At 35.2% G+C, this 67289-nt stretch overlaps 1 protein-coding gene across 1 annotated transcript; it reads right to left on the reverse strand.

Moving 5' to 3' along the window:
• Positions 1 to 16887: 16887 nt before the first annotated feature.
• On the reverse strand, positions 16888 to 17871 carry LOC128549343 (uncharacterized). Its single transcript, XM_053525950.1, has one exon. The coding sequence runs from the start codon at positions 17869 to 17871 to the stop codon at positions 16888 to 16890; it is 984 nt and encodes a 327-aa protein (XP_053381925.1).
• Positions 17872 to 67289: the final 49418 nt, after the last annotated feature.

Here is a 67289-nt window from a genome sequence, read left to right on the forward strand (position 1 = left end):
ATCCCCGGGAGCTAGAAGAGAATGTCAGTCTTGATGATCTCTAGGTCAAGTTCTGATCTGGGTCATATGGTGGCAAAACCTAGGTCAGTAGGTCAGATCAAAGGAAAAGCTGGTTAACAGTCTAGAGACAACATTTTTGATCCAGTCTTTACGAAACTTGGTCAGAATGCTAGTCTTTATGATCTTTAAGGAAGCTGGGTCGTGTGGGTTCAAAAACTAGGTCAGTAGGTAAGATCAAAGATAAGCGTGTGAACACTCTAGAGACCGCATTTTTATACCCCCGACAACAAAGTTGTAAGTGTGGGGGGGGGGCGGTATACTGGTTTCAGGTTGTCTGTCTGTCTGTCTGTCCGTAGAAACAATCTTGTTTGCACCAATTCTCCTCATTCCCTTGACACAATTTAATGAAACTTCACACAAGTGTTCAGTAACAACTGTAGTTGTGCATGATGCATGTTATGTTCTTTCAGATTTTTTTTTGCAGAGTTATGGGACTTTGTTTTTTTGTTACTATTCTATATACATAGACACAATCTTTGCGCACCAACTCTCCTCATCCTTTTGACACAATTTAATGAAACTTCACACAAGTCTTCAGTAACAACTATAGTTGTGCATGGTGCATGTTAGGTTCTTTCAGAAAAAAAATTTGCAGAGTTACGGGACTTTGATTTTTGTTACTATACTATATACATACAATCTGCATAATGCAATCTTAGTAGTATAAGAAATACCAATATTGGGCGACTCTGACCTCATTTGACCCCTTGCCGCTGGTTAAAAATGACCAATACCGCCAATTAAAAAACACAGGTTTTTAACTTTACTTTCGTTTTCTCGTATTTTCGGAAAACCTGGTTATAAATAGCTGACATATTTTTTGAAAATGTTATATTGGAATTTACGTGACATTTCCTGAAAATGGTCGTGTAGGAAACCACAAATTCAACCAATCAAAAGCCTGCTTTTTCTGCCACGAAGACGGCAATGTGGCAGTTGCTGCCACAATGACAGAACTTTGGCAGAAATTTGGCAGAAGTGTTATATTAAAATTTTAAACACATTATGTTTTATATATTGTTTTATTAGTATAGTCTTACAACAAAATCACAGTATTTCTGTTCTTTTCTTCTACTCAAGGCCTTGTGGAGGGGTACTTCTCAAGTCTGAAAAATAATTAAAGGCTATTTTAAATGAAATTAATAAATCTTAAGAAGTACGGCAGCAGTATCAAATAAAAAAACACAAGTAAAAATTATACATTCAAAGCAACTTACAATATGGATTTTTCACTTCTCTTTCAAGAGATTCTTCTGCCTCCGTTTCAAGTTTTCTTTTTCTTTCTTGAAATGACATTTTTCTTTTGAGGGCATCAAATTGTTGCAACCAATTTCGTCTGCTTCTTTCAAGTTTTAATATCTTTTCAAATAATTTTAAAAATTCCAATCCCCGTTCACTGTCATGTATTGCTGATCCGATATCTACTATTCCAGTCTTTTCTGCTACTGTGTTTAAACCTGCTTGGTCTATAAACATTCCACATGGGATTGTCATTAAATGCTCCAACGAAATTTTAATTTCATTATTAGCTTTGTGTAATCTTCTTCTTATTTCAGATTTTGAAGGCATTTTGTAGTATTAATGCGTACGATGTAAAATTCGATTTTGAAATGTTTTCTGTTGGTAGAAGAGTATAAGATTAATACTAACAGAAACTCAATGATTTATTGACTTGATAGGATATTGTGCAATGTTTGTTCACATTTTCACATAGCAACTACTTTTTTACCTGAAAGCGGTATTTACTGCTTCATTCATAAAGTTGGCATTGGAAACTAATATGACGGGGTTTTATCCCTTAGGTATAAAAATCATACTTGTTCTTTCATTACGTTTTACATTGTTTACTTTCAGTATTTTATACAATAAATCATAAATGCTTTTACCGTCTTTTTTTAACATTTTTATGAAAAATAAACAGTAATAACCACAGAGTATACTTGTTATGTTTCCCACCACAGAGTGGTGTGGGAGACATATTGATTTACTCCAGTCTGTGTGTGTGTGTGTGTGTGTCTGTCTGTCTGTCTGTGTGTCTGTCACAAAGCTTGCCCGCACTCTAAGTCGAACATTTCTCATCCGATTTTCACCAAACTTGAACAAAATGTGTTTGACCATAAGACCTCGGCCAAGTTCGATAACTAGCCAAATCAGTCTAGGCGTCTTGGAGTTATGGCCCTTGAATTACCAAAAATCGGTCTTTTTACTCTTGTCCGCACTCTAATTGGAATATTTCTCATCCAATCTTCACCAAACTTAAACAAAATGTGTTTGGCCATGAGACCTCGGCCAGGTTCGATAACTAGCCAAATCGGTCCAGGCATTTTGGAGTTACGGCCCTTGAATTATCGAAAAATTGGCCTTTTTACTCATGTCAGCACTCTTAATCAAACATTTCTCATTCGATCTTCACCAAACTTGAACAAAATGTGTTTGACCATGAGACCTCAGCCAAGTTCCGTAACTAGCCAAATCGTTCCAGGCCTTTTGGAGTTACGGCCCATGAATTATCGAAAAATCGGCCTTTTTACTCTTGTCCGCACTCTAAGTCGAACATTTCTCAATCGATCTTCACCAAACTTGAACAGAATGTGTTTGACCAAGAGACCCCGGCCAAGTTCGATAACTAGCCAAATCGGTCCAGGCATTTTACAGTTACGGCCCTTGAATTACCGCAAAAATCCATCTGTTTACTCTTGTCCGCTCTCTAAGTCGAACATTTCTCATCCAATCTTCACCAAACTTGAACAAAATGTGTTTAGCCATAAGACCTTACCCAAGTTCGATAACTAGCCAAATCCGCCCAGGCACTTTTGATTTATGGCCCTTGAATTACTGATTGGATCCACTCATCCAGACCATCTAATTGGATCCACTCGTCTAAAACATCTAGAGAAACTAACATTTTTCATAGGGGCAGTTGTGGGAGACATGCGCTTTTCTCAAAAGCATCTCTAGTTTTGTTTTGATATTGTATGATTTAAATTTAAATACATATAATATAAATGAGTTTACAGAATAAAATATATTGTTTGAAAGAAAGAAGATTTACTAATAATATAAATCCTCATTATGTTACAGCAAAAAACGGGAGAAAAATGACAATGACTACCTGTTCATCTTGTTGAAGAATGAAATCAAAGTTTGTTAAAAGTACAGGGGGTAATTTAGATATTCACAAAGCAATGTTACTTTTATTACTTAAGAAAGGTTTGACACTTCCGGGATATAACTATTGCGGGCCCGGAAATGCTTTAGATAACGGGCCTCCTGTCAATGAACTGGATGCGGTATGCAAAACCCATGATTTTTGCTATGACAGCGCTGTTAAAAAGGGTATATGCGATAAGCAAATGCTTTCCGACTTAAATAACAATCAAAAACATTTGCGGAAAAGATTGCAAAACATTTAGTTGTAAAACCTGCAGTTAAAACGAAATACAAACTTGGGCTAGGAAATAAGTCCCCGGGAGCTAGAAGCTCATTTGGACAAAAACGAAAGTCAAAAAACGGAAAAAAGGGGTAGAGTATTTACTTGGACGTAAGTTCTCGGAAGCTAAAACTTACTCAAAAAAAAAACCCCGAAATACTAAGCATTTAATAAAATAGTTTCAAATTTATGGGTAGATGAAGGAAAAGAATTTTATAATAAAAAATTTGAATCATTTTGAATAAAAATAAGATTAACATGTATCATACATTTAATGAAGGAAAAGCTGTAGTTATTGAAAGATTTAATAGAACACTTAATCGAATAATGTGGAAATATTTCACAGCAAATAATACTTACACTTATTAAGATAATTTGCAGGGAATGGTTGATAAATATAACAGAACAAAACATTCTAGTATAAAAATGACACCAGTAAAACTTAAATAAAGTTACTGTTTACTTTAATTTATATGGTAATTTAAAGATATCAAAGAGTAAACCAAAATTTAAAATTGGTGATCGAGTCCGCTTAAGCAAACTTAAAAGACATTTTGAAAAAGGATATACACCAAACTGGACAGAGCAGATATTTATAATTTATGGAATTAATAATACAAATCCAAGAACATACACTATTAAAAATTTAAATAATGATTCAAGGCTCATTTTATGAAAAAGAACTTTTACCTACTAAACAAGAGGTTTTTAGAATAGAAAAAGTTATTAGACGAGACTATAAGAAAAAACAAGCTTTAGTAAAGTGGAAGGGTTATAGTGAAAAATTTAATAGTTGGGTACCATTTAGTGAATTGGAAGAAATTTAAATTAAAAAATATATTATATAAATGAGTAATAAAAATCTAATTTCTAATGGAATAGAAACAATAGATCAAATAATTATTCACTTAACTAAACTTGCTGCTGCTTACAGAAGAAGTTATAAGTTTTGTGGAAGAGTAAATACAGGATTACAAATTACAGCAGGTATTTTTGGTTGTTCAGCTGCATTAGCACTTGTTCCAGCTATTCCTATATTTGTAGCAATTGCTGGCGCTGTTCCATCAATTTATTAATAGACTAAAAGTTGAGGACAAAAAAGCTATTTTAAAATTACATCACCACAAAATAAAACAACTAATAACAAAAGCACGAATTGGAAAAGTAAATAAAGAAGATCCGAATAAAGTTATTCAGGATATTTTTACAATACTGTTAGAAATGCAGAAAGAAAGAAAAACTGTTCAGTGCCTTTTGAAACGTATATGAAGGAATTTAAACTTAATGGATATAGAAATAAAAAAGAAGAAGAGCTGTATTAAATTTAGATTGCTGATTTTTAAATGTGTTTTTTCTATAAGTATTTTATATAAATGAGAAAAATTATATCAGTTGAAGGTAATATTGCATCAGGAAAAAGTACGTTTTTAGATATTATTAAAGAATATAATCCTAATTTTAATATAATTTCAGAACCAATTCATGAATGGCAAAATGTTATGGACCCTGATTATAATTCATATAACCTTTTTGAACTTGCTGCTCAAGAACCTTCCAAATATTTGTTTCTTTTTCAGCTAACAACTTTAAACAGTCATATAAAAATGTTATCTTCTGCTCTCTTGCTTCAAAGAATAATTTCTTCGTTTGCATGTTTCTGCAGCGAACAGAATCTTCATGTTTGTTAGCAACTCCTTTCAAAAGTCATTGCAGTGTTGCAAGGGTTGCAGTTCCTGTTGATGCCATTGATAAAACAAGTATGAAATCTGTATTTGTCTGTCCAGTGTCTTCAGACTAGAGGTATTGCAATAGTACAACGGTTGTGATTTACAATGTAGATGCCTTGTCACAGCATTACAACTGAATTATTGTCCTCCTTGTAAAAATCATGAAGGGTGTTTTGTCCGCCTGTGCAAAAATGAGCAGAGGGGGTTTTGTCCTCCTTGTAAAATACAGTGATATATTGTGATCCCTATATAGTGTCAGTCACTTTTATACAGCGGACTAGTGCTGCACAAGGAATTTAAACTAAGTCACCAAATTTAGTACATAAGCAAAGTGAATTGTATCTCCAATTTATTTGAACTTTATCCTTTAACTGATCATACGTGGAAAAAAATTGTATTATTTTTGTTTCTGTCTGAGTGTTGTTTTTTTTTTTTTTGCAGGTTTTCCAGCTTTTTTTACAAACAACTCCCTGGAACTTTTTTTTTTCTTCCGTACAGCCCTTTCCAGATTCTCCATTTTGACTGGGTCAAGTGGAGGACGAGCATCACCGGAGCACTTGGATGTTCTCTTACCCGTCCTCTAGCAACCAACGAGTTCATCCTCAGTGAAGAAGGCACGTGCCAAAGTAGTGAACACCCTCTGAATGTCAGTTTCCTCTAAATGTTCAACAGTTTTTAATTTATCATCATCTCCATCGATAGTCTGCTTCTCCTTCTCCTCTAAAGAACTTACACGTTCTTCCAAACGGCGTATTTTTCTCCTCAAGGACCTAATGTCTTCTTTCCTACTAAAAGAATAAGAAAATAGCAATAATATTGTTAAAATAACTATCCAGAGTATCGATGCATATTGTGCCCTTCATTTATATATATATATAATATTCAAATGTCCACAAAATGTGCTGGAAAAGATTAATTATAAAAAAGAACAAAATTTCCTATTAATTTACACATATAATTTTGCCCTGATGAGCCAAGTGAAACCGGTTGGGAAATGTTAAAACATAATGAAAATCCTATTTTCTTCTTTTTTAATAACACATTTTTGCCGAATACATTATGTGGTCATAAAATGACATTGCTTAGTGATTACACACACATAAATGATATTGCTCACCCCTGTGAAAAAATCAGGAACAGTTCCAGAACTGTTCATGAACGTGAAATGGCCGGTTCTAGAAATGGCACTTCCAGAAATGTTTCTAGAACAGTTCTGGAACTGTTGTTTCATGAACAGTTCTTGCACCAGTTCCATAACCATTCTGGAACTAGTTGTAGAACAGTTCTCAAACCACCAGTTTCAGTACAGATCATTTCAGTCAATCAGACAACAAACAAAAAAAGATCACAACTAGCTCACCATAAGAAGCTTGTATTAAGACGAGCTTAAATATTTCAAACACAATTTAATTCAGTTAAACTGATTAAGTTGATTTCTAACATCAGTGACCATGTTGAAAGCATAAAAAGTGCAGTTTTGCAATATTTGTAGTGTAAAAAGTTGCAAAATATACTGTCCCAGACCATAAAAACATTAAGGGTTGGGCCACAAATTTAGGGTAGGTCGGGATACCCAAAACAAACATTTTTTTTCACGCCTTATTACTTTCTTCTCATAACTTTCTGTAGATTTTCAATTTTTTTTTATAAAACCAGCTTTGTCCAGTTTCGTATATTTTAGAACTAGGTTCTGAAGCTTGTAGAATTTTTAGCTCGACCATTCGAAGAATAAGTAGAGCTATCCTACTCACGTCGGCGTCTGCGTCACACCTTCGTTAAGTTTTTCGTACCAGTCCTTTTTTTGACAAAGTCTTTTGAGATAAAGCTTCGAAACTTTCAACACTTGTTTACCATCACCATGGCCAGTTGTAGCGGTGGCTGAGTAGTCTAGGGAGTTTGCTTTGCATTGCCAGGCGGTGGTGCCGTACCGTACAGGTTCGAATCCTGGTTCTGTCTGAAAAAATTTATACAAATTTTTGAATAATTTATGCCATTCTGCTATTAGAGCATAATAATTTTTTTTAGCAAAATTGTTCTTGTATCTCTACTTTAGGCCAAATTACAGTTTGTACCAGCTTATTTACCTACATTGAAATTTTTTGTGTTTTGTTTTAAAATTTAAGCAAAATTTTAAGGGCGTGATAAATAGGCAGAATGGTTTATTGGCAATTGCATGGTTGCCATTATGGTATAACAAACCTGCTGCATTTGTGATTGTATCTTCAACTGTTTGTTCAGGTTGCCCTCCTTCAACTTTCGTCCAATTTTGTTCTGGACCTAGCACCATGAGGACTTCATCCTTAACAAACAACAAAGCCTCATCCTCATCGACTTCTGTTCCATCCCTTTCAAGGACAAGTCTGAGATCACTGTACTCAAAGTTTCACTTTAGCTGAAAGAGTATATTCCGAATGTAATTAAGTAAAAACATGATAAAAAGTAGCTCGTAAATTGAACCTTCCAGCTGATAATACAAAGACTGAAAGTAGTAATGTTTCCTAGAACTTTTACTTAGGCCACCACAAATTGATCTCCTGTTCTATGGAATTTGGGCGGAAAAAAATGGTACGAACGAAATAAAAAAAGAAAAAAAAACCTTTCCATGATAACTTGTTTTACAGTTAAATTTCTTATAATTAAATGGTAATCCGTACTGTTCTATAGACATTTTGCGCGTCAAAATTGAAAGAATATTAATAAACAGAGTAAATGATACAGATGAATACTGATATATTTAGTGGGCTGGTTTATTTGACTATTATTGATCAAACGTGATCCGACAAAGTACCTTCTTTAATGAAGTGATTTAATTATAGTAAACAATTTTGTTATTCTTAAAATTAAGCATACTGGAAACTGAAAAATACCGAGAGCAACTTGTACAGCGTTTTCATTGGATAGCAAAGAAAGCTGCCCAGTAAACACTTTCTGATGATGCAATGATTGATCAATTGAATTGAATCAGGGTACTTTAATATCAGACTTTGAAAAGCAAATTTATGTCCCAGACACTCAAGGCCATTTTTCAAGGGTCAGGATGAAACTGAGGTGTAATGCAGTTATTGGAACACACAAGCCCCGTTGGAATATAATGTCTGCGTCCCCGTAAGGGGTTCGACATAAATGGAAGATTGATCTATGTCTTCAAACCCGCGATACCTCCCGACTTTTATTACTCCACCCAAATAATACAGTTTAACTGAAGGATTTCGCGAAATTTAAAGCTGGAATAGTTAGTAACGCTCGCGTTTATGTATAACACGAACGTTATTCCCCTAAACCGAGTTGTATAAACATTCCTCGACTCATAACAACCAATATCTTTCCAAAAACGTAAACAAGAATTATTCCGTACAAATGGCGTTATAATATAAAGGGACGTAACCGCCTGCGGTTTGATAGTGCTTTTCTGTTACGATACGTAAACAACAAGACAAAATTAATTTAGAAATAGATCTAGATTAAGTTTGGACTAATAAAAAAGTTAAGTTGAGTTGTGAATTGAATCTGTTCAAGTTTTTATACAACCGACAACCGAACTGATGTTCTAAAACGACTTTTTTTTGGTACAAAATATGGTACGAGAGGCATAAAAAAAAAAAAAATTTTTTTTTTCATTTTGCTTAAAATAGGGTCGGTAAATCCGACGAACAGGAGATCAATTTGTGGTGGCCTTAGTTGGATATCAAGGTAACTTGGCACGAGGGTAACTTTTGGCGATACCTCGTTACTGCCTAAACAGCTACCAGAGTGCTAGATATTCCCATCGTTACCCGTTACTAGTGATTGATTCTTTTTCTTGCAAACCCTACTTTAAAAATAATAGTCAAGAATAACTATTTAAAGCACTATACTTTTATAGCAGATAATGAATTTACGCATTTTCATTCATGATGACGTCATTTAAAGCACATTCATATGACGTCATTTAAAGCACATGACTCATCTTACACCCCGGGGTGTAAGATGATTTTTTCTAGCACCGGTGAAAACACCGGAAATCCCCAACTGGTATGCAAGAAGAAAAGGCGCTGTTATGCTAGTAAGGAAATCACAGAATTGATGCACCAAAATTAATTAAACTAAAGTATCAAAATAAGTTTTTTTAATAAGAGAAGTTCTTTTTTCAAGTAAGGCAGGTAAAGGAATTTAAAATTGTACCACACTGCATGGAAAGATTTCTTAAATTTGCAGCATTAAGTATTGTCAGTAGGCATTAAAAAAAGAACAGTTACCTTTAGACAGCAAGTCTGTCAACGATGTCTTGGCCAATACCACTTTCTTCGAAGTTCTCGAATGATCCCATACTTTGAATAGGGACAGGGTCGTCATGTTCATACTAAACAAACACTAACTTTTAACAGCAAAAGGCATTTCAACATTTTGAGCTGCAACCTGCTCGGCATTTTTCCTTGTGTGGTTATTTTTTTAAATAATTTCACAAAAAAACAACAACAATATTTATCTAACATGTGATCATTGACAGTGGCCATAAAATTTTTAGATCAGAATATTTCAAGCATGGTATGTTGTTTGACCTTTTGACTTCATAATAAAGTGTATGGTTGTCAAATCCAAGAATATCAAGCTGATCTACAATGAAGACTTTTCATTAGCAACTACTAATATCTGATCAACAACACCAAATGTAGGACAATTGTCAACATAATCAAGAGCTAAAACACATCCCAACTTATACCTATGACCCTTGATATCAACTTCTTTTGCAGTAAACAAAGAATACACATGCAAGTTTGATATCCTTAAAAAGTCCTTCACCACTAAGTGACAGTGGGCTGTCAAAAGCCTCCATATTAGCAATAGAATCTCCACTGTACAAAAAGTTTTCAGAACATTTCCCATTTACTCTCAGTTGTCTCCAGCACATCCACAGCTGGTGCCTCATTGACATACTCAGAGCTATGTTTTTGAAACATTTCCATTTTATATTTTTAAAGAAGAGATGCTTTCCTTCAAATCTCATTACCCAGTGATTCCTTCCAGGACCAAACCTTTGTATTTGCTTTGGAATATGGACCAGATAGTGAGACTTTGGGGTCAATGGTGATTTTGGGTACTCAGAAATGAAATTATCATTATGTGTATAAATTAGCTGCTCTAAAACTGAAGCAGTATCATCAGTAGCATAAGGACTTGTTGCAAGCAATGTAATTTGAATAAGCAGAAGGAACGTTTTCCATTTACCATTACCAACTTGATCATCATTGATGCTGATGTTTGATTCAGTCTGCAATTTAAAAGCATATCTACACTGATAACCTCTGGTTTGTTCTTCTCTACCAAGTAGGAATGACTAAAGTCATTTAATGCATTGTTTAAAAAAGATATTGTAAAATATCTTTTGAAAACAATAAAGTCATACAACATCAAACAAAGTTCTTTAACCAGCAGACGGGGCCTCCGTGGCCGAGTGGTTAAGGTCGGTGACTCCAAATCACTTGCCCCTCATCGATGTGGGTTCGAGCCTCACTCGGGGCGTTGAATTCTTCATGTGAGGAAGCCATCCAGCTGGCTTACGGAAGGTCGGTGGTTCTACCCAGGTGCCCGCTCGTGATGAAATGATGCACGGAGGGGCACCTGGGGTCTTCCTCCACCATTAAAGCTGGAAAGTCGCCATATGACCTATCATGTGTCGGTGCGACGTTAAATCCAACAACAAATTAACCAGCAGACCCTCAGTAAGTATATGCATTGGATCTTGAACTAAGCAAACTGACAAGTCAATATCCTCAATTTCTAGCAATGGACTTCTCAAATTAATTCCCCACTGTTTGCTCCAGTACTTAAAACCTGCTTTACTCAATCCCTCCATAAGTGTGACTTTTTCTAAATGATCAGCTGCATTTCGTTTTTGAAACTGACCTTCCAAATATTTTCTCTGGATGTCAGTTTTTGAAGCATGACAGGTTCTACACATTTTTTCTGCAAAACCTACACCCTCTTTTAAATCCTCCTAAAATCTGAGCTGTTGGTGTATCAGCAGGTGCAATAATCAAAGACCCCTTAACAATTACATCACAGCCATTAACAGACAGTGTCACACCATCTTTTTTTTAACTGATTCACAGTTTCAGTAAAGTCTTTTAAAAGTTTGTGCAACCCAAAGCTCTTGACATCAGTGGTTTTGACAATGGCAAGCAGCTGAATTCCTTCAAACTTGGAACGAAATTCAGGTGGAATGTTTGCAATGGAGAAATATATCATAGTATCTTTGTGCTTTTTAACGTGGCTACCAATAGGATTCACAATTTCTATTTCATCTAAGTAAAGTATAATTTCAAGAACAATTCCATCCTTCAAAATTTCTTGCATATGAAACCGATCACATATGTCTCTCATAATACCATCACTGCTGCAATGTAACTGGTTTACCCGATACCAAACTTCAGGCATAGACAGTAGTCTTGTTAAGGTGCTTTTGAAAGGAACAATGTAGGCAAATCGTTTCACATTTCTAATATTTCCATGAACCCTAGACAATTTTTCACCAAGTAGAACAGACACACTTCGTACCAACCCACAATGATCCTCTAAAAATTTTAAATGCCTATGTTTAGTAGTTAGGTCTTCAAAGAATTCACCTAAAGGCATATCTTCAAGACAATCTGCATCATGTCCATTTCCAATTAGAATATTTCTGATCTTTTCTTTGTACAAAATTAAATGATTTAAAATTGAATCTTTAGCATTGGCTATAACTGACTGAATGCCTCTGTCTGATATGTTATGATCAACTTTCAATGACATTGGGATTATTTTCACATCCTTCAACATTCATTTCATCACCTGCATTTTCCTCATTAACAAGTTCTACAGGAAATTCTCTATGATTGCGTAACACATGCATTTTGTATGCTTTCCAGCTCTTACTGACATACTGGCAGTCACCAAAACAACAATTTACAATGAATTTTGGATCATTTCTATGCTGCCTAACCATATGTTCTGTGTATTTATCATAAACAGCTGAGCTGAAACAACACATGGAACAAAAAACATTTTACTGTTAAAAAAATTAGATTATAATAATAATCAACAGACTCTTTCAGAACAGATTGTTTAAGCTATGATAAAATTTTGTTTGAAAGAAACGCATAAGCCATTCATTCTAGTGAAAATTTAATTCTCTCAAAATTCAGATTAAATGCGAATATTGAAGCTGTAGTTAAACAAAGAACTTCCATACCTCATGTTTTTATTTCGATGTAAATGAGATGTGGAACCAAAATTAGTAGTCCTGTTTGGCGCCATATAACCTATACTGTGTTGGTGCGCCGTAAAACCCAAATAAATAAATAAACAAAGAACATCGCCCATGGTTAATTTTTTAGAAGCAATGGGAGTAAGCTGTTTTCAACCGACCCATGGTCAGAAAGTAAAACGAACACCTAGATGATGTATGGGGCGACTTTTTACAGCCTCCACACAGCACTTTTCACAAAAGTCTTTCATATTACAATCAATGAAATATTATCTACATCACTTTTTGTTATAGAAAAAAACATTTACTCGTTTTGAATCCGTTACTGGTAACAATTTATAATAAATGAATGCTTTTCATATTTGACAATGGAACTGGTGTCAGTTTTATAGACATGTATAATTATTTTTTGTGAAACGCAGGACTGAGACATTAGAAGTAAATCTACTTGACTTAAGTGACGATCACATGCACCAGAAATGAAAGCTTTTGATCAGTTTTGAAATGTAAACTACTGCTTAAAAAACAACATAAACATAGATCTAGTTATCATTCTTTACCATAAAACATTCGCCGTGCATTGAGAGATTCATTTAATATCAACGAGGGGGGTAATCTGAAGTTTTTCTTGCTCCCTGACGAAAGGCCGGTGTAGGCGGTACCTTACTATACCATAAAGTGGGTGGGGGAGGTAGCTAAACTTTAAAACAAATTATTTAAACGTATTGACGACTAACCCTGAAAAGTTAGATCTACATTGTCTCCGAACACGACACAACAATGGATATACCGTTAAATATGAAGCACATTAAAGTAGAAACTATACATGCGATGAGATTTTCCAAAATATAAAAATAGCCTGAGCACTGCACTCGATCATGAACCGCCAAAAATGTGAATCTCTGAATCAAAATCAACCGCTTACCTACAGTAAATTATCGCATAGATACTTAAACTTTATATTATATTTATGAAGTATTTTATATAAGAAAAATAGAAAAATAGTTTATAGCATTATTCACCACTTTCTTGTAACTAAACTTTCTATGACGTCAAAACATTTTAGAGATTATTTGGTGTACTCGATTTGCACACTACATTCACACCAGTAAAACAGATGGCGTTTAAGTGTTTTGCACTTCCTCGAAAATCAGCTTGAAAATTTGTTGTTGTTTTTTCCGATTGTTTTGGTGTTTTGTTTCGTTTATGACAGTTTCAATCTGCTGCCTATCATACTACGACATTTCAATAACACCAATGATTTATGAAAAGAAAACGAACCGTTTTCAATTAAAACACAACCGTTTTACGTTCAGCGACTAAACATATGTAAAACACATAGTGTTTTGAGTAGAACATATGGGTTTAGATTAAAAACGGAGATGTTTTGTTTTCGAACACCGGCAAAACGTGTTACACGTTCCCATTTTTTACAGTGTATCTTTATCAACATCATCTGCATGTGTTGTAACAATTCTAATAACTCAAATTTATGTATTTGATGGAGTTATGCCCCTTGGTGTATCTTCCTTTTAAAATAGAGGGCTCTTATTCAGACATATATTACTGTCAAATTCCCGAATAGTGGAGCGCGCTGTCTTACGGACAGCTCTTGTTTGTTCTTCCTGGTTACATGTAACAATATCTGATTTGGCAACCTGTATATCTAACTAATTTTGCGCATGAAAACGACATTTTATACTGTGGGCGGATTGTTTATTTGATTTCTTTATAAAGACAGATGTAACTGCACGAGACTGTGTGGCGTTAAAATGAAACAATTATGTTGCACGCACCAACCTGCAGATAGTCTATCTTTAATGTTTTCATATCACGTATAGCATTGCTTAAAGGAACTTATAGATAAATGTCTAATCCCGACCATTCTCAACATTATGTCCTAACGTCTTACAAAATAGAACAGGGCTCATTTCAAACGTAGCATATACATAACAAACAAAATCAATTGATATCAATTCACACTTCTCTTCACAAATGTAGCCCTAAACTTCTACCGAAATTCATGAAGGAAGACAAAATCTAAAACATACGATTCTTGTATGATCATTGACAACACAATCAAACATGTGTGTTTCAAAAATTCAGACAACATAATATATAGTCATACATTTATAATTTGGCATATCTAGCAGAGCCCGTATATCGATTGCAATTATCAAATTTCATTATATTACAGTGACACACTATATATTGTGCCGCTTTTGCAAAAACAAAACAAACAACTTTTGTATTTACTTTCTCTCGTTATGACACTATTGCCTTACGGAGGTAGGTTACCTCGTTACCAGGGTAAATTCAAATTAGTTGAACCGCAGCATGTTTTGTATTTCGTGTAATTTAATGTTTTAACTGCTACAATCTCGGTATCGTTTATCTCTGTCCCTTCAAGTACAATTTTTAGCTCAACTATACGAATTATAAGGAGAGCTATCCTACTCGCCCATGCGTCGGCGTCGGCGTCTTTCCGCGTCCCCACCTTGGTTAAAGTTTTGGTGCACTTTCTCTTTTTTCAACTTATCTCTGTAATTACATGATGGATTTGATTCAAACTTGAAATACTTATTCCTCATCATCATCCACATCATTTGATATAAGGGCCATAACTCTGGCACCAATATTTCATTAATTATCCCCCCTTTTCACTTAGATTTTCAGGTTAAAGTTTTGATGCACTTTCACTGTATCTCTGTTATTACTGAAATGATTTGATTCAAACTTAAAATAGTTGTTCAACATCATTACCCACATCATATGACACAAGGTGCATAACTCTGGCACCATTTTTTCATGAATTATTCCCCCTTTTTAGTTAGAATTTCAGGTTAAAGTTTTGGTGCACTTTCACTCTACCTCTGTTATTACTGAAAGGATTTGATTCAAACTTAAAATAGTTGTTCAGCATCATCACCCACATCATATGACACAAGATGCATAACTCTGGCACAATTTTTCGTAAATTATTCCCCTTTTTACTTAGAATTTCAGGTTAAAGGTCGAACCCATTCCGAATAAATACAATTTAGCGGCCTTAACCATTTGGCTATCGAGACCACACCTAAATAGAAAGAGAGGTGTTTTATTGTACTTACATCAGCAGTGGCGATCTTTATTGTTGTCACATCTTCCGACAGGTCTCTCAAAATTAGGACAAAGTTCTGTCTCGGTAACATATCTTTTTAATGGTACGCATTTTTCCTCACAGTCTGTTTGAATGTAAAATGTGAGTAAGTTCGTGCATTGAATTTTTTATTCCTACCAAGAGGAAGTATAACCATCCTTATCTGATATTACGACGTGTAATATTAAAGACATAGACAGTTTTCTATATGTATATAGGCAAATATTTTCATACGCACATAATGTCTTTAAACTTTTTGTACTGACTGAATTGATTCCATGCCTCATGTTTTTATTTCGAGGGTAACTTTTGGCGATACCTCGTTACTGCCTAAACAGCTACCAGAGTGCTAGATATTCCCATCGTTACCCGTTACTAGTGATTGATTCTTTTTCTTGCAAACCCTACTTTAAAAATAATAGTCAAGAATAACTATTTAAAGCACTATACTTTTATAGCAGATAATGAATTTACGCATTTTCATTCATGATGACGTCATTTAAAGCACATTCATATGACGTCATTTAAAGCACATGACTCATCTTACACCCCGGGGTGTAAGATGATTTTTTCTAGCACCGGTGAAAACACCGGAAATCCCCAACTGGTATGCAAGAAGAAAAGGCGCTGTTATGCTAGTAAGGAAATCACAGAATTGATGCACCAAAATTAATTAAACTAAAGTATCAAAATAAGTTTTTTTAATAAGAGAAGTTCTTTTTTCAAGTAAGGCAGGTAAAGGAATTTAAAATTGTACCACACTGCATGGAAAGATTTCTTAAATTTGCAGCATTAAGTATTGTCAGTAGGCATTAAAAAAAGAACAGTTACCTTTAGACAGCAAGTCTGTCAACGATGTCTTGGCCAATACCACTTTCTTCGAAGTTCTCGAATGATCCCATACTTTGAATAGGGACAGGGTCGTCATGTTCATACTAAACGAACACTAACTTTAACAGCAAAAGGCATTTCAACATTTTGAGCTGCAACCTGCTCGGCATTTTTCCTTGTGTGGTTATTTTTTTAAATAATTTCACAAAAAAACAACAACAATATTTATCTAACATGTGATCATTGACAGTGGCCATAAAATTTTTAGATCAGAATATTTCAAGCATGGTATGTTGTTTGACCTTTTGACTTCATAATAAAGTGTATGGTTGTCAAATCCAAGAATATCAAGCTGATCTACAATGAAGACTTTTCATTAGCAACTACTAATATCTGATCAACAACACCAAATGTAGGACAATTGTCAACATAATCAAGAGCTAAAACACATCCCAACTTATACCTATGACCCTTGATATCAACTTCTTTTGCAGTAAACAAAGAATACACATGCAAGTTTGATATCCTTAAAAAGTCCTTCACCACTAAGTGACAGTGGGCTGTCAACAGCCTCCATATTAGCAATAGAATCTCCACTGTACAAAAAGTTTTCAGAACATTTCCCATTTACTCTCAGTTGTCTCCAGCACATCCACAGCTGGTGCCTCATTGACATACTCAGAGCTATGTTTTTGAAACATTTCCATTTTATATTTTTAAAGAAGAGATGCTTTCCTTCAAATCTCATTACCCAGTGATTCCTTCCAGGACCAAACCTTTGTATTTGCTTTGGAATATGGACCAGATAGTGAGACTTTGGGGTCAATGGTGATTTTGTGTACTCAGAAATGAAATTATCATTATGTGTATAAATTAGCTGCTCTAAAACTGAAGCAGTATCATCAGTAGCATAAGGACTTGTTGCAAGCAATGTAATTTGAATAAGCAGGAGGAACGTTTTCCATTTACCATTACCAACTTGCACTTTCTGTCCAATAACTAAAGGCAATACACAACATAATGTTATCATTGATGCTGATGTTTGATTCAGTCTGCAATTTAAAAGCATATCTACACTGATAACCTCTGGTTTGTTCTTCTCTACCAAGTAGGAATGACTAAAGTCATTTAATGCATTGTTTAAAAAAGATATTGTAAAATATCTTTTGAAAACAATAAAGTCATACAACATCAAACAAAGTTCTTTAACCAGCAGACCCTCAGTAAGTATATGCATTGGATCTTGAACTAAGCAAACTGACAAGTCAATATCCTCAATTTCTAGCAATGGACTTCTCAAATTAATTCCCCACTGTTTGCTCCAGTACTTAAAACCTGCTTTACTCAATCCCTCCATAAGTGTGACTTTTTCTAAATGATCAGCTGCATTTCGTTTTTGAAACTGACCTTCCAAATATTTTCTCTGGATGTCAGTTTTTGAAGCATGACAGGTTCTACACATTTTTTCTGCAAAACCTACACCCTCTTTTAAATCCTCCTAAAATCTGAGCTGTTGGTGTATCAGCAGGTGCAATAATCAAAGACCCCTTAACAATTACATCACAGCCATTAACAGACAGTGTCACACCATCTTTTTTTTAACTGATTCACAGTTTCAGTAAAGTCTTTTAAAAGTTTGTGCAACCCAAAGCTCTTGACCATCAGTGGTTTTGACAATGGCAAGCAGCTGAATTCCTTCAAACTTGGAACGAAATTCAGGTGGAATGTTTGCAATGGAGAAATATATCATAGTATCTTTGTGCTTTTTAACGTGGCTACCAATAGGATTCACAATTTCTATTTCATCTAAGTAAAGTATAATTTCAAGAAACAATTCCATCCTTCAAAATTTCTTGCATATGAAAACCGATCACATATGTCTTCATAATACATCACTGCTGCAATGTAACTGGTTTACCGATACCAAACTTCAGGCATAGACAGTAGTCTTGTTAAGGTGCTTTTGAAAGGAACAATGTAGGCAAATCGTTTCACATTTCTAATATTTCCATGAACCCTAGACAATTTTTCACAAGGGAGAACAGACACACTTCGTACCAACCCACAATGATCCTCTAAAAATTTTAAATGCCTATGTTTAGTAGTTAGGTCTTCAAAGAATTCACCTAAAGGCATATCTTCAAGACAATCTGCATCATGTCCATTTCCAATTAGAATATTTCTGATCTTTTCTTTGTACAAAATTAAATGATTTAAATTGAATCTTTAGCATTGGCTATAACTGACTGAATGCCTCTGTCTGATATGTTATGATCAACTTTCAATGACATTGGGATTATTTTCACATCCTTCAACATTCATTTCATCACCTGCATTTTCCTCATTAACAAGTTCTACAGGAAATTCTCTATGATTGCGTAACACATGCATTTTGTATGCTTTCCAGCTCTTACTGACATACTGGCAGTCACCAAAACAACAATTTACAATGAATTTTGGATCATTTCTATGCTGCCTAACCATATGTTCTGTGTATTTATCATAAACAGCTGAGCTGAAACAACACATGGAACAAAAAAACATTTTACTGTTAAAAAAATTAGATTATAATAATAATCAACAGACTCTTTCAGAACAGATTGTTTAAGCTATGATAAAATTTTGTTTGAAGTAAAACGCATAAGCCATTCATTCTAGTGAAAATTTAATTCTCTCAAAATTTCAGATTAAATGCGAATATTGAAGCTGTAGTTAAACAAAGAACTTCCATACCTCATGTTTTTATTTCGATGTAAATGAGATGTGGAACCAAAATTAGTAGTCCTGTTTGGCGCCATATAACCTATACTGTGTTGGTGCGCCGTTAAAACCCAAATAAAATAAATAAACAAAGAACATCGCCATGGTTAATTTTTTAGAAGCAATGGGAGTAAGCTGTTTTCAACCGACCCATGGTCAGAAAGTAAAACGAACACCTAGATGATGTATGGGGCGACTTTTTACAGCCTCCACACAGCACTTTTCACAAAAGTCTTTCATATTACAATCAATGAAATATTATCTACATCACTTTTTGTTATAGAAAAAAACATTTACTCGTTTTGAATCCGTTACTGGTAACATTTATATAAATGAATGCTTTTCATATTTGACAATGGAACTGGTGTCAGTTTTATAGACATGTATAATTATTTTTTGTGAAACGCAGGACTGAGACATTAGAAGTAATCTACTTGACTTAAGTGACGATCACATGCACCAGAAATGAAAGCTTTTGATCAGTTTTGAAATGTAAACTACTGCTTAAAAAACAACATAAACATAGATTAGTTATCATTCTTTACCATAAAACATTCGCCGTGCATTGAGAGATTCATTTAATATCAACGAGGGGGGTAATCTGAAGTTTTTCTTGCTCCTGACGAAAGGCCGGTGTAGGCGGTACCTTACTATACCATAAAGTGGGTGGGGGAGGTAGCTAAACTTTTAAAACAAATTATTTAAACGTATTGACGACTAAACCCTGAAAAGTTAGATCTACATTGTCTCCGAACACGACACAACAATGGATATACCGTTAAATATGAAGCACATTAAAGTAGAAACTATACATGCGATGAGATTTTCCAAAATATAAAAATAGCCTGAGCACTGCACTCGATCATGAACCGCCAAAAATGTGAATCTCTGAATCAAAATCAACCGCTTACCTACAGTAAATTATCGCATAGATACTTAAACTTTATATTATATTTATGAAGTATTTTATATAAGAAAAATAGAAATATAGTTTATAGCATTATTCACCACTTTCTTGTAACTAAACTTTCTATGACGTCAAAACATTTTAGAGATTATTTGGTGTACTCGATTTGCACACTACACTCACACCAGTAAAACAGATGGCGTTTAAGTGTTTTGCACTTCCTCGAAAATCAGCTTGAAAATTTGTTGTTGTTTTTTCCGATTGTTTTGGTGTTTTGTTTCGTTTATGACAGTTTCAATCTGCTGCCTATCATACTACGACATTTCAATAACACCAATGATTTATGAAAAGAAAACGAACCGTTTTCAATTAAAACACAACCGTTTTACGTTCAGCGACTAAACATATGTAAAACACATAGTGTTTTGAGTAGAACATATGGGTTTAGATTAAAAACGGAGATGTTTTGTTTTCGAACACCGGCAAAACGTGTTACACGTTCCCATTTTTTACAGTGTATCTTTATCAACATCATCTGCATGTGTTGTAACAATTCTAATAACTCAAATTTATGTATTTGATGGAGTTATGCCCCTTGGTGTATCTTCCTTTTAAAATAGAGGGCTCTTATTCAGACATATATTACTGTCAAATCCCCGAATAGTGGAGCGCGCTGTCTTACGGACAGCTCTTGTTTGTTCTTCCTGGTTACATGTAACAATATCTGATTTGGCAACCTGTATATCTAACTAATTTTGCGCATGAAAACGACATTTTATACTGTGGGCGGATTGTTTATTTGATTTCTTTATAAAGACAGATGTAACTGCACGAGACAGTGTGGCGTTAAAATGAAACAATTATGTTGCACGCACCAACCTGCAGATAGTCTATCTTTAATGTTTTCATATCACGTATAGCATTGCTTAAAGGAACTTATAGATAAATGTCTAATCCCGACCATTCTCAACATTATGTCCTAACGTCTTACAAAATAGAACAGGGCTCATTTCAAACGTAGCATATACATAACAAACAAAATCAATTGATATCAATTCACACTTCTCTTCACAAATGTAGCCCTAAACTTCTACCGAAATTCATGAAGGAAGACAAAATCTAAAACATACGATTCTTGTATGATCATTGACAACACAATCAAACATGTGTGTTTCAAAAATTCAGACAACATAATATATAGTCATACATTTATAATTTGGCATATCCAGCAGAGCCCGTATATCGATTGCAATTATCAAATTTCATTATATTACAGTGACACACTATTGGTCCGAGAGCTCACGGACTTTTATTGCAACAATTGAGGCCAAAAGAAGTTTATACTTTTTTGGAAACAGTATTTCACATCCTCCATGAAAACCCATTTCTTAAGTGTCAAAGCCGTGCCTATCTATATTTTGTTCACTTATGTTTGTGATAGGGGAGGTAAAACTCACTTGTAAAAATATTAGGGGGTAGGGTAAAGTTTACGTCTACAAGTTGCTTCACTGTTTAATTACAGTAACTATCTTATTGTCAGTAAATGTATATATGACCAACAATGACAGTAATAAGAAATTCATCAAAAAGGACTGAAGGGCAAACTGGATATTCAAGGTCAAAGGTCAGATTTATGTTAAAATCACAAAAATTGGCACATTTGAAATTTTTTTTTATTCTTAAAAAATTGTTTGTTATCATAAGTCACTCATCTTTATTGATGTAAAGTGTATATATCAGCCAAAATCAGAAATGCAAATTTTATTGCAAAAAGTCAAGGTCAACCCTGATAATTGAAGGTAAAAGTTCATTTTCATGCAAAAATGTGACAATTATTATCTTAACTTGTTTTAATCTGTTTAATATGTCTTCACATTATTTGTCACTGAAGTTAATTCGTTTTAATGTTTGTATGTCAGGCAAAGTCACCAGTGCAGATGTAACCCCAAAACTGCCAAGAGTAAAGCTAATATCAAAGGTCAAAGGTCAAATTTGTGTTAAAAATTGCACGAATAGCTTCCTGTTTGAAATATAACAGATATGTTTTCATCATTATAAGTAATTGCTCGTGGTTTTTTTTAATGTATATATGTCTCACAATGTCAATAAAGAAGATATCGTATAAAGGCAGACAAGTTCAAATGTAATATTAAGGGTCAAAGGTCATTTTCAAGTAAGAGAATGAAAAAATAGCTCTTTTACTTTTTTCTTTGTTGACAATATCCTGTCGATCTAGTCAATGATATCTGTTCATTTTAATGTATAAATGTTAGGCGATGTCTGGTATGCACATATAATTTCAAAACATTCAAGTTCAACCATAATATGAAAGGTCAAAGGTCAAAAAGTGGGTAAAATATTGCAATAATATCACCTATTTGTAATAATTTTAATTGTTTAAATGTATTTGTTTTTTCATTTCAGTAACTGATCGTTGTTCATTTTACTGTATATATCTCAGACGATGTCATGAAGTGACAATAAGTCAAGGTCAAACCTGGTATTACAGGTCAGGGGTCATTTTTGTGTAAAAGATCAAAATGTAGCATACTTACTCATTACTTTGTTCAAAAATAGCTTTTTATTTAGAAATTAATTTTAATGTATACATGTCAAGCAAGGTCAGCAATGTAGATTTTGTCCTAATAAGTCGAAGCCAGTCCTTTCTATCAAAGGTCAAAGGTCAAATTTGTTTGGAAAATTCAGAAAAACAGCACTTTTGCAATGATTTTTCTATTGTTTAGGGTATTTTTGTCAACACTAGTAACTGATCATTATTCATTTTTCCTTAATTATAAAAAAATTAGTCAGTGTCAAACCTGGCATTAAAGGTCAAAGGAGAGCGTCTTCAAGGAACTTGCCATTATGAAAAAATGGCTTGAACAAGCTGGGGAGCAAATGAAAAGATCCTACGGCAAGTCTACACAGGCACCGAACGGCCCATAGCAGAGTAAGCATCCGGCTCATGGGTAACTGCTTCCATAACCAGTAAAGATAAACTGGACAACGTTCAAAATTCAGGCCTGAGGATAAGTCTTTGAGCAATGTAAACAACTCCAATAAAGGAAATGAAAAAGACATCCAACCTTGAGCCATTAGAGACAAGACGAGAGTACAAAGCCCTTAGGCAGGCAGAGAAGGCAAAGAGACTACAATCACACCCACTCTATTCAAAACTCGAGAGCAGAACAAAGAACAGACTGAAACGACAGTCTCAACCATATCGTCAAAGGACTGCAGAAAGGAAAAGCAGAAGCCCTGGACACAGAGGCAGAGCCGCTTGTGCCCGGTGAATGTGTTCCTAGACAATGTGCTCCAAAGATCAGATTGGAGGTGCCAGGAGTAGAAGAAAAGGGAAAACAACATCAGGCTCACCAACAATCTTTTACGCTAGAAATGATCAATGACCGCTATCCAGCATACTCTTGGATCCAAGCATATACCGATAGATCAGTGGAAAAAGCAGTTCAGAATGCTGGGAGTGATGCCTACATCAAATTCTCTCACACTCTGTCATCCAGTCGGCAAGAGATTCTCCAACTTTAGAGCCGAGACGCAAGCCCCAATTTCGGCCACACCCCAACTGTATGAGCGAGGAGAAAAGGGACAAAATATTGTTTTCCTAACAGACTCCAAGTGAGCTCTTCAGGCTGTCTCAGGAGGTCCATCAGACATCTTAACGAGACAGCTGCTGGAAATGTGGGCATAGCCGAAAATGAAGCTGCGGACGAACTTTGCAAAGGAAGCAATCAATAAATACAGTCCCAAACCTCCAACTTCATACAGAGAATCTAAGATTCTGCTAAAGAATAGATTTGCGTCAGACTAGAAGAACATAAGTGATGGAGGCTACCTGCCCAATAATAACGGTCTGCACAAGCTAATCCGAGAAAGCCAAAGAACTATCCTCCGTTAGCGCACTGGACACTGTGGCCTGAGAAAACATACGAAGAAGCGGGGTGTTGCAAAGACACCAAAATGCCAGTGCGTATCAGAGGAACAAATACCATTACACATCCTGCAGAACGGTTTCTATCTGGAAGAAGTACGCAAGAAAGTTTGGCCCACAGACATCCCATATGAGACCAAGCTGTGGGGAGATGTCAGCGACTTGCAGAACCGGTGCAGTTCTGCAGTTCACTGCCGCATCTAGTGTCAAAGCCATGCCTATCTATATTTTGTTCTGGAAATTTGATGTAGGCACCACTCCCAGCATTCTGAACTGGTTTTTCCACTGATCCATCTGTATATGCTTGGATCCAAGAGTGTGCTGGATAGCGGTCATTGATCATCTCTAGCGTAAGAGATTGTTGGTGAGCCTGGTGTTGTTTTCCCTTTTCTTCTACTCCTGGCACCACCAATTTGATCTTTGGAGCACATTGTCTAGGAACCCATTCATCGGGCACAAGCGGCTTTGCCTCTGCATCTAGTGCTGCTGCTTTTCCTTTCTGCAGTCCTTTGACGATATGGTTGAGACTGTCGTTTCAGTCTGTTCTTGGTTCTGCTCTCGAGTTTTGAATAGAGTGGGTGTGATGGTAGTCTCTTTGCCTTCTCTGTCTGCACAAGGGCTTTGTACTCTCGTCTTATCTCTAACGGCTCAAGGTTGGCTGTCTTTTCCGTTTCTTTTATTGGAGTTGTTTATCCTCAGGCCTGAATTTGAACCTTGTCTAGTTTATCTTTACTGGTTATGGAAGCAGTTACCCATGAGGTGGATGCATGCTATGCTATGGGTCGTACGGTGCCTGTGTAGACTTACCGTAAGATCTTTTCATTTGCTCCCCAACTTGTTCAAGCCTTTTTTCATAATGGCGAGTTTCTTGAAGACGCTCTCCCTTGACCTTTAATGTCAGGTTTTACCTTGACCAATTTTTCATAATCAAGGAAGAATGATGTCATCTGTTATATATACTTTAAAATGAATAATGATCAGTTACTAGTGTTGACAAAAATACCTAAAACAATAAAGAAAGATCATTACAAACTTGCTGTTTTTGCGAATTTTCACACAAATTTGACCTTTAACCTTTCATAAAAGGGTTGGCTTTGACCTTTAAGGGAAAACCTACATAGCTGTCCTTGCTTGAAATGTATTCATTTAAATAAATTGCTAAAAGTGAAATATAACAAGAAGCTATTTTTAAACAAAGAAATGAGTAAGTATGCTACATTTTGATCTTTTACACAAAAATGACCCCTGATCTTAAATACCAGGTTTGACCTTGACATACATTCCCTTCCATGACATTGTCTGACATATATACAGTAAAATGAACAACGATCAGTTACTGAAATGACAAAACAAATACTTTTAAACAATAAAAATTGTTACAAACAGGTGATATTATTGCAACATTTTACTCACTTTTTGACCTTTGACCTTTCATATTATGGTTGAACTTGAATGTTTTGAAATTATTTGTGCATACCAGACATCGCCTAACATTTACATATTAAAATGAACTGATATCATGGACTAATATCGACAAGATATTGTTAACAAAGAGAAAAGTTAAAGAGCTTTTTTTCATTCTTTTACTTGAAAATGACCTTTGACCCTTAATATTACATTTGAACTTGTCTGATTTTAGACGATATCTTTATTACTGACATTGTGAGACATATATACATTAAAATAAATCACGAGCAGTTACTTATAATGATTAAAACATATCTGTTATATTTCAAACAGGAAGCTATTCATGCCATTTTTCACACAAATTTGACCTTTGACCCTTGATATAAGCTTTACTCTTGGCATTTTGGGGGTTACATCTGCACTGGTGACTTTGCCTGACATACAAACATTAAAACGAATTAACTTCATTGACTAATAATGTGAAAACATATTAAACTGACTAGAAAAAGTTAAGGCAATAATTTTCACGTTTTAACATGAAAATGATCTTTGACCTTCAATTATCAGGGTTGACCTTGACATTTTGCAATAAAATTTGCATTGCTGATTTTGGCTGATATATACGCATTACATAAATAAAGACGAGTGTCTTATGATAATAAACTATTTTTTAAGAATAAAAATAAATTTCAAATGTGCCAAATTTTGTGATTTTAACATAAATCTGACCTTTGACCTTGAATATCCAGTTTGCCCTTCAGTCCTTTTTGATGAATTTCTTACTGCTGCCATTGTTGGTCATATATACATTTACTGACAATCAGATAATTACTGTAATTAATCAGTGAAAAAACTTGTAGACGTAAACTTTACCCTACCCCCTAATATTTTTACAAGTGAGTTTTACCTCCCCTATCACAAACATAAGTGAACAAAATATAGATAGGCACGGCTTTGACACTTAAGAAATGGGTTTTCAAGGAGGATATGAAATATTGTTTCCAAAAATGTATAAACTTCTTTTGGCCTCTACTGTTGCAATAAAAGTCCGTGAGCTCTCGGACTATATATATTGTGCCGCTTTTGCAAAAACAAAACAAACAACTTTTGTATTTACTTTCTCTCGTTATGACACTATTGCCTTACGGAGGTAGGTTACCTCGTTACCAGGGTAAATTCAAATTAGTTGAACCGCAGCATGTTTTGTATTTCGTGTAATTTAATGTTTTAACTGCTACAATCTCGGTATCGTTTATCTCTGTCCCTTCAAGTACAATTTTTAGCTCAACTATACGAATTATAAGGAGAGCTATCCTACTCGCCCATGCGTCGGCGTCGGCGTCTTTCCGCGTCCCCACCTTGGTTAAAGTTTTGGTGCACTTTCTCTTTTTTCAACTTATCTCTGTAATTACATGATGGATTTGATTCAAACTTGAAATACTTATTCCTCATCATCATCCACATCATTTGATATAAGGGCCATAACTCTGGCACCAATATTTCATTAATTATCCCCCCTTTTCACTTAGATTTTCAGGTTAAAGTTTTGATGCACTTTCACTGTATCTCTGTTATTACTGAAATGATTTGATTCAAACTTAAAATAGTTGTTCAACATCATTACCCACATCATATGACACAAGGTGCATAACTCTGGCACCATTTTTTCATGAATTATTCCCCCTTTTTAGTTAGAATTTCAGGTTAAAGTTTTGGTGCACTTTCACTCTACCTCTGTTATTACTGAAAGGATTTGATTCAAACTTAAAATAGTTGTTCAGCATCATCACCCACATCATATGACACAAGATGCATAACTCTGGCACAATTTTTCGTAAATTATTCCCCTTTTTACTTAGAATTTCAGGTTAAAGGTCGAACCCATTCCGAAATAATACAGTTTAGCGGCCTTAACCATTTGGCTATCGAGGCCACACCTAAATAGAAAGAGAGGTGTTTATTGTACTTACATCAGCAGTGGCGATCTTTATTGTTGTCACATCTTCCGACAGGTCTCTCAAAATTAGGACAAAGTTCTGTCTCGGTAACATATCTTTTTAATGGTACGCATTTTTCCTCACAGTCTGTTTGAATGTAAAATGTGAGTAAGTTCGTGCATTGAATTTTTTATTCCTACCAAGAGGAAGTATAACCATCCTTATCTGATATTACGACGTGTAATATTAAAGACATAGACAGTTTTCTATATGTATATAGGCAAATATTTTCATACGCACATAATGTCTTTAAACTTTTTGTACTGACTGAATTGATTCCATGCCTCATGTTTTTATTTCGATGTAATTGAGATGTGGAACCAAAATTTATAGTCCTATTTGGCGCCATATAACCTATACTGTGTTGGTGCGCCGTAAAACCCAAATAAATAAATAAATAAATAAATAAAGTTCAATCCAAAAAAAAAATAATTAAACAAACATCTTCCGACAGGTCTCTCAAAATTAGGACAAAGTTCTGTCTCGGTAACATATCTTTTTAATGGTACGCATTTTTCCTCACAGTCTGTTTGAATGTAAAATGTGAGTAAGTTCGTGCATTGAATTTTTTATTCCTACCAAGAGGAAGTATAACCATCCTTATCTGATATTACGACGTGTAATATTAAAGACATAGACAGTTTTCTATATGTATATAGGCAAATTGTTTCATACGCACATAATGTCTTTAAACTTTGTGTACTGACTGAAAGTCTTGTTTAAAACGCAAATACAACATGTAGATTGCTTTAGTGTAAAGTAAATTTAATGTTAATTAAACTTCTCAATATCACTTGTAAACATTTTTTTCACCACTCCTATATGCTCAGAAGGTAGCTAAAAGGAGAATATTTTACTTGTCCGGTTATTGTAACGATCTGATTAAGTACCACTTTCAATGAATAAATTTGCTGCTTTAAAGGGAATTCCTATAGTTTTTTATGCGCATCTTTCTGCGCAGCCTACACTTTCTATGGAAAACTGAACTGGAGTCAACATTTGTTGAAACATGTTACAGACAATCTTAAATATGAGGAATTTTCACTATGGGTATTTTTCATTGAAAAAAGTTCACAAAAGTAAATAAAAAACAATATTTTTTTTTCATTTGTACCCATTATTGTAAGGATAGAGTATTAAAATATGACTATGATATCAAATAAGTATATAATAAAATCAGTAAAAAGAAAAAACCGTATTGTGCTGCCTGGATGTATATTTTGGTTGGTATTTATAAAAAAGCAGAAAATTATGAAAATGTTGAAAAATCGCTGTCAGTTTCAGCAACAGTGGGTGTGTTTAAAACAATTTTTCACAAAAACAAGCCTGGTGACCAATTGTTTTTATTTGTTCATTGTTTTCAGCACAAATTTTCCTATCATATATGTGAATTTAAAAAAATTCTATGAAAGGAAAAAAACTATAGGAATTCTCTTTAAATGAACAAATTGCACAAAAATATGTGAGGAAGGTACACGTAAATAAGGATCTATTTCATTGGCATATGTCTATTCTTACAAATTACCGTTCAAACAAACTTCTTGTTTTTGCTTCTTTCTTAATTATAATTATCTGATGACCTCAAGTAATTAGGGGTCACTTGACTTTGACCTTGACCTACTGACCTACTTTTTTTGTTTTTTAAGATAGAACCTTGAGCTTTTGATGACAAGTATAGTTTTGCACACCGATCCTAAAACTGACATTCAGTGACCATGAATGTGACCTACTGACCTATTTTCTTAATACTTTAGCATCAGTTTGATATTTGAAACATGTAGCTCATATTACTCAGGTGAGCGGACCAGGGTCATCATGACCCTCTTGTTCTAAATATTTCATAATATTTCCATGATTAAATGTCTTATTTTCAACATTACATGATATTTCCCTGATAGATTGATTTTCCATAACATTTCCAGGTTTGTGCGAACCCTGTGAATCATTTCAAAATCAAAACATCCAAAATTTCCCTTGACACTTCTCAATCAAAGACCTGTTTTCCGGAAATCATGTTATGAATCCATGTTCTGATTTGAAACACACTTCTGCTTTGAAGTTTTGTTGCCATCCCAGGAGGCAAAATTTTATCATGAATGTACTTTCTGGAAACTAAGTTCTCGTCATTATCTGGTTGAATCTGTCTCTCAATGTCCTCATCTGGTACTGTAATTCAGATAAATCAACATCCAAATTTGGACGGACGATCAAATATAACAGATTTGAAAATCAAAGCACTGAAAGTCCCACTGAAAAATGTATGGTGGATTGTAATCCCGACCTTTGTTATCTGATACCAGTAGCACGGCCTCAACATTTTATCGGGGAAATAATATTCATGAATCAAATATTATCGAAAGTAATGACTTAATGAGTCGATTATAAGTTAACGACTTTTTAAATTTCTACACTGCTACATTTATTCACTAATTCATTCATCATCACATTGTTGTAGTCTCCAAGGTTAAATGAATCATGGTTTTTCATTAAATAACATGAACTACCATAGTTCCCAGGCCATGGTTAGCATGGTTGACCATGTTTTGTGAAATGGCCGCTAACATGGTCATATACCATGGTCTCTAACCATGGTGGACTATGGTTTTTCATGGTCCCTGACCTTGGGTGATCGTCTTTTTTTTTCAGATCAGCTTTCACTCCATTTACTGCTTCTCATCTGAAGCAGAGGAATAAACAGTAAAAACATCTTTTCTTGCAGTTAACCAGTGAACTAAATGTGCCCACACTATCACGCCAAAAACTTTTAGTAATTGTGGTCTCTTACAATAATTGATCATGTTTTGTTAAATGCTCGCTGACATGGTCAAATACCTGACAATGATTTTCCATGTAAGTGACCGTGGGGATACCATGAAGAAACACGAACATGACAGTTTAACAAACCATGGTTAAACATGGTGCAAACATAGTGAAAAACAAGCAACCTGAAAATTACGATTTATTAGAAATTTTGTTAAATCCACTCACTTTTTAGCTGTATATTAGTCCATAAATGTTGAATAGGCTGTAAAAAAAACTAGGGATGTAATTGATTAAAATTTTTATATCGATATATATCTGTGAGGGAAATATCGACGATAGAGCAATATATCAAAACAAATGCATCAGAAGTGACTAACAACATGTTGTGCTGAAATCTTGACTTTATTTGAACAAAACAAAACTCTTAACAGATGAATATGCTGGTAACCAGTTTCAATGTTCTAACTGAATAATTACTGACAGAACAATAGTTCTGACAACTAGCAAACACAAAAACTCAAATCCACATGGTGGGAACCAATCCTCACGTCTTATACAAGAGGGCCATAATGGCCCTGTATCGCTCACCTGTTACCATTGCACTTATGGACAAGAAGGTCAAAAAATCATAATTAAGATCAATCAAAAGAATTATAATGGAAACATATTGTTAAATTGTACTTAAAGTTACTACAAATAAAATTATTTTCAAATCAGGCCAGTAGTTTCATACAAAAAAAAGTTTCTGTATAGCCATATGGGAAAATGAGCCCCTTCCCCAGGGGGCCATTCTTATGGACTCCAAGCAACTCAGTTTCTTTGAAAACTTTTTATTTCCAGTTGATTGTTTCGTTCGGGTTGCACTTTAGCATTTATTTGGCGAAAAGCCTGTGGGGAGACTGGAGCGGTTTTAAAACTGTCATATTTGTCTGGAGTAAAGCAGACACTTTTCCTTGAGTGGTGTTTTTCCATTTCCAACTGCGCTGTGAAGTATCTGGAATAAATATCAAAAATAAAACAGTTTGATGTAGATTTCATTTGTACTGTAAAAAAATGATATTGCCATAAAAACTGTCATACAATCATTACTCCCATATCTGGACATGATCAAGAAATCGCCACAAAGGAGACAGGGATTGCACAGTTGACGCCGCACAGAATTTCATGATGTTTTGTTGATGTTTGGAATTCATATTGTTAGGTGGCGGATTTCTGTTAGACTTCTGTTTTGGCGAATTGTCATGTATTGGCTGTTTTGTGGATTTCCCATTTTTAGCTCGACTTTTCGAAGAAAAAGTAGAGCTATTGTACTCGCACCGGCGTCGCCGTCGCCGTTGGTTAAAGTTTTTGATAAAGTCAAATATCTCTGTTACTATCAAAGCTATTGACTTGAAACTTAAAATAGTTATTTTCTATCAAAGTCTACACCAGGAGAAACAATCCCCATAACCCTGTTTGAATATTTACAGAATTATGCCCCTTTTTAACTTAGAATTTTTGGTTAAAGTTTTTAATAAAGTCAAATATCTCTGTTACTATCAAAGCTATTGACTTGAAACTTAAAATACTTAGTTACCATCAAAGTCTACACCAGGAGAAACAATCCACATAACTCTGATTTGAATTTTGACAGAATTATGTCCCTTTTTAACTTAGATTTTTAGCTCACCTGTCACGAAGTGACAAGGTGAGCTATTGTGACCGCTTGATGTCCGTCGTGCGTAGTGCGTCGTCCGTCAACAATTTCTAAAAAAAATCTTCTTCTTGAAAACCACTGGGCAGAATTACACCAAACTTCACAGGAATGATCCTTGGGTGGCCCCCTTTCGAAATTATTCAAAGAATTTAATTCCATGCAGAACTTTGGTTGCCATGGCAACCGAAAGGAAAAACTTTAAAAATGTTCTTGTCCAAAACCACAGAGCCTAGGGCTTTGATATCTGGTGTGTAGCATCATCTAGAGGTCCTCTACCAAAATTGTTCAAATTATCCCCTTAGGGTCAAATATGGCCCTGCCCTGGGGGTCACATGGTTTAAATAGACTTATATAGGGAAAACTTCGAAAATCTTCTTGTACAAAACCACACGGCCTAGGGCTTTGATATTTGGTAAAAAAAGGGAAAAAAGTTTAAAAATCTTCTTGTCTGAAACCACAATACTTAGACCTTTGATATTTGGTTTGTAGCATTGTCTTATTGTCCTCAACCAAAATTGTCCAAATTGTGCCCCTTGGGTGAAAAGAGGCCCTGCCCTAGGGGTCCCAAGTTTTATATAGACTTATATAGGAAAAAGCTTTAAAATCTTCTTGTCTGAAACCATACGACCTAGGCTTTTGATATTTGGTATGATGCATTGTTTAGTAGTCATCTACCAAAATTGTTCAAATTATGACCCTGGGGTTAAAAGAGGCCCCGCCCTGGGGTCACTTAGTTATTATGTGAGTTATATAGGAAAAATACTTAAAAAATCATCTGATCCTATTTCCAAGACTGTTTAAGTATAATTACCTGATGACCCCAAGTAATATGATGTCACTTGACTGTGACCTTGACCTACTGATTTATTTTCTTGTTTTTTAAGATACAGCCTTGAAATTTTGATGACATACACAGTTTTGCACACAAATCGTAAAACTGAATTTCATTGACCATGAATGTGACCTACTGACTTTATTAATATTTTATCATCAGTTTGACATTTGAAACATGTAGCTCATATTACTCAGGTGAGCGATCCAGGGTCATCATGACCCTCTTGTTTTGTATAAAGTCAAATATCTCTGTTACTATTAAAGCCTTTGACTTGAAACTCAAAACAGTTATTTACTATCAAAGTCTGCACCAGGAGACACAATTCCCATAACTCTGTTTCGAATTTTGACAGAGTTATGTCCCTTTTTAACTTGGATTTTTTTACTGGTTAAGTTTTAATTCAGAGTCAAGCACTGAGAAAAGTCGAGCGCGCTGTCGTATGGACAGCTCTTTTTATTTTTAGTGGGAACTGTTCTGGATTTTGTTCTTCTTTTCAAGCTATCATAATCCTTCATTTATCCGCAGTCCAAATGTGTGTTATTTTGTGTGTTATTTTTTCAAACAGACCAAGTTTCACAATTTTTGCATAAATATTTAAAAATATCTCCCTATATTTATATCATACTTGTATTTAGACAATTCGGTTAAATGAAATTTTGATTCTATTTAAAAAATGCTAGGATATTTTACCAGTTGAAAAAAAAAACAATAGAATTAAAATAAATAAAGGAATTACGTCCATCAACTCTGAAAGAATATCAATGACTCTGGCCAACACATCCCCAGGAATATGATATAATCTGTAGCTCTATTTTCTCACTTTGTTTTAAGCCCGTCCGCTTATCTCAGTAGGGAGCGCGTTGGTCTACGGATCGCGGGGTCGCGAGTTCGATCCCCGGATGGGCATATGTTCTCCGTGACGATTTGATAAAAGACATTGTGTCTGAAATCATTCGTCTTCCACCTCAGATAATTCATGTGGGGAAGTTGGCAGTTTCTTGCGGAGAACAGGTTTGTACTGGTTCACAATCCAGGAACACCGGTTAGGTTAACTGCCCGCCGTTACATGACTGAAATACTGTTGAAAAACGGCGTTAAACACAAAACAAACAAACTCACTTTGTTATAAGATCTTTTATTTTTCCTGATATGTCCAATACTTTTTGTGTAATTATTTTTTTGTCTATTGTCTTTTCTTAAGTGTTTAGCCTCATGAAGTTCATCAGTAAACTACGGACAGCTAGACCAATAGTTTTTGTGTACAAGGGAGCATGTTTATCTATCGGTAAGGATAATCCCTTTGAATATGCATTCACTAGCTTATCCAAGTCTGTGCCTTCTGGAAACGTATTTAGTACAATGGACGCTGAGATGCCTTGTTTGAAAGAACTTACGTAAATAGAGTGTAATTTCCGAAAATAAATCTGCATTTGCTCTATAGGTGATTTTCTGGCACAGGCGTTGCAGTGAAATACATAGTAGTATTGTGACATATTACCAGTATTGTCTTAAAGACCTAGATTGATGACCTCGACGCCTGACGTTATTTTGTTTTCGTTCCTGGTTATCATGTCTCCCCCACTTGTTTTTGCCCTGTCCATCCGACCGCACGGCACACTTCATTTCCGATCAATAGCTGGAGAACAGTTTGACCTAGACCCTTTAAACTTCATAGGTTGGTAGGGCCTCCGGAGTAGACGATCCCTATTGATTATGGGGTCCACTCCATCAAAGATCAAGGTCACAGGGGCCTGAACATTGAAAAAAAAAATCCGATCAATAACTTCAGAACAACTTGACCCAGAATGTTGAAACTTCAAAGAATGATTGGTCATGCAGAGTAGATGACCCCTATCGATTTTGGGGTCACTCTGTTAAAGGTCAAGGTCACAGGAGCCTGAATATGGAAAATTTCCGATCAGTAACTTGAGTACCACTTGACCCAGAATGTTGAAACTTCATAGGATGATTGGTCGTGCAAAGTAAATGACCCCTATTGATTTCGGGATCATTCTGTTAAAGGTCAATGTCACAGGGGCCTGAAAATGGGAAACCGTTTCCAGTCAGTAACTTGAGAACCACTTGACCCAGAATGTTGAAACTTATAGGATGATTGGTCATAGGGAGTAGATGACCTCTATTGATTTTGGGGCGTCTATTAAAGGTCAAGGTTACAGCGGACAGAAAATGGAAATCCATTTCTGGTCAATAACTTGAGAACCAACTTTCAAACTTCATAGGACTTACAGAGTAGATAGGCCCTATTGTTTTTAGGGCCACTCCATCAAAGGTCAAAGTCACAGGGGGCTGAACGTAGGAAACATTTTCCAATCAGTGTCATGAGAACCACTTGGGCCAGAATGTTGAAACTTAATAGGATGATTGGACATGCAGAGTATTGATTTTGGGGTCACTTGATTAAAGGTCAAGGTCACAGGAGCCTGAACATGGAAAACCGTTTCCAATTCATAACTTGAGAACCACTAGGTCAAGAATGTTGAAACTTAGTGGGATGACTGGACATGCCAAGTACTAGTAGATAATCCCTATTACAGCTAACCATCGGTGTCTCTTTGACTTTACTCCTGTCCCCTATTGACTTCTTGCCTATATGATTATGCATTTGGAGGGTCATGCGTTTTTCTACAAAAACATCTTCTAGTTACAACTTCTAATGTATGACCGCAGGCATGGGTTGGTCCATTCACATGTTGACGCATACCTCATCACTGAAGTTTACTTTTAAATTGACAGCATCTCCGTCTGATGGAATATCGAGATGGAAATTCATGTCTCCCACAATGATGATGTCTTTATCAACTGTAGCATATCTGCCCAGACAAGTAGGCCTTTCTTCCTCTAGAAACATACTTGTCTTTAAACCGCTCTGTTTTGCAGGTGGTGGTTTATATATCACCGTCACTCATGCAGAAAATCCATTGATACTCAAATTACAATCCATGTATTCAAATTGTTCAAAATCTTTGTCAGACAACACGAAGAGTAAATGCAGATTTATGTACGAGAGCCAACAACGCCTCCACGGCTGCCGCTGCACCGTGCAACATTTTTATGTCCCCGAAGGGAGGCATATAGTTTTTGAACCGTCTGTCTGTCGGTCTGTCAGTCTGTCGGTCTGTCCGCATTTTTCGTGTCCGGTCCATATCTTTGTCATCGATGGATGGATTTTCAAATAACTTGGCATGAATGTGTACCACAGTAAGACGACGTGTCATGCGCAAGACCCAGGTCCGTAACTCAAAGGTCAAGGTCACACTTAGACATTAAAGGTTATTGCATTGATGGGCGTGTCCGGTCCATATCTTTGTCATCGATGGATGGATTTTCAAATAACTTGGCATGAATGTGTACCACAGTAAGACGACGTGTCGCGCGCAAGACCCAGGTCCGTACCTCAAAGGTCAAGGTCACACTTAGACATTAAGGGATAGTGCATTGATGGGCGTGTCCGGTCCATATCTTTGTCATCGATGGATGGATTTTCAAATAACTTGGCATGAATGTGTACCACAGTAAGACGACGTGTCGCGCGCAAGACCCAGATCCGTATCTCAAAGGTCAAGGTCACACTTAGACATTAAGGGATAGTGCATTGATGGGCGTGTCCGGTCCATATCTTTGTCATCGATGGATGGATTTTCAAATAACTTGGCATGAATGTGTACCACAGTAAGACGACGTGTCATGCGCAAGACCAAGGTCCGTAGCTCAAAGGTCAAGGTCACACTTAGATGTTAAAGGTCTTTTTTCATGATAGTGCATTGATGAGCGTGTCCGGTCCATATCTTTGTCATTCATGCATGGATTTTAAAATAACTACGCATAAATGTGTGACACAGTAAGACGACGTGTCACGCGCAAGACCCAGCTCCGTAGGTCAAAGGTCCTAAACTCGAACATCGGCCATAACTATTCATTTAAAGTGCCATCGGGGGCATGTGTCATCCTAAAGAGACAGCTCTTGTTGATTATGTCTCACGCCAGACAGTGGTGTGGGAGACTTATTGATTTACTCGTGTCTGTCTGTGTGTACGTGTGTCTGTCACAAATTTTGTCCGCACTGTTATATAATGTCGAATATTTCTCATCCGATCTTCACCAAACTTGAACAAAATGTGTTTGACCGTAAGTCCTCAGCCAAATTTGATAACTGGCCAAATCGTCCCAGGCAATCTGGAATTATGGCCCTTGAATAACCGAAAATCGGCCTTTTTACTCTTGTCCGCTCTCTAAGTTGAACATTTCTCATCTGATCTTCATCAAACTTGAACAAAATATATTCGCCAGTAAGTCCTCGGCCAGGTTTGATTACTAGCCAAATCGCCCTATGCACTTCAGCGTTATGGCCCTTAAATTACCCCAAATCAGCCTTTTCACTGTTCAAAGGTTAATATTTGTAGTGAGTTAACAGTCATTTTAAAGACTGACTAATACTATTTAGATGACTAGGCAGTTATGGGGGACATGCGCTATTCTAAAAAGCAACTCTAGCTGAAAAACCATTTGGTACAAGTTCGCCAATACACGTTTTATCCAGGGTAGTTCCGAGCCAAGTCTCAGTGTGTGCAACCAAATCATTTGAAACTATATAATCACACAGAAAACTTGTCTTATCTTTGACAGATCTTTTGTTGAAACTGCATACACGAATTTTCTTCTCACTTCTTCCTGTTGCAGTGCATTCATATCTGATTTTGGTATTCAGATTGATAATGCATTCTATACAATGACCACTACCACTAGATACAAGCTACTCTGTAGTTTTTTGTTCTCAAAAACATTTTTCAAACTCAAAAATATTAGACTATTTTGAGATGACATTGGGAACTGACAAAAATGGAAAATAATTGAAATAATGAATAATTGTTTTCTCTGCATATATTTAAAATTGATTGAGAAAATTAATATTTTTTTTAAATTTCATTGATCTGATTTAAATCTAAGACATGAAAAATTTCTAAATTTGTAAATTTGTTTAGAAATATTTCAGATTTTTTTTTAATGTAAGCTATAATTATTTTAAATCAATTGTTTCCCAAACTTTTCTTGAGAATAAGTAACAGTCGTTTGAAAATAATTATAAAGAATCATCATTAATTAATTTAAATCAAATTAAGTACATGTATAACGATAGTAATAGAATACAAAAAAAAATATAAATTATTACAATATCTTGCTCAATAGCAATATCTTGCTCAATAGTACCACATCACTGGATTTGCACTTACAGTCTTATGACTGGTGATTTCGCACTCCTACTTTGTAACGATTACAAACAAAACAAGTACAATGTGTAACTTAAGAATATTTAAGAGTAGATGGAAAAAAACCAGCCATCAATGAAAAATAAAACCTCCCAGTACAGCAGTTCATTAGTTATTGGAGTCTTCAGGAATGTTTCCTTTAGGTCAAACTTTACTGAATTTGCAAATATACCAAGATCCAGATACCCGAGTCAGCATCTTTGTTAATCAAACTGATAAGGTTACTCTGATTTTTGTCTTCTTCTATATGCAATGATTAAAAAAGCTAAATTATTTACAAAGTTACAGAACTTACACATATAAAAGTTTTTAGATGATGCCGACTGCTGTTAAGGGCATTTCTGGAGTACACATGATGCTTTATTTGCCAAAGGAAAAGCTGCAAGGATTGGTACATTAGTCACTGGTTTTCAGAATAATTTATTATTAATGTTAAACCTACTTACAAATGAATGTGATCATAAATAAACACGCATGGTAACACAGATCACAATCAGTGATGTTATGCACTGTTCTTGCCATTTAAGCACATATCTATCTGTAATTTGTATTGAACTATCATCAACTACTTGTCGACTAGAAATGTCACAATATTCCCCCTTTGGATCGGCGTCTCCCTATTCATATGCAGATAAAATCAAATCTGATGCTACAAGCGTTTTGTATGGTCTAAAACTCGTATTTAATAATTATTAACTCCCTTTTCATGTGCAGATAGGCCAAGCTTTCCGAAGTCAATGATCATCTGGTGTAGTAATTACACACTCCTTACTCTTACAGGAATGTCACCATTTCGTGTGAAGACCTTCGAAACTTCCTTTTTTTTCTTTGATTATGTTGAACTGTTTAAACCTGAGTGGAGTCAGGTCCCCAATAACGGAAACTCCAGAATATTCCACACTTAAACAAGGCGCTTCTTGATTGCGTACAGCAATAAAGTCTTCCTCCTGGACACAAATCGCACCATATGTTGAGGTTTTTTTCGCTTTCACCGGGTGAAAAACGCTCAAATCATCCCAACATTAAGGGCATCAAGGCCCTCCTCTAGCATTGGTAGCACAGTCGGATCAACGCATCAGGATTTACAAGTTTACTTATAGGGTCAATAAGGTTCAGTGATTCATTTTCATCGGATTCACCAAGCGAAACCATACCAGGTACCCCTTTGGCTTTTCCTTTACTGGAACTAACATGTTTATTAACTCTCAGGGGTTTGCCAGTACGAGATTCAATTTCTTGGCACCTCACGTCAAGACGAGCAATATGATTCAACATATCAACTATTTCAATATCAAGCGTTAACCCTTTCACCGCTAAGCCATGAATCCTGGCAGTCTCTCTGCGCGTGTATTGTTCATTCATGTCCGCTTCATTACGGTTCACACGAACAGTTCTCTTCACACGTTCTGTAGTAACACATTTAGCTACAGAGTATCTAATCTCAGTATCTAATCTCGGTATCTTTTCTTTAAGCGCCTCAGTGATATCATCTTCACCGAGCGAGGGTTTGGCAGCCCCGCCCACTTTACCGCCCTTGTTTTCTCCAGGGATTATGAGTTCCTGTCAATATTTTGATACTTTGTAAGAAATAAAATAGTTCTTTGTTTGTTTGGCTAAGTGTCTATGCTTGAACCTTTCTCAACAATAATTTCATTTCCAAAAGCAACGAAAATGAATCTGTCTGCCATTTTTAAAACCGGAAATAGTTTTTGTATGAAGTAGAAATTTTAAAACATTCCAGGAATCCTATGGAAAATAGTGCTTACATTGTTGAGCCTTACCGCTATAATGTAGATTTCTAAGCAATATAATGTAGATAATGTAGATATGTATGTTTATATAATAAGAAAACAACGTTTTAAGTAGCTGTATGATCCTGAAAATTCATAACTTTTAGAACTAGTTACAGTATTCAATAACAGAAATATTGTCTTTGACAATTGCTGTACATTGTATATTAACAATTTGACTTGACTATTAATGTTGTAGTTTGATGGTGACTATATACATGTACCAAACATTTTTTGAACATTTATCATTTATGATGTGTCTTGTGGTATTTTACTTTAGGATATTCCATTCACATGTAGTAATGAAATATTTTTATGAATTAATTACACATTTGTTAACATATAAGTAATATTTATTTCAGTAATTGTTGCTGCAAATTAAAAATTGATATTATTGAAAATGTGTGGTCAGTCAAATTGTTGTCCAATATTTGTAGGAGAAAAAGTATGAAATTTGGTACTTTGTTGAATATTGTACTTTGAATTTTTGTTTGTGAATGTTTTTGTAATGATGATTTTTGTGGATTTTGCAACAATTAGATATATCAGAAGTTTCTTTCCTGCTGTATTTAAATCTAAATGGTTTGAATACTAAGCATTTTACTCGAACAAGGTATTTGTAGAATAGTATTTTTAGAAAAAAGCATGTCATAGACAAATGATAGCGAAAGAAACAATTTGACCTCTGTGTACGACAGCTTGAATCATTATCCTAGTATAAGATACATAATTACCAAAACATTAGTAACATGATAGTAGTTAGAGATATGTATCTTTGAAAGAAAAAGATTTTTCTACTATAAACACATCAGCTTGCTTGTTTCTGCATTGAGCTGCAGAAGTATATTTGTTCAGCAATGTTGCAAAAATGTTAAGAATCAACAAATCAGCAAATTTATGTATAGAATCTATATGCCATTAATGATGTGTAAAGTTGATATATAATATTTTAAGAAAGTTATGATATTCATATGACATTTTGTTAGGTAGTTCTGCAAGTTTGATGAACTTTAAGTGATGGTGTAATGTCATTAATTTGAAAAACTTAGAATAAATCGGGTTTCTGTGAAACTTTGAGGTAGCATAAATGTTACTGGGCATCTGTTATATCAATTACTAAATGTTAAACTGTTAAAGCTTCTTAAGGTTTATTTTGACAACATAAATTTTTGTTGTAAAATAATTCAAAATAATAACACAAGAAAACACTCCAGTTAATGTTTTACAAATTATGAAAAATTAAACACATGGATGTATACAATTTATTTTGCCATGATTGAAAATATGTAGATCTAGATCTACATCTATGAAAATTTTAATTAGCCCTTATCATGCTAGACACGATTGATTCTGCCTTAGTTACCAGTGTAGATCATGATTAACCTGCACATCCGTGCAGCCTGATCATGATCTGCATTGTTCGCTATTCAGTATCTTTTAGGTAAGCACCCCTTTTAACAGTTAATGGCACTGTCCAAATTGAAAGTTAATTATAGAAATTTAGCAGAATAAGGTTAAAATCTACATTGTGAAACTTTTTCAGTATGCAAAATTGTCGTTGTAAGTGTAATTTTGAAAACTGACTGGATGAGCAATATTTTCAGTGTCTTAACAAAACATTAAGTACACACTTGACCTTTTAATTTGCTGAATCTTTGATACAATGATGCTCGGGAAAATGTTGTTTGATCAGATTCTTATAAAATACGCAGAACTACCTTTTCATTGTTGAAGTGCATTTTTTGAGTTGATTTTATTGTGTTGAAATAAAACTTGTAGAAAGATATCTTTGTTTGCTCTGTGCTGGTTAATCCCTTTTTGGCTCACCTGAACTTTGTTCAGGGTGAGCTGTTAGCATAGATGGATAGTCTGGCAATTCCATCGTCCTGCGTCCTGTTTCAACATTTTTAGCTCACCAGAGCACGAAGTGCTCAAGGTGAGCTATTCTGACGGTCATTGTCCGTCATCAGGCGTGCATCAACATTTGCCTTGTTAACACTCTAGAGGCCACAGTTATGACCCAATCTATATGAAACATGGTCATAATATTTGTCTTGATGATCTCTAGGTCAAGTTTGAAACTGGGTCAGGTAGGTTGAAAAACTAGGTCAGTAGGCCAGATCAAAGGAAAATCTTACTAACACTAGAGGCCACATTTATGACCCTATCTTCGTGAAACTTTGTCAGAATGTTTATCTTGATGATCAGTAGGCCAATTCGAATCTTGGTGATGTGGGGTCAAAAGCTATGTCAATCTTGTTAACATTCTAGTGGCCACATTTTAAGTTCGAAACTCATGAGAATTGGTCAGGATGTTTGTCTAGATGACCTCTAGGTCAGGTTAGAATTTGGGTCAAGTGGGTTTAAAAACTAGGTCACCTGGTCAAATTAAAGGAAAAGCTCGTTAACACTCAAGAGGCCACATGTATGACCCTATCTTCATGAAACTTGTACAGAATGTTTATCTTGATGATCTTCAGGCCAAGCTTGAAAATTTGTCATGTGGGATCAAATGCTATGTCACTAGGCCAAAAACTAAGTCACTAGGCCAGATCAAAGGAAAATCTTGTTAACATTCTAGAGACAATTTTTAAGTTCGAAACTCTTAAGAATTGGTCAGAATGTATGTCTTGATAAAATCGAGATAAAGATCATATATGGGTCATCTTGGGTCAAAAACTAGGTCACCTGGTCAAATCAAGGAAAAACTATGCCTGTGCAATAGAGGCTGCATTTTTCAATGGATATTTGTGAAATTTGATCTTCTTGATGAAATCTAGGTCAGGTTCCGATATGGGTTATCTTGGGTCCAACACTAGGTCAGCTGGTCAAATCAAAGATAAACGTTGTGTATGCAATAGGGGCTGTATTTTTGACCGGTTATGCATGAAACTTGGTCAGAATGTTTGTCTCCATGAAATCTCGGAAGATTTTTTATCTGGGTTATGTGGAGTCAAAAACTAGGTCACCAGGTCAAATGAAAGAAAAAGCTTGTTTACACTCTATGGGCTACAGTTTTGGTTCAATCTTCATAACATTTGGTCAGAATATTTGGTAGCATGAAATATTTTATGAATTCGAATCTGGGTCACGTGTAGGTTCAAAAACTAGGTCACTTGGTAAAATCAAAGGAAAGCTTGTTAACACTCAAGAGGCCACTTTTTTGCTCCAATCTTCACAAAACTTTGTAAGAATGTTTGTTTTCATGATAACGTGAACGGATTCTAAACTGGGTTACTTTGGGTTAAAACCTAGGTCACTAGGTCAAATAAAAAAAATGCTTGTTTACACTCAGGCTACATTTTTGGTCCAATCTTAATGAAAATTGGTCAGAATATTTGTCTCAATAAAGTTTAATACAGGTTAAAAATTTGTTCCGGTTAGGTAAAAAACTAGGTCACTAGGCGAAATGAAGGAAAACCTTGTTTACGCTCTATAGGCCACATTTTTTGTCGAGCCCGCTTGCGGTGAGCTCGACTTAGCCATCACTTTTGACGAGTCAGTGTATGTGTGTGCGTCCGTCCGATTTTGTCCTGACCATACTCTTGACATGCAAGGACCAATCTTGTGGGTTTTTTTGGCATGAATGTTTACCTCAATGAGAAGATGTGTCAGGCGCAAACCCAATGTTCCTATCTCAAAGGTCAAGGTCACAGTTGGAGGTCAAAGGTCAAATTGAAGTGTTTATGGAGCATTTCTTCATGCATGGTTGGCTTTTGATGTAACTTGGCGTGAATGTTCACCATTATGAGACGGAATGTCATGCACAAGAACCAGGTCCCTATGTCTAAGGTCAAGGTCAATCTTGACAGCTGGCGGACTCGACATTCTGCCCGTGGGCATACTTGTGCTCCAATCTTCAAGAAACTTGGTCAGAATGTTTGTCTCCTTGACAACTTGGACGAGTTTGAAACTGGGACATGTGCTAACAAAAACTGGGTCACTAGGACTGGCATGTTTACACTGTTATTGTGTGTTACTATGGCGACCTAGGGCAATCTAGGACCTCTTCTTTACTTATACATCTTCTCTTAAACTACTGGTCAGAATTACACCAAACTTGGTTAGGAGCATCCTGGCATGGACCATTTTCAAGCTTATACAAATGGTTCAGAGCTATATGTAGAAAAAAAGGTTAAAACATTTTCTCATGAACCACTAGATGGATCTTTATCAAACTTGGTCTGTAGCATCATTATAATTAAGGTCTTCTCCCAAAGCCTTTAAAATGGTGGCACTTGGCCCCTGTTAGGGCCGCTAGAGCCAAAGTTAGAAACACTTTAAATGACTTCTTCTCATAAACTGCTTAATGGATCTTCGTCAAACTTTGTCTGTAGCATTATTATTAGGTCCTGTCCCGTCGTTTTTCAAATGGTGGCACTAGGGCCTCTACGTTTAGGAGCAACTAGAACTAAATAGAAATGCTTTTAAAAGCCCGCTTCTCATGACTTCATCAAAATTGGTCCAAACATCTTTATAATGTTCATATGGGAGCACTTTGCCTCTTTTAGGGGTCGCTTGAGTCGATATTAGAAATACATTTAAACAACTTCTTCTCATGAACTGCTAGAAAGATCTTCATCAAACTTGGTTTATAGCATCATTATAAGGTCCTCTCCCAAATTTATACAAATGGGGACAGTCGGTCCCTTTTAGGGCCACTAGAACTAAAAATAGAAATGCCTTCAAAAGACTTCTTGTGAAGCGCTTAATGGATCTTCATCAGACTTGATTTGTAGCATTACTATAAGATCCTCTACCAAAACTTTTGAATAAGAATACTTGGCCTCTTTTAGGGATTGCTAGAGCTTAATCTAGAAATATATTGAAACAACTACAATCGGAGTTACTAGGTCAAGGTCACATGGACCTTGTGACTGAATTTGGTTTCAATTCTTAAAGAACACTATGGCCAACAGTCTTCAGATTCACGGGATAAGGGTCTGTGATCAACAGATGAACAGGGTCGTTTTGGGTTTAAAAGATCAATGACCTTGAGATTGAAAACTGTTGCAGTATCACCTTTGCTTATAGCCTCCGTGGCCGAGTGGTTAAGGTCGCTGACTTCAAATCACTTGCCCCTCATCGATGTGGGTTCGACCCTCACTCGGGGCGTTGAATTCTTCATGTGAGGAAGCCATCCAGCTGGCTTACGGAAGGTCGGTGGTTCTACCCAGGTGCCCGCTCGTGATGAAATAATGCACGGAGGGGCACCTGGGGTCTATATATAATTATAGTCATCAAACTGATATTTGCGTATGGTAGATCATGATTCCAGTTATTTCAGGGGTGGATAGGTCAGTGGATAAGGGCACAATGATAATGAAACTGAAAGCAGTTTCTGCTCAATGACTTTACAACGGTTTGGTCTACAATCATCAAAATTCATAGATAATTGTCAGTGGTCATCAGTTTATCCCTATTGTTTTCGGGATCAGTAGGTCAAAATAAAACTGACTGAAAAGGGTTTCCGCCTAGCAAAGCAACAAAAATTGGCTTATAATTGTCTATGGTCAATAGTTGAAATTTACTAATTGTGGGGTCAGTAGATCAAAGGTCTTTGAGAATGAATAATTATGGTTTCCACTCAGTAAGTTAAGAAACCTACGCTCTCTGCCTTCAGACTTCGTAGTATGATTGTCTGTAGTCAGTAGATGAACCCTTTAGTATTTGGGGTCAATAAATCAAAGGTCTACGTAACGGTGACCTCGAGACAAAAAACTTCCAGTAACAAATATTTATGGCCTACTGCCTTTACACTTTATAGGATGCTTTGTTGTTGTCAATAGATGACCCGTATAGTTCCGGTGATCAGTAGATCAAAGGTCAGAGTTACAATGAACATGATGCTGAAAAGCCGTTTCAGCTCAGTTGGCCTACAGTCCACAATCTTTACAGGATGATTGCATGTGGTCAGTTGAGGGCCCTTATTGTGTCGTGGGTCAAAGGGAAGATCATAGTGATCATTAGACTGGCCATCATAGGAAGCATTCGAATTTTACAAACAACGCTTATCGGACCATGTGACAGTTTGTACTTGCGTTCAGAACGGTGTTTCCTCGGAAATAATACGACGAAAATGAAATGCGGCATATAGTGTTTGAACTGTCTGTCACTCTGTCTTGTATACTCGGATCCTCCCTACTGTTTCCATTAAATAGTTCACGTTATTTAGGACTTTTTAATCACCCTTCGTGTCACACAGAATATAAGTTAACGCAAGATCGCAGACAAACAACGGCTGAAGGGTCGTATCAGTTTACTTTTCATTACAATTGTACAAGTACTAATTGTCAGATGAGCGAAGTAGATCTTCATACTGTTCTTGTTTTAATACTCAACAATATTTATACCCCCACCAAACATGTTTGAGGGGGGTATATAGGAGTCAGTTTTGTCGCGTCCCGTCGCGTCCCGTCCCGTCCCGTCCCGTCGCGTCCTGAAATCTATTATCTCAGTTATTACCAAATGGATTTGATTCAAACTTAAAATACATGTTCCACCTTATCACCCACATCATGTGACACAAGGTGCATAACTCTTGACACCAAGTTTTCATGAATTATGCCCCTTTTTACTTAGAATTTAAGGTTGATTTTGATGTATTTTCACTATATCTCAGTTACTACTGAATGGATTTGATTCAAACTTAAAATAGATGTTCCACCTCATCACCCACATCATGTGCCCACATCATGTGACACAAGGTGCATAACTCTTACACCTAGTTTTCATGAATTATGTCCCCTTTTACTTAGAATTTAAGGTTAATTTTGTTGTATTTTCACTATATCTCAGTTATTACTAAATGGATTTGATTCAAACTTAAAATAGTTGTTCCACCTCATCACCCAGATGATGTGACATACGGTGCTTAACTCTGACATAAATTTTTTATGAATTATGTCCCCTTTTACTTTAAATTTAAGGTTGATTTTGATGTATTTTCACTATATCTCAATTATTACAAAATGGATTTGATTCAAACTTAAAATAGATGTTCCACCTCATCACCCACATCATGTGACACAAGGTGCATAACACTGACACCAATTTTTCATGAATTATGCCCCTTTTTACTTAGAATTTAAGGTTAATTTTGATGTATTTTCACAATATCTCAGTTACTACTGAATGGATTTGATTCAGACTTAAAATAGATATTCCACCTCATCACCACATCATGTGACACAAGATGCATAACTCTGACACTAATTTTTCTTGAATTGTGTCCCCTTTTACCTAGAATTTAAGGTTAATTTTGATGTATTTTCACTTTATCTCATTCTGATTGGCTTAGAGCCAAAGGGAAGTAACCTTTTTTTAACTTTTGTACTGAGTTTCTTCCCCTTAAATTCCAGGAATTAGTCTATTTTTAGAAATCCTATTTTTAGATTTTCAATATTTTAGGTATTTTTCTAACTTTTTTATTGTAAGTCCTATGTAAAAAGTAAAAACATTTTTCTGTGGTAACATGGGTCGCTAAGACACTTTTTTATATTCACTTTTAGTGTATCTCTAATATTAGAGATTTAATATATTTACTAGGGGCCTCCGTGGCCGAGTGGTTAGAGTCGTTGACTTCAAACCATTTGCCCCTCATCGATGTGGGTTCGAAACCTCATTTGGGGCGTAGAATTCTTCACGTGAGGAAGCCATCCAGCTGGCTTACGGAAGGTCGGTGGTTCTACCCAGGTGCCCGCTCGTGATGAAATAGTGCACGGAGGGGCACCTGGGGTCTTCCTCCACCATTAAAGCTGGAAAGTCGCCATATGACCTAAAATTGTGTCGGTGCGACGTTAAACCCAACAAAAATAAAATTAATATATTTACTAGTATTACTATACTAGTATTGTACTAGTATTACTTACATGTGGAAGCCCAGGATGAAGTACTCCAAAGTATTTTTAAGATTTCTTATGGTTGCCATTCTTCTGTGACAAGACCGTATGGTGGGGGTATGAGTCACTCCTGTGACAGTTCTAGTTTCCACAAGAAGTGCTGCAGGTTAGCCATTGTGATCACAGCCGTCAGTTGAACGTCGCCCATCGTCAAAACACTTCCACGACCTTAGATTTTTTATGGAAAAGGACTATAAATGTACGAATGTAGACACGACTTCGGACATATGGCGACCTTTCCAAATTCTGATGACGGAAGAAGACCTGAGGCGTCCCTCTGAGCATTGTTTCAGTCATGGCCTCCTTCTGGATAAGACTATTGGCCTTCAGTAAGTTTGCTGGGTGAATTTCTTACATGAAAAATTCTTCAAGTTAGTTTTCTAACCCATGTCGGCGAAGAGGATCGGCCTTTTCCCTCTGTCACGGAGGCCCTGACATGAAGAAATATTTACTAGCTGCCTCACTCAAACTAGTGTGATATCCGTTTAATATTCATTTGATCATGCACGAGTAAAAGTATATGAGCCGCGCCATGAGAAAACCAACATAGTGGCTTTGCGACCAGCATGGATCCAGATCAGTCTGCGCATCCGCGCAGTCTGGTCAGGACCCATGCTGTTCGATAACAGTTTCTGTAATTGCAATAGGCTTTGAAAGCGAACATCATGGATCCTGACCAGACTGCGCGGTTTTCTAGGCTACTCAATCCATCTAGTGCTTCCTTACAGTTGTGATAAAAAAAAATGGCAAAAACCTAACACCTTAAACACCTTATTCTCTTAACTGCGAATAATATATACACACGAACTGTTGTGCAGAAAGAAAGACGTTAGTAGGGTTAAAAACAGGATAAAGGAAACACGATTTGTACTGGAATTATGGTGTAAACATCAATGTAGTCAGTGCTGATTTGAGTTCTACATAATTGATGATAATATACGCATATTAAGCAAACTTCTTAAGAGGAAACAAATGTAAAAATCAATAAATTCTGTCTTTTTATATTCATGCAAGAGCTAATACAAATCTCAAATATTCTGAAATCGCGGGTGGGCATTCAAGATTCTTTTCTATAAATTGTTCAGATGGTCAGCTACAGTACGTTCAGTCAAATTCATTGCCTTTGATCATGAAACTACATTATTATAATAGACTGCCACAATACGCATTTTTCCAGAAAGGCCGGTATTATGAATTTTTTTGTTTTTAAAAAGGAAAACGACCAAAGCTTTTGAATACCATAGAGGCGCTTTTTACTTTGCTTTCTGTGCAAACAGTTGAAGAAGCAAACTGAGAACAAGCTATTGCAATGTATAATTTAAGAATAAAAGTTGTTGCCTTTTTGCGTAACTGATCTATGGTATACCGGTATATGTATTTTTTAACATTAGCATAATAGGCGGGTCGCTAACTAGCTCTTATTACGAGATCACAATACGAAACTACTTTGCAACACTTTGTATGTCGAATCTCTACGCAAAGATCAATGTTTGAAACCACAGCACTCTTTTATATGCATCGTTATAAATAAACAGGTGTTGTTTGTTTTTCTATGTTGTATTTTAACCTGACGTATTTAATCTGAAAGGCAAAGTTTGAAATTTTGTTAGGCAACCATAGCTTACCTTTAAACTTTGTTGTTGATTTAATATTTTTTATCTTGTGTTTTATTACCACTGATGTTTAAAGAGGTCGTATTTCATACTTTGACACTTTTCATCGAAGTGCTTCACTTTTAACGAGAGTCAACGCAAGTTATAACTGCAAAGTAATACTAAAAGCAGTTTTCGATCGTCAACTGAACACTTTGATGCGGTCGAGATGAGACAAGAAAATATGTATAACAATTAATTTTAACTTCCAGATAGGAATGATAACATCAGACATTCAATGTTACAAACATGAATATGACTACAATTATAATTATCTTAATCAGTTGTGTAAGACATTGGATTTTGAGATAACAAAACCGTAAGTTGACAGTCTGTTTATCAAGCAACCTTACATTTGTGTAATTCTAACAAAATATTTGCATTTTTTATTACCACGAAACTATCATGGGGTCGATATAAGTGATCACGATCAAAAGTAGGTCAAGGACAAATATACCGAATCACCGCCACTGTATACCGGTAGTTCTGAATGTATTGTTCAAGTCCAGTCGTAATGCTTATTCGTATGTAGTGTCATTTCAGGCACTCCTCTGCAAATTATTGCTTTGACTACATTTTGTACAAACTTGGATGGGCTGGCGTTACCTTGTTTAGGAATTTTTGAAGGAATGCTTTCTGGATTTTTTTTTCTTCTTCTTTTTTTTTTTTTTTTTTTTTTTTTTTGAATTTTTGAAATAATCCAAACATATTGTCATTTATTTGTCAATAAAAACTAACATTTTACATTAAAGCATGCTTGGTAAATACATGATATATCTTAAAGCCCATAAAGATATTCGGCGATATGTGTGATTTTCTTTCATTATTAAGTTAAAAATGTTATTTCGCCATAAATGGTTGAGCAAAGTATTTTTGTTACGTTTTTTTTTTAACTAGATCGGGGTTTATTGAGTTTGTTGTAAACTCGAGAGACAAGTAGGATGTTCAAAGCAATGGTTATATGTGTTATAATAATAGTAATAGGGGTTTGTATAACTGAAACAAAGACTCAGTATAGGAACAGCTACATTCTTCGATATAATGGAACTTTGGGAGAAGCTGCTATATTGGAGATATCCGAATCTGGTTACAAATAAAAAAAAACGGGTCTGTATCGTGTTTCTTTTTGTGTTCTTCCTTTTCCTTTTCAGTAGCATACCTTTTTATTAATATAGGCATGCATATATGTCCGTCAATATAAACTTTAAATAATTCAATATAAATGTAAAAAAAACAACAGAAATTGAAAACTATAATGGTGTTAACAAATAAAAACATATATGACGTGAAAGGAAATAAGAATGTATATCGTTAAAAAAGAAGAAAACTTCACACACACCACCACCACCAGTGTCTCCAGTGGACTACAGGATACTGAAACATGATAGACTCTTTATCGACTCGCTTGAATTCTAGCATCTTCATACGTCGGTTGCCTCTCTGTTGACACTTGGGAATCTATTGACTAAGAACACTTGTTGTAAGGGCTGCCCCCACCCCCCCCCCCCCCCCCTTCCAACACACACACATACACACACACACTAACGTCGTGTAAAATGTGCGTTTCTCGTATGGCAAAAATCTGTTGGCATCTGAAATATTCCGCTTTCAAATTGGGGGTCAATAGATTTCATGAAAGTCCAAATGTGTTATTGTATACATTTTCATTGAAAGGGATGCGTTTTAATTGCAAATATTAATGAATATTTTGTAATAGATGAACTTCTGAAGAAAACTAAAAATTCCGTTTATCTGTTTTTTTAAGTGGTAAATGGAATGAAAGACTTTTAAATGTTTTGTATGAAATATAGGCCTCAAAAATGCGTGTATTGTAATACGTACCAGCAAAATAGTGGTAATGTAAGTATTTTGGGCTTGATGTTTCAATTAAAATGTAATAAAGTTTTCTTCATTTTAACGATATAAATTCTGTGAAAAATACAACTTGTATTTCACAAGTAAATTTGAACAGGCAGAAAACAATCTGTATTGTGCCTTTATGTATTGTATGTTGTCGGACTACTTTTATTTAATATACATGACCTGACACTGTTCGGCAATTAACAGCGCACCTACTTAAATTCTGTCAAAAATACAGCTTGCATTTCACAAGAAAATGCGAACAGGCTGAAAAAATTCCGTATTGTACCTTCCAAAAATCCTGTATTGAACCTCCCGTATTGTACCTCCTGTATTGTATGTTGCCGGACTGCTTTCATAAATATACATGTGCAGACATAGTTATATAAATAGCGCACACAAAAACATAACCCATTTCATTTTAACATCAGCAAACATTTAAGATTTCGTTCGATTACAGATAAAGAAACAAAAATGCAGAGGTATATAATAAAAGGGTCATTACAACAGTACTAATCTACCGACAATTTTTGACAGTGACGTCATTTTGTCAACAAACTATAATAACGCCGACCGGATTAGAACTCGGTACCTTTCGGTTCCAACGACAGCGCCGTTATCCTCTGGGCTACGTAATGATTATCCAGTACAATATAAGGCACTAATAAACTTTGATAATGTGGCAGTTGACCTAAATACAATCGACACTGTTTATTTTCCAATACAGGTAAATCCAAGATTTGCTGTACAATAGATCTATGAGGGATTATCTTTGAACATCTCTGGACTAATTGGACTCAACTGCCACATTATCAAAGTTTATTAGTAAACATTGGAAAGTAAACACAATATGACGTCACTGTCAAGAATCCCTGGTCGGATAGTAGCTAGTTCTAGGATTTTGTATTTGGCTGTCGTGGGTTTTGCAAGGACGGATTACACTCGGCGCATGTGCGCCTCGTGAGATCCGATCTGACAAAATCCACTCGTGCCAAATACAGAATCCCAGATCGGGCTACTGTCAGTTATCAGTTAATATCAGTTTACCTCATAGTAGAAGATTTTCATCTGATATAAGAGCACATTTTGTTGTGGAGAAACATCAATTTTGTTTCAGATCTTTGAAGGATATTACCAATTTCTTAAAGATGAATCATTAACACGTATTGCTGAAAACACAGACGCCAACATTAAGGACTTATAGAATAGGGATAAAAAAAGGTACTCTTTCAGAAATATAGAGGAAGGAATCAAGTACTGTATGAATTCAAAAACACGATCTTTCTACCAAATAAATATACTGGTAATTTGGTAAAACAGTTTTTTGAAAGTGCAGTGAAGCGTTTGTTTTTCATATATAAAATAGAGGTATATAAGGTTGCATTTTGCGACTTGTGTGCGTTACCAAATAACAATACACTAGGGTAAGCTCTGCGCTACGATGTCCCATAATTGCCGTCTCCTCATATATTGAGATCGATACAACGAAAGCACAATACCACGACACAACACATGAATCACTGACAGCAACATCATAATTTCTCTGTAAGTGTAACGTTCTAATGTATCCGTCTATTGTTTTAAATCCTTTGCACACGTGTAATCTGTGGAACGGCAGGAAAGCGATACTGCGATGGTAAAAATTTGAAATTATGATTCTATTTACACACACAAATTGTTTGAAATTAAATAATAATCGTCATCTTAGTGCAAACAGTGAATAAGTTCTTCTTTAAGTCAATACAGTTATCCACTTCTTGCGTTGAGGTGACGAATTGTATGATTTCAAACAGTGTTATTTGAATGAATATCATTATGTTTGCAAAATTTTACGATTTGAAAACATATAATTCAACAAACAGTAAATGAATTATCTTATAAAACTCGTATAGTGTCTATGGTGATTGTTCTATTAAAGCAATTTTCAGTTGCTGTGCATTTAAATGTGTTACATTAATGAAAATGCCGCATTGAAGTTGGATGTTTTATGGGTTCATTTCTTTGCAGTGATCTCCCTTGTGTTGTTGTTGTTGTTGGAGATAGAGATTTCTTTAGTGGAAGGGAAGTAACTCTTGCCTGCAGGTGCAATGGCTGGATTTATGCTTGAATAATGCGAATAATACCACTTATATGAATTTTGTACATGTATATAAATGTAATGGGATGAAACAAGTACCCATACGGTTATAAAAGTTCATCCCCATAAATCGTTGATGAAGCGATTATATTGTTTCAGTTAAACTGGTTTTTTTAATTAATTTATGTATTGGTTGTAACTTTAATTGATATTGATTTATTTATTGACTAGAATTAGTACCATACACAGTTAACGTGACTATTGAAATGTTATATTTGTGTATTCTATGTATACCTTACAACGATGCACGTATACATGTACAAGTTGAAATAAATTATATGTTCTGTTCTGTTCTGTTTAAGTTACAAAAGAATCGGAAACGCCTGGCGTACACATTTCATATTGGGTGTGTGACGTCATTTACTGATTGTTGTAGCCTTAAAATATTTATTTACGATGATAATTTCAATTTTCACTGGCTAAATCATATGAAAATCATTCATATACTTTTAGTTAGTACAGATGCGCCTGTAAGAAAAACATTATCATAATTGCATATTATATTTGCAACAAGGATATGCGATCTAAGATTGCGACCGTAAAGTCGCGCAGAACTCGTGTATATTTTTTCGATACACACCTAATAAACTATTGAATACCATTTATATACGCCAAAAGACTCAGTTCTGTTAATGTTTTTATTTTTAGTTTGTCTCATTTCAACAAGAAGAGGTGTATTACAGGACGAAGTGTTTGATGTAAAAAGATCGAAAGCGACGTTCAGTTTCCATATCAGATGCGAACTGGACAGACCAATGGAACTTGGTACTAGTACTCTTCGTCTTTCTCTCTCCAAATTAAAATTTATTTAATTTTATCATAATCAAGCCTGTAGTTGACGGCATTTTGACTGATTTTATAAAGACATAATTCATTATTGCACTTTTGACGTTCTTATATATTTCATGCATTGGCCAGTGTGTGTGTTCGGGTTTAACGTCTTTTTTAACAATTTTTCAGGCCTCGACGCAATTACATTGACAACTAAATACTCTTATTTATATTTTAAACGTTAACCACACATATTGGGTATGTTATTTATATGCAAGAAGTTTAGAATTCTAGAAATATACTTTTTGTTTGTATATGTTTTATAGAATCCAGATCATGCGCCGTCAGTGGGTGTGTATAGTGTCTGGGGTAAAGGGTACACTGGACAAGGTGTGACTGTAGCAGTTATTGACGATATAATCGATGTTACGCACGTTGACCTTATAGATAACTACGTATGATGTTATGTTCTATTTAAACTTATTAAATAATCAAGGCCTTTGAATGGTATGTCGCCGAAATGATCACGGTTCAGAATTCAGATGCGCATGAACTGAACCATGAGCTAGACTTTAGCCCGAGTTGTTAAATATCCAACTATCTGAACAATGAACCGTGGTAAATTAGACGATAAATCGTTAAGAAAGCATTGATTGTTTTTATTCTTACATGCACATCGAACTATTTTGATAAATATTATAAAAATATGCTTGACTTTATTTATCCACGTAGCAATGAAGCGGACATCACGTGACAGTTTGACGGTACAATTGACGTCATAATGCTCTTTCCGGGTCCGCCTGTCAGCTGTTGTTTAACGCCTCGCCTTCTTCTTTGTTTAACCGGCAATCAAATCGAGCCGTGTTTGAATGCAGCACTTTATATTTTAAATGACTAAACAAAGTTGAAAGTCAAACGCAGCTGCTGTTATTGGTTTATACAGCTATCTTATTCCATTTTCTTCTGTAAATACGGCTGTAAGTTTTATTATAAATTCACGAATATTTGATGATTGAGGGTGATATAATTGTCAACTTTTAAGATCTTAAAGTGGTTTTAAAAACTGAAAAAGCGGAATAATGTTATAATATCTTTGAGGCATTATTTTAATATAGAACGTTTCTCTAAGCTACGATTATATTTACAACACTGCGGATGCATCGCATGCTATATATATAATGTTGGAGAAGGGTAACTATAATGTATTTTAGTTCAATCGGACTTTACGCAGTAACTCCAAGAAAAATAATACTTAATGTCTATGTATATAACTTTAATATTACGGGGTTCCCAATTTCATTTTTAGTTTATTTCTTTGTGATTTATATTACATGTTTATAAAAGGACATTCAAAGATTTCACGTCGACTTTATACTTCTTTCAGTGTTATTATTTCTATAGTAACATAAAGTCGCCGTAACTGCAATAGTGCTTTTTTACATTTATTAGTGTATTTCAGGCAAGGTACAAACTGTGCTGGAATCATTGCGGCAGGAAGAAACGAGTACTGTGTCATCGGAATAGCGTACGAAGATAAAATACTAGGTAATTTAGTTTTATACTGGATAAGCTGACAGGTTATGTATATCACTGTTTTAAAGTGGTTCTATGGAGCGACTTAAAGATATTTCTGAACCAGCAATTTACAACCCAATAGATCTTTCTACAGAGTTTATTGAAACTGATGTGTTTTTTTTTTTTTTTTTTTTTACAAAGAAACTTGCCCAGTCTGCTTAAACGATGCAGAGGAAGTATTTGCGTTACTGTATAGTGCTTTGTAGTGTTATGACATTATCATCGGAAAAACAACATGCGTTTTCGCGTATCCTCACCTTCTTTTTTATAATGTTCTTGCTATAAAATGACTATGAATACGTCTGCTGATGTCTCTACATTTTCGTTTATGTCGTGTTGGGCGACCTGTTGTTTTCCACTTTGATATTTTATTATCACAGCAGTATTATTTTGTCCTTGTGGCGGATGAAGTATTTCGACCCCCATAGAATAATGACCCCCCGGTCATAGTATTATGACCTCCAGATCATAGTACTATGACTCCCCCACGTGAAGTAAACTGAACCTTACGAAGAATATTGACTCCCATAAAAAACGACCCCGGTCATTTGGTCAAATTTAGTGATAACTCATGTATCTAAGGCCTAATTGCTGCATTTTATGCCCCCACTCGGGGGAGGGGGGCATATAGATTTGCCCTTGTCCGTCCGTCTGTCCTTCCGTTTGACCATTAGCCCCAGATACCATCACTTGACACAGAAATCAGAGCATTCCGCAACGGGAAAAGGGATTCTATTTCTAGACGCTGTATCTTGGTGTATACATTTTTTTCAGGAAAATAACAATTCACAATACGTTCACAAAACACACCAGTGTCAATAATCCCTGCAAACTTCGGTATGAAGTAATTCTTCAGAAGAACACTGCACAAGAAACTGCTAGCATAGAACTTAGTATTAATAGAAGTTGCAATACTTAGCAGTGGCAGTAAAGTACGGTAGCGGCAACAATAGAAAGAAGTAGTAGTATTTGTAGTTTCATTCTAATGCCATCACACGCATCATTTATAACATTTATTATTTTATGTCTTCAGCAATGAACCTTATCACATGGTCACTAACATTCTATGGTACTGCTACAGATCCGCTACATGGAATTGAAGATGGTATTTTTTTTATTGAAAATAATTTTGAAAAATGATTTGTTGCATGCTAGCCTGTTTCAGGTAAATATGGTACTAATATATCTCTGTATGCCACTAGCTTGCCATACCCTGATTTGAAATCGAATCTATACTGATTTAGCTATCCAGCCGCCTACATTATCACTGTACCGCTGCTTCTAATTGCAATTCGAATTCCGGAGATTACTTTATGAGTTACAGGCGTCGAAGATTAACCAGTGCAATTCCGTCATGGTCCAAAGTTGCGTTAAGTATCACAAGGTGAGAAAAAATGTGCAGCAAGACTGGGACTCGAATTCATGGTTTCGGAAACCACTCTAATTCTCTGCTCTGCCGAATGACACGGCTGCCAGCCGTCTAAATATATTCTCCAATTTTTAATAATCAGGATCTATACCGTGATACATTTCTCAACCATTCCTAGAAAGAAGTGAATTTCAGACAAAAGTGACTGTATTGCTGAAATTTATCTGTTTTCAGAATGGGAAAAAGTCTGTTATTATAATGTTATATGCACATTTGATCTCATTTACAGAAACACAAAACGACAGTATGGCTGTATATATTGCTGCTACAATTGGAGCATACGCCGGACTGGCCGTTATATCTACTGGTGTTTTTGTCATCAAAAAAGGTGCAATTCTGAAATCGAAAACAGCGGTGGTACCAGCAAAGGCCGGACAAATTCAAAGGGTGTTAACAATGTCCGAAAGTCTCGAACAAAGACTAGCAAGTCCAACCTACGAACACAATATGTTTACGTAACCTTGGAAATAATCTTTTGAATCATATTTTATCACAATAACTTACAATGTATTTTTACGATATTATAATACATGTAATCCTGAACGTTCTTTCAATGATTAAACAATAATAATAATTATATGTTCATTGACATTAAAAAACCCTTTTTTTGTTTTTCCTTCACAGAAGAAAATGGCATTCTTATGAGTTACATGCATATATATTATACCATGGACTAAAAAACCAACAACATTAAACCGTATCTAAACGCAGCGCCGTAGCCACACTGAGGCAAACTTCATAGGATAAATTCCCTGTTGTCAGTAGATGACTACATTTGTTTGTGGGTTACGTACATTGTACACCAATAGTCAGTAATACAGTTACTTCGGGGCTAAGAATTACTTTTTATGTAATAAATAGAGACCGTTTAGGTCCATTGTCGCAAACTTTATGAAGTAGTTGCCGGCAGATGACTTAATGTATCTCTGATCCGTATTTCAAATGCCAAGGTTACAGGGTCATTTGAGACTGCAAACAGCTTCCATTAACTGGAGAATATTTAAGTTAAAAGATATCAAACGTTGGAATAATTACTTGTGGTCAGTAAGTGGTCTATGTCTTTGAAGAACCGTAAGTCGAAAGGAAAAGATAACGAAATCAGATTCTGTATCCGAGGAACGCTCATTCTCCGCTCCCACAGGCGCTTGGGGTATTTGTGATGGCTTTTTGCGAGCGCAGTGTGCAGTGTATGTCGTAAATGACGATTTTTCCTTTCGATTTGCAAAATTTCAAATTTTTTGTTTTTAATGTCTGACCTTTTCCATAATAATGGCATCAGATTAAACAAAACAAACGAGAAAATAAGTTTCACTAGAAAGAAAAGAAGCAGACAAGTAATCAAAGAGCAGAAAAGAAAGCAATTTGTGTCGGACATCACTTTGAAAATTCCTTTCGTTTTCAGTTTGATGAGTGCGCCTTACCTTTCTCGTGTGTAATAATATTATTTTTAGCTCACCTGAGCAATGCTCAGGTGAGTTTTTCTGATCGCTCGATGTCCGGCGTCCGTCGTCTGTCTGTCTGGCGTCTGTCGTCTGTCGTCTGTCAACATTTAGCTTGTGTATGCGATAGAGGCTGTATTTTTCAACTGATCTTCATGAAATTTGGTCAGAATGATTACCTTGATGAAATCTAGGCCGAGTTTGAAAATGGGTCATCTGGGATCAAAAACTAGGTCACTAGGTCAAATCAAGGAAAAACCTTGTGTATGCGATAGGGGCTGTATTTTTCAGTTGATCTTCATGAATTTTGGTCAGAATGATTATGTTGATGTAATCTAGGCCGAGTTCGAAAATAGGTCATCTGGGGTCAAAAACTAGGTCACTAGGTCAAATCAAGGAAAAACCTTGTGTATGCGATAGGGGCTGTATTTTTCAATTGATCTTCATGAATTTTGGTCAGAATGATAACCTTGATAAAATCTAGGCCGAGTTCGAAAATTGGTCATCTGGGGTCAAAAAGTAGGTCACTAGGTCAAATCAAGGAAAAACGTTGTGTATGCGATAGAGGCTGTATTTTTCAGTTGATCTTCATGAATTTTGGTCAGAATGATTTCCTTGATAAAATTTAAGTCAAGTTCGAAAATGGGTCATCTGGGGTCAAAAAATAGGTCACTAGGTCAAATCAAAGAAAAACCTTGTGTATGCAATAGAGGCTGTATTTTTCAGCTGATCTTCATGAAATTTAGCCAGAATGATTACCTTGATAAAATCTAGGCTGAGTTCGAAAATGGGTTATATGGGGTCAAAAACTAGGTCACTAGGTCAAATCGAAGAAAAACATTGTGTATGCAATAGAGGCTGTATTTTTTAATTGACCTTCATGAAATTTGGTCAGAGTGATTGCCTTGATGCAATCTAGGTCGAGCTTGAATATGGGTCATCTGAGGTCAAAAACTAGGTCACTTAGTCAAATCAAAGAAAAAACTTGTGTATGTGATAGAGGCTGTATTTTCCAATTGATCTTCATGAATTTTGGTCAGAATGATTGCCTTGATAAAATCTAGGTCGAGTTTGAACATGGGTCATCTAGGGTCAAAAACTAGGTCACTCGGTCATATCTAAGAAAATGCTTGTTTGATCGCAAGAGACCAATTTTTTGGTCCAATCTTAATGAAAATTGGTCAGAATATTTGTTTCCATGAAATCACTAGGTAAAACATGTTTTACACTGTTATGGTGTCTTTCTAAGGTGAGCGACCTAGGGCCATCTTGGCCCTCTTGTTAATTTTATTTTAAATATTAATTTATTATATTGTAGGCATCGTTATTTGCCACCTTTATTTCATATGACAGATGGGTATAGGCCTTCTATTTCAACCGAAATTCAGGATACTGCTTTGTAAAGATAATTTATGCTAATTATTAAAACTTTTTATTGTGTTACTTTTATTGGGAAGTAAGTTTTACACTTGTTGTGCATTTGTATACGGCGTATCGTGTTTTGTCTGCGTATGTCATTGTTTCTATGTATCAAGTTTGTAACTCATTCTGCAACTCTTTAAAGGTACAAGGTTCTGTCATCTTAATATAGGCATGGCCATGGCCATTCCTCTTTCGCTAATCAACACTAAACTTATTACACAGTACGTACGTCTGGAACAAACATCCATAAACACTGTCTTATATTTTTAGTTTTATACTTTGATTTTTTTTTTAAGTTAGTATTTATGCGTTTAATGTTTGATATGCATAATTATAGTCAAACCTTTTATAAATGTCACCTAACAATAAGGCAAAAAACTGGCCTTTGAACCAAGTTGACGTGCATTTTAAAGTATCCTTGCTCTATTATCTCAATGTAAGTTTCTTACAGGCTGACCTTTAGCAATATCAGAACAATGGTCTTTCTTGAGAGGTGACTGATTGCACAACATGGACTGTTTGTCCTTCCAAAATACCAGTTCATCAGTATATGACTGTATATAGTGGTAAAGGTGTTTATCGTAGTGAACTGTTTAGTCAATATTCATTGCTGCGTATTCGGAAGCTGTTCTCCTAAGGAGGAGGTGAAGACAACATCAACAACAACAATGCCGTCTGAGTAAACACTTGGGTTATAATTTTCTTGATCCTTTTAAACTGTGAGTTTCACGACCCTAGGCGGGATAAAATGATGTTTGTTGTGTTTCATTTATTGTACATCTTAGTCTTTCCTCATTATTTAACTTGAAAGTATCTTATAGAGCCCACAGTCCTGATTAGACATTTATCAGAATAGTGGTCTTGATAACATCTTACCTAAGTTTGAAATTCAGTCATTTCGGATGAACAACTACGTCAGTCGGAATTTAAGTACAACCTTGTGTATACAATACATTTCATTCCATATACAAAAAATTAGAGGTCAGTTTTGCATATGGGTCATTAATTAGGTCGCTTAATACAACAATAAAAATCTTGCTCACACTACAAAGGCAATGTTTTTTCTCCAACATTCATGAAACCCCATCAGACTGTCTGTTTGCCTAGGGTCTACAACAAAGACACCAGTATCAATATATATCATCTCCTGTTCTATCAGTACTACATACACTGCTTTGTTTGGCGCGGAGTTTCCTTTTGGTGCATCTTGCAGCACTTTCGTGCTTGTACGTACTGTTATTATATTTAAGGACGATTGGTCGATGTTCAAGATGTCTGACCCTTTAGTTTTACTGTCATTAAATCGAACGTTGCACTGGAAATTAACATCTACATACACAACAATGGGCGTTTTATAGCTTCGCTAGGCGGCGCCCCGATTAGTAGCAAGTATAGTAGACGCAACTTGACCGCGATGGTTGACCTTAGGCTGATTATTCATATCGGTTATTTCATTATAGAAATCAAGGGTGTTTAGGGTAGCCGTGTATATTTATATGGAATTAGTTTGTATACAGTGCAGTATCAAAGTATATATACTTTCATTTGATCAGTTAAAACTTTCCAATACACTAATTTATATTTACACAAAATTATATTTCCTTTTCCTCGTGCAGCTCGTGTTTTACGTACACTCCTTTTCAATAATAGGTTGTGCCTTATTATGTATTATAATACAAAGGTCAACCATCGGGGTGAAGTTGCGTCCACTATATGTGTAGCGTTTATGCAAATCGAGAGTGTTTGCTCGAAAGTACTTATGCGTCTTCATTGATATTTGAAAACGATTTTATTCTCTTCTTTGTTATTTCTCAATGTAGTATATACACGTCTGTGAAAATGTAAACACGGTACTTATATACAGGTAACTATCAGTCTACAGTATTATGATTGCCGCGACAAGCGATATCTCACTGCATGTAATATTTATATTTTATCTATCTTATTGTGATATAAACATTTCATAATAAACCTTTTTTCAAACTTAAGTTGATATTTTTCTATTTATAAATTTTATGATAGTAATGAACCCGGACTATAGAATGTTCTGACTTGTGAAGAACAGAAAGAAAGAATCCCATACCCAACAATATTTCGAACAAACAGTGGTGAGGGGTAAGCACTCGGTCATTGAGGTCCCTTTGATTGATTAACCTTTAGCATGCTAGGTAAATTGTCGTCTGCTGGAAATGTCGTCTGCTAAAATTGTAAAGTTCATTCAATTTGCTCCAAAATTGGAAGAAATATTGTCAGAGTAGCAAACAGCCTGGAACCTGATCAGACGCCGATCTGGTTCCAAGCTGTTTGCAAAGGCTGTTAAATTCGCCTGCAGCAGGCTAAGGGTTAAATAATTAACAAAAGGTTAGACATGAGTAAGGGCCTATATGAAAGAGTATTTAACCTCAAAATATCTGTACAGTATAGGATAACTTTTATAGAACACCTGTGATCTTTCTCCACCATCAAATCTGGAAAGTCGCCATATGACCTATACTTGTTCCGGTGCGACGGTAAACCCAACAAAAACAAAACAAACGTGAGTTGTAAACTGTGACAATATTTCAGCACTTCAACACGACAGGCTCTTGCATAATAGCAACCTTCCGCAAACCAACTGGATAAATTTCTCTCCTAAAAGAATTCTACACCCCAATATATGTTTTGAATCCACAGCAGTGGTGGGCATGTGATTAGCAGTCAGCGACCGGTCTTTGATACCGCTTTAAATAGGGAAACAATAGGTTAGACAAGAGAGTGGGGTGTAAAATAGTATTTATCCGCACAATTTCCATACAGTACACGATAATTTTAATATAATGTTAAAAATCACTTTCAATGACGCTTCCAAGAAATACGTCTAAATGTAGAAACTACATGTAGTTTATTGAACGAAAATCGATACCTTAATCATTACAATGCACAATATTTAGGTAGGTATATAGATAAAACGAATTATTTAAAAAAAAACATGATACATGTATATAGCTTAGAAGATTATATTATGGTATAAATATCTCAGCGTGTGGTTATATTCTCTACTGGCTTGCTGTATTCATGGGTGTTTATTTAAATATGTTTATGAGCTATTATAATGGCACAAAACCAGTAATAAAGCAAGTTAACTTAATATTTTTTTGTCATGGTATATCGTATCTTTAATGATCAAATGTTTTTATTTAATAATGATTTATGTCTTATATTTACTTAAACTCAGATTTTTATCGACATTGTGTATCAGTCTGTCCATTAACTTACTTTTTAGCTCGACTATTCAAAGAATAGTAGAACTATTGGACTCGCCCGTGCGTCGGTGTCCGCGTCTGCGTCCCGATTTGGTTAAGGTTTTGTATGTAAGCTGGTATCTCAGTAACCACATGTGGGAATGAATTGAAACTTCACCCACTTATGTATTGTGATAAACTGACTTACATTGCACAGGTTCCTTAACTCTATTTTGTTTTTTTACAAAATTATGCCCCTTTTTCGACTTTTTGGTTAAAGTTTTGTATTTAAGCTGGTATCTCAGTACCTACTAATGAGAGTGGATTGGTATGTACACCCATGTTACATGTTTAGGAGATGGTATGGTATGTACACCCATGTTACATGTTTTAGTAGATGGTATGGTATGTACACCCATGTTACATGTTTTAGTAGATATAGATGGTATGTACACCCATGTTACATGTTTAGGAGATGGTATGGTATGTGCACTCATGTTACATCTTTAGGACATGGTATGGTATGTACACCCATGTTACATGTTTTAGTAGATGGTATGGTATGTGCACTCATGTTACATGTTTAGGAGATGGTATGGTATGTACACCCATGTTACATGTTTTAGTAGATAGTATGGTATGTACACTCATTTTACATGTTTAAGTAGATGGATTGGTATGTATACCCATGTTACATGTTTTAGTAGATGGTATGGTATGTAAACTCATGTTACATGTTTTAGTAGATGGTGTGATATATACAACAATGTTACATGTTTTAGTAAATAGTATGGTATGTAGACCCATGTTACATGTTTTAGTAGACAGTATGGTATGTAGATATTACGAAAAACGTTTAATGGATAAATGTTTTGTTTAGCACACCGTAATTAATGAAACTTGATTTATTTAAAATGTATAAGTATACCATTATAAATTTGCAAGTCATGCTAATAAGGACGTATGCTAGAATGTGGGGAAAAACTTTGGATATTTAAAGACAATCATCTATGAAACAAAAATATGCAATTAAAATCATAGGTCACCGGTATTGAAAAAGAGCTATCTGCCCTTGAAAACGGCATTTCCCCAAAAAAAAGGGCAGATAACTCTTTTTCAATACCGATGACCTTTGATTTCCATTGCATATTTTTGTTTCTTAGATGATTGTCCTTCAATATCCGAAGTTTGAATAAATTCTATTATTGGGAAACATTTCGCCCATCTCATTTTCAAGAACTCTAAAATGAAATTGATGCTCTCAGTTTAAGCTACCAGTTTGCTTTATGTTCTTATTTTCATTTACGTTTTTTTCATTTGACTGTAATCTTTGGGTTTTTGTATGTTGTGAATGTTATGAATTGCAAGGCATTATTTATCATCTTTAGAAAGCTAATTAAACAATGATATGAGATAATATGCGAACTAGTTGCATCCTTGTTCTTTTGATTATTCAGGCAATATCATTTTTGTTGATTGTATTTAACTTATTTTATGCTGGGCTGTAGCACAATACTTGTTACGCACACATTTTAATATTTGTGTTTATATAAGCCCTTTGAATGAAAGACACTTGTTATACCTCCGTTCACCCACCTTTCCAAATAATTGGAGCAAATAAAGTAACATTGAAATCTGAAAATCTTTTTATAATGACATCATATATTTTAATGAAATAAGTGTCATCCAAAAATGTCCCTTGCCATCAACAATATTAACAATAACTGTTAAAGTTTGATATCATAAGTCTTACATGTCTATCCATAATGTGTAGTTTAGTAACAACGACTAATGTTGTTGGTCCACTGAGGAAGGGAAATGGCAATTGGACAATCCTAAGTTCTGTTAGCTTTCAGGTAACAACAGATATACACAAGAAGCACAATAAGGACACAGGGTCTAACGAAAGAAAGGTTTTCATTGGAAGTTGAACCTTTTTGTCTATTGCGCTATTAATTATGAAACTGGATATAATAGCCTTGAAACTAATGATGCCTTTGGAAAACAAAGTACAAAATGTAAAAGATGATCTTGGAAAAACATGACAAATCAAGCAAAGAATTGGCAGATTTTATTTGATCGAGTCTGTTCATGAAAGGTTATGAATATGCCCCATCCCTCTTATCCCCAATACCGACTTTAGTGCAAATCTATTGTACAGATACATAAAAGACACCATGACCGCAAAGCCTCATAAAATTATTACAACACTGAGTCTAAGTACAGGGAGTTAAATATTACTTGGTGTTCCCAAGGGCTCGATACTAGGGCCTCTCATCTTTTTATTATATGTTAATGACATGTCAGCATTAGTGAAAAATAAACTTATGCAATATGCTGGCTATTCTTGAATACTGGTATCTGGCAAAAATTTATTTGATGTAGAAAGTGCTGTATCTGAAGATTTGTTTTTAGTGAGTCAATAGGTTATCATTGCATTTAGAGAAAAACTGAGTCTATTGTTTGGTTCAAAGCACAAACTAAGGTTTAAATCATTGTTAATTGTAACGTATAATGGTACAGCTATTGAAGCAACCACAGCTGTGAAGTATCTTAGGATTACTGTCCTTTTGTGCCATGGCCGACTCAATTATTAAAATAGGCAATGCTAGATTAAAAATTCTATACCTTAAGAAAGATTTTCTTACTCAACATACCAAATAACTGCTTGTTATGTCCTTAATTCAGTGTCATTTCGATCACGCTTGCTCTTCTGGTACAATAGTTTTTCTCAAGTCTTAAGAACCAAGTTAAAAAAAACTCCAAATAAGTTATTGAAATATGTGCTTGATTCCAGAGCCCACCTAGATCTTGAACATTATAAGTCCATAATTGGTTACCAGTTAGCAAAAGAGTTGGACAAATCATGTTGTGCCATATTTTCAAGGTTAAAAACAAACTAGCTCAAGATTATTTGGATGAATATTTTGTTCCTCAATATTCTAGACATACACTTAGTAAAAAAGGTGGCTACTGTCTTCCAACGGTTCAAGGCCCAGGTTCAAAATCTTTTAGTTTCATTGGTTCAAAACTTTGGAACAGTTTTCACATGGATATCACTAAATTTAACAAATATCAGTCATTTAAGGTAGCTATCAAAAGTCATTTAATACAAAGTATTCACCGATTTTCTTTTTAATGCGTTTTAAGGCATTTCTATATTTAATGTATAAGTTTCGGCCCAGGATTTTTTTTCTTTTTTATCTTATATAGTCAAATATTTTGCCATGACATGCTCTTTCTTTTACACATTCATCAGAACCGCTTTAACAGTTTCGTGTCGTTTGATGGATTATCAAAGATATATGTATTTTTACAATATTAGTAACAATGTGATGAAATTTGTGATAGTCTGACTGTGATGATTTCAATTTGATAATTTCAATATGTGATATAGACGTAGTTTTTCATTTAAATAATATGTTTTAATAACTGCCTCTCAATGTTATGCCACTAATAAGGACCACAATGGAAATAAATGCTTGCATTCTTGGTAAAGGGAGCATACCATGGTTTTTTTTTTGCATACTATAGTATTTCATGATAATAATTGTTTTATTCTATATTGTGTCTGTTAATCATATAAATGTTATCTTTTGCCGAAATAAATCTATCTAACTTTAGTCTATCTAAACATTCTGACCAAGTTTCACAACGATGAAGTAGACAATGTGGCCTCTGGAGTTTTAATAGGTTTTTTAGTTATTTAACTTTAAAGCCTAGTTTTTTTACTTCAGACACCTCATTTTTCAACAAGACATTGATTTTATAGAGATAAACATTCCGACAAAGATTTATGATGATCAATTAGAAAGTGTGGCATCTGGAGTGTAAACAATATATTCTATACTTTGACCTAGTGACCTAGTTTTAGATCTCAGATTACCCGGAGTTAAACATTACTTACGTTACAAAAAGACAAATATTCTTACAAAGATTTGCAATGATAAGATAGAAAATGTGGCCTCTGTAGACTGAGTGCTTTTATGTTTACTCTTTGAACTGACCCTGTGATCTAGTTTAAGACATCAGGGGAAACAATTTGTTATATTTTCTGGTCCTTTGGGATCATTGAGTCCATTCA

This window comes from Mercenaria mercenaria, chromosome 16 (genome assembly GCF_021730395.1).
Source record: "Mercenaria mercenaria strain notata chromosome 16, MADL_Memer_1, whole genome shotgun sequence".
In the NCBI taxonomy this organism is placed as follows: domain Eukaryota; kingdom Metazoa; phylum Mollusca; class Bivalvia; order Venerida; family Veneridae; genus Mercenaria; species Mercenaria mercenaria.

Coding starts and splice junctions, on each gene's coding strand:
- LOC128549343 (XM_053525950.1), bottom strand. CDS start 17,871: ATGTGTAGAACCTGTCATGCTTCAAAAACTGACATCCAGAGAAAATAT.